Source organism: Bidens hawaiensis, unplaced genomic scaffold (genome assembly GCF_021521415.1).
Source record: "Bidens hawaiensis isolate Kalapana, Puna unplaced genomic scaffold, B.hawaiensis_p1.1 tig00042306_1, whole genome shotgun sequence".
Classification (NCBI taxonomy): domain Eukaryota; kingdom Viridiplantae; phylum Streptophyta; class Magnoliopsida; order Asterales; family Asteraceae; genus Bidens; species Bidens hawaiensis.
Window position 1 is genome coordinate 27,026 of NW_027505769.1, and position 72,089 is coordinate 99,114.

Genomic DNA, 72,089 nt, shown 5'->3' on the forward strand with positions numbered 1-72,089 from the left:
AGAGTGTTATATGAATGCATGATAGTTCATAGATAGTTAATATGTTGAGTTTGGATGCAAACAGTTTCTGGACAGAATGTGAATTTGATGTTTAAGTGACTGTAACGAAGTGTAAATGTGAAAATTGGTTGAGATTATTGATACTACAGTAAACTAGGTTGAGTCTAGTTTCTAAAGAATATAAACTTGTAATTTTTGGACAAGTAGAAGTTAACTTTTATGATTTTACAAAAACGTTGTGCAAAGCTGAGCTGTTAGACCTGCTGTTAAGTTGTTTTGTAAATGTTATATCTCATGAACTACGAGACCAATTGGGTTGGTTCCACTTCTGGAAGTTGACTTATTGAGTTAGGAACCTAACCCAAGTGGTCTTGCATTTATTGGATTTTTCTTTTAACGGGAATTGCAAATAACATTCTGTTGCGCATGAATTTGACTGTTATGAGTTTGCTGTAATGATCTGATGATTGTGAGAAAACTATGTGGAATAAAAATATAATAAAATATGTTCTGGAAACCTAAGACATATATGCCTCTGTGATGATTTTTGGTAAATTAATTGAGATGCTATGATCGGTGGAATAATACAATCTTTCAAGTAGAATTTCTGTCTCGGTGAAACTAGCTGCTGAGTTTTGTGAAAACGCATGAAACATGATACTTGCTATATAATTGTTATGTTTTGACCAAATTACCCTTGCGGGGAATAATTGCTAATTGATTGTCATAATTTGACCAAATTGCCCTTATGGGGAATAATGGCTAGTTAATTGTCATGATTTGACCAAAATGCCCTTACGGGGAGTAATAGCTAGTGATGTACTTTATGAATACATGACACGTATATGATTGCTTACACATGTAATGTATCACAAATACACTTGTTAAAGTCACACACGATTCACAAACGAAACACGAAACATGTTATGTGCATAGGTATTATGTGCCGGGTCTAGAGACTCGATAATATTCCGACACTTAGAAAAATCTCTTTGTTGTTTTAGAACGCTAGAGAGAGTTTTTCTGTGACGCGCATCTTGGTGATTTAATTTGGGAATTTCTTCGCAAACAGTCAGTTTCACTTTCCCCTTTTAAACTTTTTAAACGCTTTTCTCTTGGGGAAGATAACATACTCCGAACGCATTTAAGATTTTGTTAATATAGATTATATATCACTTGTAAAGACTAAGTGGCAAACGCGCAAACTAAAGTCCTTCATAACATCGAACCGGTTAATATTTGGATAATAGCGAGTCACTGTTGAGTAGTACTACTGGGTTTGACAAACCCCACCCAACGCTAAACTCGACTGGATGTCGAGCGGGTGTAATCTTGGCTAAACACATACCATGGTCTGGACGACCTGGTGGCAAGGCAAATTGATAAACAGTCAGCTTCGGTGTCGAACACTTAGTGATACTTGTTTTATAGGCTAGCTACCTATAGATATATAATTGACATAACACTATCTGGTAACGCAAAACGCTGTAACGCAAAACGCTGTAACGCAAAACGCTGTAACGCAAAACGCTGTAACGCAAAACGCTTAACGCAAAACGCTGAACGCAAACGCTAATCATTTATTTTTATATAAACTTGTGAACTCACCAACCTTGTGTTGACACTTTTAGTATGTTATTCTCAGGTAGCCGAGGCGGGCGCGCGGTTTAGGAACATGCATTGCTTGAAAACGCTTTTGTTATGCAAACTTATTTTTAACAGTTATCATTGGTTTTAAGTCGTCATGCGTGACGCAACTTTTGGTTAAAGGTTTTTACGCTTCCGCATTTAATTACTCGTAAACGTTTTCATGGTTTTGAAACTTTGTTTTATGGTTTGATTATAACTATTGATTCCGATCCTGTTAGTTCACACCCTATGACGGTAAAACTCCGTTAGTGGATTTTGAGGGTGTGACATTTAAAATTAGTTTTATCATTATATATATATATATATACTAGTTTTTATCCCCCCATATTACGGGGGTTGTTTTATATTATTTGTTCTAATATTTATTTATTTTTTGAATTTATATCTTTTTTATTATATGAAAGTTGATAATATACTTATGGTTTGATGATAAATTGTTTCACAAATAAATGAGATGTTATAACCCGGTTTAAAAGCTATATGATTTTGATGAGACCTAAGACCCGTTTATTTTTTTTACTATAAAATTGGTTTTTTAATTATAAATAATATTTATGAAAGTTAATAATATACTTATGGTTTGATGATACCCAAGACTCGTTTATTTTTTTACTATCAAATTGGTTTTTTTAATTTAAATAATATATATATATATATATATTTAAAATAAATAAGATATTATTTTTTATTATATCCTATTTTATAGGATTTTTACATAAATAATTTGGTGAGAATAATTTTTAATTTAATGAGATGTTATAACCCGTTTAAAGAATATCTGGGTTTGGTAAGACACATACCCATGAATTCGAGTCAAATGCATGAGAAGACTCCATTTAAAAATCAAGCAAATGGTGACTCCAAAAAAAGGGGGAGCGACCAAATCGCGACACGTATGATTTTTATGTCTTTGTTTATATATATTATAGATATATATATATATATATATATATATATATATATATGGGTGAGTTATTGTACAATAATAGCTTATCATACATTACGCGCGCGAGCTTCCAGAGCGTTAGATTACAAAACACGCGAAGACAATTTTGTAAATAACTCAAAACTAGTTCGTGATCAAATTCACCGATTACAAATTAAATCTGATCCAAATTCTGAACTCCTCGCTCTATCCCATTCAATTATTAAGCCCTAATCAGAGCTTAAATCATGAAATCTCAAAACTAAAAAATCAACATCAAAATAGAAAGTCGTTGAGTATCAAGAATCTTCAAATTGATCAAAAAAACTGATGATTTAATCAATTGAATTGATGTGTAGATGGCTTTCGAATCATCAATCGATTATGAAATTCTTGAATAATACACTAAAATAGTAAAATGAGCATTGATTAGGGTTCAAATATATTTAAGCATTATAAACAAAACTGAAATGTTCAGTTCAAAGCTTAAAACGTTCAGGTTAAAAGGCTAAGCAGTTCAGTACAAAAATCTAAGAAGTTTAGAACAAAAAAAAGTTTAGAATAAAAGTTCAGAAGTTGCAGAACAAAAGTCTAAGAATTTCATAACACAAAGAGTTTAGAAAAAAAAACTAAGAACTTCGTAACAAAAGTTTAAGAAGTTTATGCTTAGAACCTATAACGTTTAGGCTTAATCTTGATGCATTCAAGGTTAAACCCACCAAATATTTGATATGAAAATCTTAATCAGAGCTTGAATCATGAAACCTATAACGTTCACCAAATATTTGATATGAAAATCCTACAAAATAATGATATATTAAAAATTAATATCCGATTTTTTAAAAGAAGATATTTATAATTAAGAAATAATTTTATAGTAAAAAAATAAGCGGGTCAAATAGCTTTTAAACTGGGTTATAATATCTCATTTATTTGTGAACCTCTTTCAATAAATAAATTTAAAATCCAAAAATATATATAGATATTAGAATAGAATAATGTAAAACAACCTTGTAATACGAGAGGATAAAAGCAAGTATATATAATACTGAAATTGTTTTGTTTTGTGATTCGTCTTGTAAAGCAAAAAATACTGTTATTAATTTTACAAAAATTATAGCCCAAATTCACCAAATATCATCAAATTCAAAGCCCAATCTATTACAATTACAGCCCAAAAGAATGACACTAAATGAAAATTACAGTCCATAAAACCTTTACCTGATTCCAAAAATCATCAAATTCATAGGCCAATCTGTACTCACGAGAAGTTGATATGAAATCAATTAGATGTCATGTTTGTGATGAATATCGAGACCAAACTTTTTATGTAAACGTTGAAGTAAACTAGTTGAGGCTCTAGAGAAAAATATCCGGGTCCAACAACTTGCCACCCATCGAGATATTTCCATCCACTACTTGCAGGGCCCATCGACGTAGCCCATGCTATACTCTATTCAAGTTAGGCTATTTTATACCTCGTTTGCTTCTATCTAGTTTGTGTAGTACAAAGCAGCAATGGAAAGTGGGCACATGTAACTTATAACATAGTGGATCATCCATCCAAGATCTTCTATGTAGTTGCTTCTGTCTAGTCTTTTGTGCAATATATCTTTGAGGCAAGGAAAACAAAATTATCATCATTATAAAAGGAAAAAAGATGGTTATATTAATATTATTATGATCAAAGTTGAGCACTATGGAAGCTAGTAAGCTTTACTTATCGAGGAATAGGAGAATAAAAGGAAAACCGCATATCTAGGAAACACCAAACGATAAAAAAAAAAAACATGCCCATAAATCAAGGAATCACACAACACAACACAAGAACAAGATCGATGATTATTGATTCCATATATAAAAATTAGAATATTGACAGAAACAAACTCTGCCACCTTCTACTAAAGCACACCTTTATGTTATTTTACATCCTGTTTTCAATAAATATTATTCTAAAAAGTATGCTTTAATTTGTCAATAAAGTGACTCCTAAGGAATAAAATGTCAATAAAGAGAGAGTAAAAAGACCAAGAAACCCTAGTAAAATGTATGTCAGTATCTCTCTTTATCTTTCACAGATTTCAAAACTGTGTCATAAGCAATGCAACACCAATATCACTTCTCTTCTAAAACAGCATCTTTTATCCATGGTGATCCGTGTATTTATAGATAATAGACAACTTGGGTACATTTTTGTTTTTTTAGTGACCCTCCCCTAACCCCATCTTTTGTTTTTGTTGAATGACCAAACAGTCCTTAAGTCCTTTTAACTATATTATGTTTGGTGATACACTAACACCCTAAATTAGAGCATTCTAATCCCATCCTCTATAATTATGTGAGGTAAGTTTGCAAATTATAGGATGGAGAGAGAAATGTAGTGATTTTTTTGTAAATTTGGAGAAACATTGTTTGCCCCTGTTTATTTTATAATATTTGTTGGATTGATTGTGAGTAGAGGATAGAGAAAATTGTAATGATAAATATATAAAATTATTATCTAATTGAACATGAGAAAGAAATGTAGTGTTTTTTAGTGTAATTATAGAAATAAAGATAAAGAACGGGTTGAATGCTCTTAACCGGTGCATTGTAAAGGAATGTTATCAAGTCATGTTGGCTAATCGAGATTTACTTAAGACGAAAAGAAAAATATAAAAGTATAGATTGATACGAGTTAGAATATGTGGAGCACATAATTATTTATGATTGCTTATGTTTAATTCATAAAAAAACCTAAAGGTTCAATTGGGTACGTAGTGCCTTTATTGGGAGTTCGAGGCAGCATGCTAGAGAGGTCTAAGGGACAAAGAGCCTCCTAGTAAGTTCACACTGATTGAAACGTTACTAGATCGAAGTTGCATCGGGTTAACTTGATTAACGGAAAATTGCAAGATGATCATAGGGCCACGACCGTAGCACTGGGCAGAAAGCCGATGATTTTGAACACACCCTTACCTTTAACCCAACAACCAGATTCATTACAGGTCATCCTCTATCATCGAATCACTTCGACCATTTTCGAACACCTTATAGTATTCTTGTTGAAAAAATCTTACGTGGCCACTTTCATGGTCTCAAACACAATTTGTACCAAATTAAACTAACACTATCATCTAAGGTTATATGTGGTGGATGAACTATAGCCAACAAAAGTGTTGACAAATAGGCGGAGTGACATTCTCTAACGAAATCATTAAACATGTATAGTGATTGAACCAAGTTATACCGTCTTTAAAAAAAAATAAATATGAATAGCTAAGTGTGATTGGTTGAAAACAGTTGTACCCCACTCATTTGAACATTCTCTCCCTCTAACGTCCTCCATTGAAGTGGCGCTTCCCCATTGACGCCCAGGGCCGTCTCTGAAAATTTATATGCATCGGCCAAGCCGAAATAAAAAAGCCCGTAAACTCTAACGATCGAGTAACGAAATAATATAAGCAAAAAAAATTAGGCCTTATTTAAATGGTTTTTTGTTTGATTTAAACAATTAAAATTTTTAATTGACTTACTTGGTTATGATTTAGGTCGTGTAATTTTTTTTTATAAAAATAAACTTAAAAATGTCTCAAGTGAAACTAGAACCTACAACATTTTTGTTGAAAGTAAAACCCATTTGTCACTAGACTAAGCTAGTTATTGTAAAATTAGTGTAAAAACATTAAGGTCATGTTTGGGATTCCTTATGTACACTTCCTTTTGACTTATATAAGGAGTTTTTGATAAGATATTCTCTTCTAACTTATCAAAACTCATTTTTTCTTCTTTAAAAACTTAAGAAAGTCACATTACCTAAAAACTCTTTTAACTTACAAAAGTTAATAAGTTATAAGGAGGTAAAAATAAGGAATTCCAAACACCCCTTAAATATACATATTTCTTTTTCATAAAAATATAGATATATAAAAACTTGTGCCCCCGACAATTAATTGCCTCGGCCAATCGTCCACATTGCGCTATGCCTGAGTCGCCCCTGTTGACGCCCCTCTCCTCTTCGTAATGGTCTATATCGACGGATTTGATGACATGACAATTGGTTTAACTCCCATTACACATTGTCGATGAGCAAAAATTTTAAACATGCTCACCGACTATCTATTTAACATTCAAAAAGGATAGCTAAACTCTGAATATATTAAAAAGGTGGATGGAATATGTTTAGTCACGTATTCTCACGTAAGAATCATGAACCTTCTTCTAGAGAGTATTTGAGTGATGACAGCTGTCCCGCTGGCATTGTCTTCCGGATGTTTAGGCGGACAGACATCTCGACCTGCGGACGACTTTTGAGGATGCCAGGATGCTTCCGCGCGTGTTGTGAGGACGTTCCTCATCATTCGTGATATGCGGGTGGTCCATGTGCCCCGCGGGTGGTTTATAAGAGGATTCTCTGTGGCCCGCGGGTGGTACTTAAGGGTATTTGGGTCTTTTTAGTACCCTACCTCTACAAGTCCCCTCAGTCCAGTGTTTTATCGTGTGAAATCTTTATGCGGGTGAAATTCTAGACTTAATGCGTTTTGGGAATTTTTATTGTTCAGAAATTAGGTAGAAAATATCTTCTGATGGTATGGATAATCATAAAAAAGGACAAGTTGACCACTCGCAGGCGCGTGAACAGGTGATGGGACATTTTTTACGGCTGTCACTGTACCCGACTGTACAACTTTTTCTCTTTTTCGAATTTCCCTCGTGACGTGTAACAACTCGGATCTTTTCATTTTAAGCTATTAATGTCTATAACCCGACCCGTTTTCGTTTTCGGGTAATTTGATCAATAAAATATTCAAATATTTAGATTATATGATTTTTATATATTTATTAGATTTAACTTTGAAGTATATACACTTGTCCACCCTAAAATTTAGTTTAACCCCTCTTTGTTCCCATACTTAAAGTTCAAGGACCAATCTACAAATTTATTTAAACATTATATTATATCTTGGACCCTAACCCATTTACCCATATCCAAACCCGACTTGATCAACAAACCCGTTTACCAAATCGTCAATCTTGGACCACAATCTTCTCGTAAACATGGAAATTGATCAATGCCTATCGTTATACATGGTAAATCGACTCCACCGACGATGTAATTAAAGAAAATAACCAAAATTAATCTCGTGCACCATATTAACGTAATCGACCTTAATAAAATTATCGAGATACCATTTACTGGTGATCATAACTCAATTAAACCCATCTGCAGCCTTCTCTTAACCTCGCGATTCGTAACCCTATGGTTAATTACATTATTTCTGGGCGCCAATACCCCGTTAGGTCCGTGTTCAGCCGGCGATGTGGGTTCGTCGTTCTCCGTCAAAGCATCATCATATTTGGTAATTCTTACATCCATCGTACTCGTTTTAAGCCGTAATACTAAAGCCCTAACATTAATTCAAACAAAAGTTAGCGGATTTATGGATTTAAGATCTAGGGTTTTATTTAGGGTTAGGGATAAACTGGGTAATTATATATAATAAATCTTTCTTGTCTGAGTAACATCTGCCGCCCCAGCTCAGTTGGTTGTGAGTGTGTTTGTTGAGCCGGACGTCGCGAGTTCTACTCCCTACCGTTTCAGTTTTGTTATCTTTTTAGTTTTAAGTTTTGTTGTTTGTTTTAATGGTTTATATATATTATAATTAATATTAAATGAACTTTATTTTTATTAAACAGACATCTTTAAGTCGTTGATTCTTTTCAATCAATTTCGTCAAGTTTTCATGTGTGTGTGTATGTATATATATGTATTATTTTTAAACGAAAATACAACAATCATAATAAGCGTATTTAATATATTTATCAATCTTATTAGCGAGAGTTCGGTAAGTATTTAAATTAAATATTTAAATCAAACACTATTATATAATTTATCAACGTATGATTAATTGTTTAAGTATTTTTTTTATCATATATTGTTTATACTTTATAATCTTAAATCTTAATAATAATAATAATATATAAAGAGTGAATAATAATTTTGTTTTCGCAATAACAATAACCGTAGAGATCAATTGTTCAAATCTATAATATTATAATCCCAATTATAACTTAAATCACATCGAAATCTTAATTCATCAAATCATGTTATCTCATTATTAATCAATTCTTAATATTATATCATTTTAATTAGGAATCCTTGACGGTATATCCCGAATGATTTATCTTTCTCACATGATCCTCATTTGTACTCCGTTCATCTGATCAAGTGAGTAATCACTCCCCTATTTTACTTGTTTTCAAATGTTTTGGGGACACTTGCGTACCATTTATCAAATTTATTTATCTTATTATTTCTCAAACCAAACTGTGATCTTTGTGTTGTGTATCAATTGAATGACTGCTTTTACTTGTTGTTTGCTTACTTGCTTACTTGAATCGCATTCGGAGAGGTCCAACATAATCGCATTATAGTATGATCATACGACCGTCGTAGTGGCCGGAGCCCGATCGCATTGGCAGTGGTTTCACCGACACCTCATTTTTGGTAACCAATGCCCATTCGCATAACAACGGTTTAGCCCTTTCTTTATGGTTGATTGTTTATGTATGTGCTATGGTTTAATTGGTTATACTCACATATAACAGTTTTGCCTATTTTTATTCACTTATATCATTATATATATTATTACCATTTTTGTTTGTGTCAAAACTGGTGATATACTCACTCAACATGTGTTGTTGACAAACATATATTTTGTACGCATTTGCAGGTTATAGATTTGGATTGCTTATCGAACTGAAGCTCACATAGAGATGCCTTTAGGATAAAACATATACAAGGATAGTTGGTTTTGTATTTGTAATTTTCTTTATTTTTGTTGTATATGAATGTTGTTTGATAATAAATAAATTAATTAGATATTGTCGCTTTATAATGTTGCATGATAGTAACCTTGTGAGCTGTGAAAATCAGATCACGCCCCGACATTTCTGCCTTAGGTTGGGGTGTGACATGACGTGGCAGTCACTGGTTAGGTGATGTTTTTCTCTCTCCACTGTTCATATCCCATCGCATTAATTGCGATTGGTATAAATAGTGGGAGTTATCTTCTCTTTGAAGTTTTATCGTCTTTATTTTCTAGCCATCCTTTTCCTTTTCTCTCTAATAAAGTATCAAACTTTTTTATATGTCCTCCTTGAATCTTCCTAAGATGTCGAACGTTCAAACAGAGGTTGACGAGATAGAGATTTTATGGGATTATTCTGACTATGAGAAGTTGTTAGAGACTTATGGTATTCCACCAGAGTGGGAACCAGAGTTCCCTGGTTCGATAGCCAGTTTCCCACCTCCCGGGAAAATGGCTTTGTATTCTGATTACTTTGTTCATGGGAATTTCCGTTTACCTATAACGAAATTCCTTGAAAAAGTGTTAACCGTCTATGGGATTCATATATCCCAACTGCATCCACGTGCTATGATGCGAATTCGTCACTACGAATTCGTATGTATAGCACGTGATATTGTACCTCATGCTGACCGACTTCTAGTTTTCTATCGTCTTGTTAATCGTAATGGCTGGTACATATGTCAAGAAGTTTCCGATCGGCGTCTCGGGTACGAAGTTGAAAAGCTTTCTACGGACTGGCGGAGCAAATTCTTCTGGATTTCTGAAGATGTTATTCCTTTATCTATGATCCGCCGTCCGGTAAATTCTGCTCTCCCGGATGTTGTGACGGCTGCTCACGAACGTCGTGATTGGTATCGTATTCTCATGACGGAACCAACACCTATGCATGCATTGCCAGAGAAAGCCCTAGTGTGGGCAGGCATGAGCCGCTTGTGGCCGGCAGAATTTATGGAACCTATTTTTGTGGACCTGCATGAACGTAAGTTATCTGTTATCGTCTTTTTTCTTACTTGAGTATTCTTATAGATTAACTTTTATGTTTTCAGGTCGGAGTTCCATGCTGAATGCCCTTTTTGAGGACAAAGGGTGTGTGGGTAAAAGCATCCGTGAGGCGGGGGATCAACCCATCATTGCTAAGACTAAGTCTCGATTCCTTTTTCCAAAAAAGGTTCGAGCTGAGCCTATCACTTCGGATGCCACCTTCGAAACATGTGCTTATGTTTTAAACCCTCATCCTCTTAATGCTATTACTTCCGACGGAATGATCGCCATCTTATCCTCCGGTGATGACGGTGGCGATTCTGCTGATTTTTCTGCCTCTCAAGAAGAGAAGGATTATGATGAGGATGTTCTTAAACGTTCCTCTGTCTCGTCTTTATTGGCAGAATTGGAGAAAAAGAGAGCTTTTGTAGCTTCTCAGACGGGACAAGCGGGCGTCGAGACTGCGGATGTTGAGGCGGGACCTTCGAAAAAGAAACGAAAAATTCGTTGTCCTAAGAAGCCACAATACAGCCTTGCTGACCGTATTGACACTGTTGAAGGTATATATTAATCTTTTTTAAGTACTATACTTTCATAAGATGTGTAACTAAAGATAGCTTTTGTTTTTGTAGACCCACTGATCTTTAGTGAAGATATCTCTGAGAAGTTGCCTACACCAACTCCTCAAACTGAAAAGCAACCATCTCATTCTTCAGAGAAGAATGTGGAGGATAAGTCTCCAACTCCTCCTAGAAATATTAACACGGAGGATCAACCATCCTCACCTTTGGTAGAGGAGAGAGTGCCAACCCTTCCGATTGATACTGCCACTATAGAGGGGGCTAACGTCCAGTCTGAGACTGATGATCGTTTTAATTACCTTTTTGAGGCTGGGGGTGGTACTGGTGGTCAGCAGGACAATCCTGCTGTTAATGATGAAGGTTAGAGGACTGAGGAGTCTCCTCCTCAAAAAAATTTTTCAACCCCAACCCGTCTTAAACCTTCGGGTTCTCGTTACTATAGGGATACGGGCCTGGGTGACACACATGAATTATTTGTCCCTCCATGGGGAATACTAACGGGTCACGGTTCTCCCATCCCAGAACTTGTATGGATTGTTGAACACTGTACGCCACCCGCTGAGATGGCAGTTCAACGTGATCTTTCTCGCCATGACCTTCACACAAACGTAGCTTATCATCAAGCTAATGCTTTGGCCGGTAGCCAGGAGGTCTTAAGTGAATGGCGTACGCTTGGTGGGAAAGTGGCAGAGGCTCGGCGGGCCACTGAGGCTGCCAAAAAAGAGGCTGAGGGGCATCGTATTGCCGCCCAAACTGCTAGATGGAAACAAGCCGACGCGTAGAACGCCCTCAAGAGTGAGAAGGATCGTAACGTGGACGCTGCTCGACGATGGAAAGAAGCCTGTGAAAGGCAAAATTCCATTCGTGAGGCAGATCGGGCCAAGGCTCAGAAGGATAAAGATGATTTAGCCCGTGCCCAGGAAACCAACTCCTTGTTAGAGAATCAAGTTGCTCTTCAGGGTGCCCGAATTCATGAGCTTGAGGAGGAGCTAAAGTTGCAAAAAGAGCAGGCCAAACTTAAGGATCAGAGTGCTACTGAAATTCAAGGTGCCTATGACTCTCTTCTTCAAGCTCATGAGGAAGCTATCGCGGAATCGAAGGAGTTCCTAGCGCGGGCAGAACGTGCGGAGCAGGACCGCCAATGGTTCCTTACTCGGGGCGTTGATGCTGTAAGTTAATCTTTATCGTTTAGTATTTCACTCTTATTCTTTGATTGGGAACTTATGTTTTTGTCTCAACAGGTCGTCCGCCACATTAAAGGAAGTAAGGAGCTGAACGATAGCTTTGCCAATGTGATGGTTGCCTCTTCTTCGCTTGGGCGTGTGGCGGGCTTCCATGAAGGAGTGAATTATACTCAAAGCAACCGCACATTTCAAGACCATCCGCTATATGGTGTAAACGTCAAACAAGATCGTGCGGATAGGGTCAAGGAGCATGATACTCTAGTATTTCCCTTACAAGATGTGCTTCCGGAGTTTGCTTCCGTATATGACGGTGTACAACTTTTGAAGAGTTACCTTGGGGAGGAATCTGAGGATGATTCCTCAGACGATACTTCGCAGGAGGCTCCAGAAGATCCATCAGGCTCGAACCCTTAGGATATTCTTAGATTTTTATTACTTGTAATTTTCTTTTCTCATTTTGTAATTATTTTTTGAATAATGAGAAAAAATCTTATCTTTTGTGGATATCCGTTTGTTCAAAGAAAATATCTTTTAGAAGATATTTTTGAAATCTTCAATATTTTGAAATGCTTGAAAGTTTCGGATAACTATGTTGATGTGGCGGAGAGAGAAATTTCTTAAGGGCAATTGACAAGACGTGTATGACGTCGTGACAGTCTGTTTGCACTATCTCAAATTTCCCGCCTGACGTGTCAGCCATCTGGCGGTCCGCAGTTTCTTTCTCCTCTGGCACTTCATGGATCGCATTTATTGCGATGGGTATAAGTATAACCCTTGTGATTTCTATTTAAATCTTATCGCTTTCAGATTTCTCTCAAGCAGACAAAACTTTTCATCATTCTCTGAAATTTCTTCCCCTTTTCTGTGATTTCTTAATTTTCTTGAAACTGGAATGGCGAAAGAGAAGAAGAATACCCCTACCATCAGCGACGTTGTCGTATGCCTTAAAGAAGAGGACTATAATGACGTCGTTAACGTTTACGGATTCACAACGGAGTGGGAGCCAGAGCGTCATGCTAGTGGTTCTATTGCCACTAGTCCTCCTCTGAATAAAATGGCTATCTATGTGGACCATTTTACCACGGGGAACTTCCAGATTCCGATTACTAAATTCGTCGGATCGGTATTGACTTCTTATGGGATTCATCTCTCCCAGATCCATCCTTTTGGGATGTTGAGGATTCGACACTTCGAATTCTGCTGTCAATCTCGTAACCTTGAACCGACTGTTGGCATGTTTGCCCGTGTTTTATAAGATGACTTTTCGCGATGGGTGGTATAGTTTTGCAACCATAGAAAAGAGGACTATCGGAACGGAGTGGCTCCGCAGTCTTCATGGCTGGAAGCCCAAATTTTTCTGGATTCATGAGGACGTCATTCACTTCAAGATGACCAAACGCAAGGCGGACACCCCCATGCCTGTGGTTCTTGCCAGCGCCCACGAGGAACAGGCGTGGTACAAAACACTGATCTCCACGCCAACTCCTCTACGCCCCATTCATGAAGGGGCGATGGTGTGTGCGAAGATGAGTCGCCTGTGGCCGTTTCCAAGTCTAGAACCGTACTACGAGGAGACCAACAAGAGTAAGTTTGTTGTTATCTTTGTTTTGTCATTAAGTATTTTCTAACTTTGTTTTCTTGCTTTGTGTAGGTGAAGGTTCCGCCTTTAGCACTTTGTTGGATCGTGAGGGGGGAATGATGGTGCGACGCCCCATCGATAAGAGGGATGCGCCTTTCCTTGAGCGCACCCGTTATAATTTTATATTCCCCACAGCTTTCCGCCCGGAACTGAAAGTTTCCGAGGCGATGTATGCCAAAGGTGAGGCATATGTTAAAGATTGTATCCAGAAAGGTGAGGGCATTTTAAATCCCAAACCTATGACTGCTATTATTTCTAGCGGAGTGATTGTGCTCTTCTCGTCTAGCGAGGAGTCGTCACTTTGTGAAGAAGCTTGTTCAACTGATGTTAATAGAGCTGGGGACTCATCTGCAGGTCTTACTCGTCAACGTGCTGCGTCCCACCAAACGGCGGAGCAAGACGATGCTACCACTGTAGCAGAGGGTAAGAGACCTGTTGCTGAGGATGTCACGGCTGAGGGTGATCGTCCAGTTGTTGACGCGGGTGCTTCCAAAGTGGCGGGCAAGCGCAAGGTTAATCCAGTAAAGATTATTTCTAAGAAGAAAAAATCTAAAAAGACAAACCCTTCTGCCTTGGAAGCGCGCCTGGACCAGCTTGATGCTGAGGATCCTTCGTTAGGTATGCAAAGTTTACCTTACATTCTCTTTATTTATTTTTGAGTTGGAATATTTCTAATCCACTGTTAATGATCTTTAGTGAAACTGGATAACCTGTCTGAAGGTATTTCCGTTTTAAAGGATTCTCCTGTTCGTCCGCCACCACCGCGCCCTAATACTGCTAAAGATCCGGTTATTGTGGCGGGCGACTCCCCACTGAAGAATGATGAGGCCGACACCACTGTTCACGCTAAGGTGTCGCCTTCTCAAAATGTACACCACTTCAGGGATCAGGGAGGTGTGAGCACATTTCCATATGCTTCCCCAACTTCTCCTCCTCCTGGGGGGGAAGGCCCCGGCGAACATCAACCTAACTGGTCTTTACGTCGGGATTCAACATTCCGTGACGTGGACGCCTGTTTTGATTTCTTGGGGGAGTGTCTTCCGCCTAGTGAGAGGGAGAGGCGTCGCCTTAGTGTTCGCCAAGAGTTGCTAAACTCCCATTCTTATTATTTGGCGAACTCTCTTTCCACTACCCATGAAATAACCAGGGACTGGTTAGCAATGAATGAACAGTGGGATGAGCTGGCGGCCTCTGCTTCTGCTGCTAAGGAGGAAACCCTTAAAGTGATGAATGAATCACGAGAGGTCCGCCAGGCTCTCGAGGCGGAGAAGGTTGCTCGCTCCGCAGCCGAGGATGCTAAGGTTGTGCTCCAGGGGCATCTGGAAGAACAGGCCAAAGCAATGGCTGAACAGGCCAAGTTGATTGAGGCTCTGTAGGCTGAATCGGCGGCCAAAGACAAGCGTATTTCTGATCTTAATGCCAAAAATCGTGACCAAACTTTGGAGTGCGTTGGTCATAAGATGGAGCTTGTCCGGGCCAGGGCGGACCAGAAGTGGCTATTAGCTGAAGCTATTCCCAAGGTATGTATTGTTTACTTGCTATAAATAATCTAAGTGTTTTTAGAGTTATTTATGCATGATAACTTTGACAGGTCATTGCTGATGTCCGGGCTAGTGATGAGCTTGGAAAATTGTGTTGCTATCCTCCTTAAAGCTTCGAAGCAGGCTGGTCTCCAACTAGGCTTTCAAGAAGGCTACCAATTTGGCTCATCTTCCAGGCTTCCTAAGGAGTATGTCTTAGCTGGTCAGGATACTGTTGCCATCCTTAAACAGAAGTCAAAGGATTTCGATTCATTGAAATTCTCCTTGACAGATCAGATATCCGAACTTGCTGATAAGGAAGACAACATCCAGCATCTAAAGACTCTTCTAGAACTTGATGGAGAAGGGGAAGAAGAGGAAGAAGAAGGTGGGGGAAATGATGATGCGGAACACCACGATGCTGCGCCTTAGATAGATTTTTCTCTTTTCTTCTTAATTAAGTTCCTCCATGTCTTTGTAATCCCTTTTTGTATAAATAAAGAAGGCTTTTTATTGTATCCGGCACACTTTGTTTATATATATATATTTTTTAATATAAGTGTTTTCAGCGGATCTTCTTTGTGTACGAATAAAGGATTATGTAATAATACAAGTCTTCTAATGACTGAAATGAAAATTTTCATCACTAAGGCATAAGCCGAATTACAGAAAACGAAATTACAAAGGTTCTTAGCATCTAGTTAGGCACGTAGGCCAAAAGAAAAACCAACTAAATGTAACATTTCCTCAGTTGGGCCCCATTCCAGGTTCTAGGGATCTCTGTCCCATCCAACCTTTCGAGTTTGTAGGCACCTTTAGATAGAACTTTCTGAATTTTATAAGGTCCTTTCCAGGTAGGGGCCAACTTGCCCGAAGGCTCTTGCCCGGAGGCTTCACTGTTGCGGAAGACAAAGTCTCTCGCATCGAATTCACATCTTTGGATCCGAGAGTTATAATACTTTTACAACTGGCGTTTATAATTATGCTCTCGGATTGATGCCAATTCCTTCCTTTCCTCAAGAAGGTTAAGGTTCATCCGGAGTTCATGATCATTATCTTCGATCATGAGGACTCTGGCGGATGGGATTCCGATTTCGGCCGGAATCATGGCCTCTGTGCCATAGGTTAGACTAAAGGGAGTTTCGGAGTTGCTGGAATTTTTCTGAGTGCGGAAAGCCCATAGTACATGGGGTAATTCGTCCACCCAACCCGTCCTTTTAGTTCCTACTCTGGCCTTGATTCCTTCTTTGATGGTCCGATTAGTTCGTTCAACTTGACCATTTGCTTGCGGGTGGGCTACAGAAGTGAAGACTTGAGAAATGTGTAATTCTTTTAGCCATTCTTGTAACCCACCGTCCGCGAATTGTGTTCCGTTGTCACTAACGAGCTCTAGGGGGAGGCCGAACCGGCATATGATGAATTCCCACAGGAATTTCTTAACACTTGCTGCTATTATGGAAGCAACCGGTTTAGCCTCCACCCACTTTGTGAAGTAGTCAATGGCTACTATCAGAAATTTGACCCGTCCAGGGGCTTCAGGGAAAGTCCCATGATATCAATAGCCCATTTTTGGAACGGCCAAGCTAAAGTGACTGGAACTAACTCGTTCTTTGGTCGTAACTTGTTAGGGGCATGCCTCTGGCAGGAATCACACTTTCTGATTTCATTTACAGCGTCCAAGTGCATCCCCGGCCAATAGTATCCGGCATTCATTAACTTCTCCACGACCATTCGCGGGCCAGTGTGAAGACCACAAATGCCTTCATGAACCTCTCTGATTAGGTAGTTCGCGTCCTCAGCATCCACACACCGCAGTAGTGGTCCGAGGAATGAACGTCGATACAAGACACCGTCAAGTATTTGATAGTTCAAGGCTTTGTGCTTTATCTTCCGAGCCGCTGTTTTTCCTTCCGGAAGTGCTCCGGATGACCGGTATGCTGTAATCGGTGTCATCCAGGATTCTACTCCCGTTTGGATCACTAAGACCTGATGTTGCGGACAGACGGACGGTCAAATATTTCGATGCGGATGTCTTTGGCAAAGTGTTCGAAGTTTGTTGAGGCCAATTTGCTGAGGGCATCCGCTGATCTGTTCCCACTTCTCTTTATATGAATGACTTTGCAAGAAGAGAATTGGAGCATCAGATCTTTCGCCTGTGACACATATGAAGCCATGATATCATTTTTTGCTTCGTATGTGCCGTTGATCTGTCTCGCAATCAACATGGAATCCACTCGGGCTTCCAAATGCTTAACCCCAAGCTTTTTAGCTATCCTCAAGCCTGCCAAGAAAGCTTCATATTCTGCCTCGTTATTGGTACTTTTGAAGTCCAACTTTATGGCATATGTAAACTCATGGCATTCGGGATTGACTAGCCTGAGGCCTGCGCCACATCCCTCACTGCTTGAAGCTCCATCCGTAAATAAGGACCAAATCTGTCCTGATTCCGGGGGTGCTTGGGGTTATTGCTCAATCAAACATTCTTTTTCTTTGTGATGCGGGACTTTTGTCACGAAGTCCGCCAATACCTGCCCTTTAACTGCTAGCCTAGGTTTGTACTCTATTGCGTGTTCACCTAGCTCGATGGACCACTTGGCCAGTCATCCAGACAATTCAGGCTTGCTAAGAACGTTTTTGAGTTTGTATCCAGTCAAGACATTAATGGGGTGTCCCTGAAAGTATCCGCGGAGGCGTCGAGCAGTATAGACTAGTGCCAAAACAAGTTTTTATAGCATGGAATATCTTGTTTCTGGGTCCGATAGTGTTCTACTGACGTAGTAGATCGGTGTTTGAACATTCTTGCGATCGGTCAGAAGGACGGCCCCAATGGCAATGTCTGAAGCTGACAGGTATAAGGTTAAAGGTTCTCCCACGTGGGGTGCTGTTAACGTGGGAAGTTCCATCAGACATTTCTTAACCTCCAAAAAAGCTTTTTCGACCTCTGCGGTCCACTTAAATTGTGCTTTTTTGAGACAATTTCTTAAAGTTGAAATGAAAGGATGAGACTTAGCTGCATGATTCGCCAAAAAACGATTCAAAGCAACCAGTCGACCATTTAATGTCTGAACTTCTTTGATGGAAGATGGAGAAGGCATGCGGGCTCTAGCTTGAACTTTATCTGGATTAGCTTTGAAGCCCGCATCCGTGACAATTACTCCCAGAAACTTTCCTTCTTCCATTCCAAATGAACACTTGGCCAGATTCAACTTCATGTTGATGCTCCTCAGAGTTTCGAAAGTCTCTTCGATATCCCTCAACATCTGGTCTTCCTCAACACTTTTTATTACAAGGTCATCCATATACACTTCTAAATTTCGACCAATTTGATCTTTGAACGCTATGTCCATTAATCGTTGATATGTGGCTCCCGCATTCTTTAGTCCGAAAGGCATCATTTTGTAGCAAAAGGTGCCATGATCAGTGCGAAATGCTGTTTTGTCTTCATCGCCTGCTGCCATGCGGATCTGATGGTAGCCCTTGTAGGCATCCAGGAAGCATTTGAATTTGAATGGTGCCACCACATCAACCTTGAGATCTATTTCGGGTAAGGGATAACAATCTTTGGGGCATGCTTTATTTAGATCTTTGAAATCGATACACATCCGCCATGACCCATTGCTTTTGGAGACAATAACTGGATTAGCAACCCAGATCTGATAACGAATTGGGCGGATGATTCCAGCTTGTAAGAGGTCCTGGACTTGCTCATTCATTGCTTTTGTTTGTTCCGGACCAATCTTACATTGTTTTTGAACAATTGGCGTAAACAACGGGTTTACCCTTAACTTGTGTTCCGCAATATTCCTCGGGACACCGGTCATATCCTCGGGTTGCCATGCGAAAACATCAACATTCTTTAACAATAACTGTTTCAAGAAAGTCCGTACTATCTCGGAAATAGCAGGCCCTATTGTTACAGTTTGATCAGGAAATTGTTTGTTCAAAACCCATTTCTCAGGTTCAGTCCTCATAGTTTGTTTTGGAATCTAGCTAGGTTTTGAGTTTTCTGTTGCAAAGAAGTGTCGATTAACATAAATTATTGCTATGCCGGTGTGAGTTGGGACTCCTACTGCACCGTGTGCTGTGGACGGGTGAGCATTAAAGTCACCAATCGCTTCTCGTCCAAGAATAATGTCATGCTTTGATGTTGCTGGTAAAACCATAAATTCGACCTCTTCCGTCCTAGAATGAACTCCATCACTTAAAGTGACTGGAAATGAGATTACCCCTCGCGGATGCATTATTTCCCCTCCGAATCCCGATACTGGAGCGTGGATGGGTTTTAATCTTTCCTTATCTTCATCGTCAAGCTGTTCAAAACATTGTTTATACATAATGTCCGAAGTACTACCGGTGTCGAAGAAGACGTATTGGGAACGGTAATTGTAACATCCCGAAATTTCAAAGGTAATATTAATTATATTACTTATTAATAGATGGGAAGTTTACTCGGGTTATCAGGAAATAAATAAAAGAATAGGAGTTGGTATGGGTCGGGCTAGTGTCGGGTAATGGAAGTGGGTTATGGACTTGGGTTAATTGAGATAGGTTAAATGAGAGTGGGATTTCAGGGATATAAATACCCCCAAAATCCCAAAATATCTCATTTCTCACCAAACTCCCTAACACACACTCCTTACACCCTCAAAACACACACATTCTAACCGATCTAGATTCGAAGCCGAGACCCGAGATTTGTTGATAGATCTGAGTTGGTAAGGTAAGAACTAATCTAACAAAGCTATTATTACTGAAAATGGTTAGGATTGGATGGGTTAACCGGACCCGAAACCCAACTGCCCAAATCGGACCCCTAAAACGTCGATTTTAGGCAGATTTGATGGTTGGGGTTTGTAGGCGCCGATCATACGGTTCCGTGGGTACCAAAATCGAGTTATTTGGCTAAGAAACGAAGGAGTTATGGGCAAACAGATCTGCAGCGCGACAACTTCGCCTGCAAGATTAAGTTCGCCTGATGAACTTCGCCTTCAAGCGTAACTTCGCCTTCAAGCGTAACTTCGCCTAAGGATAACTTCGCCTGAAGCCAAGTTCGCCTAAGGTTTAACTTCGCCTGAAGCCAAGTTCGCCTAAGGTTTAACTTCGCCTGAAGCCAAGTTCGCCTAAGGTTTAACTTCGCCTGAAGCCAAGTTCGCCTAATGTTTAACTTCGCCTGAAGCCAAGTTCGCCTATGGTATAACTTCGCCTGAAGCCAAGTTCGCCTAAGGTTTAACTTCGCCTGAAGCGAAGTTCGTTTATAAAATAAATTAAAAACCTAATGGAAAATGTGTTAAGGCAGTTATCGAAAATAAAATTTTTCCAAGCTGACCTGGCAGCTTAACCCCAGCCAGGGGCTCTGCCCCTTGGACCCCGCTAGGGGCTGCCGCCCCTAGAACCCCGCTACCAGGGGCGCTGCCCCCGGACCCCCGTTCGTTGTGGGTCATATAAAGATAGAAACGCAACATAAGTAGTAGTAGCTAATTGATGCGTGTAAATATTATACAGTTAGCCGTGCACAGCTCAAGAGGGGAATAACTATTAACGGAGAGCGTAACAGTATTCAGGTGAGTTTCTAGCCCCATTTATGTGTTATGTTTTCGGGGCTGTGTGCATACTCGATGTGTTGTTAATACATTTATCCTAAGTGATAAGTGTATGCCATATGTGATATATGTGATGGATATGAATGGTTGCTTGTCGGTACGCGAACGATCTTCGGATATTGCGCGTACTGTCAGGTCAAAAATAAAGGTACGAATATTATACATCGAAGATGTATGAACATTACAAATGAATGCTTGTCGGGGCGTGAACGATCTTCGGATATTGCACGTACCGACAAGAGGTATGGTTGTTAAATGAATGATGTAAAGAACGCCTAGGGTGTTCTTATGCTATGATGTAATTATTGTATATGTGAAGTAGGTGTATACAGGTACACGAATGGTATGTGAGTTCTACGTTCGACATAGTAAGTTAGGATGGCAAATCCCTCTAGCTTTTGTCGGACATAGACTCGGCTGGTGATGGCGTAGTTAAGGACTGCGGGCCTTATACGTAAAGTAGATGATAGATGTAAACGTAGTTAAGGACTGCGGGCCTTATACGTAAAGTAGATGATGGATGTAAACGTAGATAGGGACGGTGGGCCTTATACGTGTTACAGATAATAGACGACAACGTAGTTAAGGACTGCGGACCTTATACGTATTATAGATAGGCATCAGCATAGGAAAGGACCGTGGACCTTATACGTGCTGTAGTTGTATTGTGGTAGCATAGGGGAGGACCGCGGACCTCGTATGTGCTATGGTTTAGGTTGCAACATAGGGAAGGACTGTGGACCTTGTACGTGTTGTGGATGTAGGATGGTATAGGGAAGGACTGCGGACCTTGCACGTACCATAAAGGGTGAACATAGGTAAGGACTGCGGACCTTTGTACGTGTTCACGACCTTGAGTACAGGTATAGACGGTGAACTATGAACGTACTCTCGGTAGACTGAGGTTAGTGATTGTAGATATGTATGTATGTATGGTAGCAAGTATGTAAGTAGAACAGAAGGGTAACTAGTGAAGTATGGATATGTATCTACGGATATGTATGTATGTGTATGTATTGTATGGCGTTCGATTAACTAGAACTCACTCAGCGTAGCTGACTTTTAGTATGCACGCAGGTGAGCTGATTACAGAGTTAGCATGAGGATGACACGCGGCATGGATTGAACGGCTGGCATCTGAAGAAAGAAGTAAAGATGTTTTAAATATAAAGTTTTGTGTTATGGTATCAAAGAAAAGGTTTAACGTTTTGTAACAAATGATTGATGTTTTATATTCCGCGAAAAGTTTTAATAAACTCTGATTTGAAGAACTGTGTTTATGAGTAAATCCGACGCTAAAGTAGGGCTACCGGGTTCGGGGCCTTACAGTAATGTCCGAATTGAGCGGTGATGATCAAGGGGTTTTTGTTATTCGGGACCCCTTTGATTCGAGGAAAAATCACTGGCTCATTCTTCCATTCCTCATCATCAGACTCCTTCCTCTTTTTTCTTGTATCATACCCGCCTTGTATCATATGAACGTTTAAATCTCTGACTTGCTTTTTACTCGGACCCTGGATATCCCGTACGGGAGCTTTACCATTGTCAGGTTTTCCACCTTTTACCAAGTGTCCAAGTTTTCCAGACTTTACAGCTGCTTCAATTTCATTTTTTAATGTTCTGCATTCATTCGTATTGTGACCAATGTCATCATGATACGAACAACGCTTTTCGGGTCAAGGAATGATCTTCTCGTCAGTGGCTGCAGTTTTTTAAAATTCACATTCTCCGTGGTGAGAATTTCGGCTGGAGTCTTTGAAAGAGGAGTCCAATTATTGGGGGCTCGTTTCGAGGGTCCCGTTTTGTTTTTATTGCCTATGAGGGATCGTGCATCAAATGGTTTTGGTGCTTCCGTACTTGGCTGAAGTCTTGACCAGATAGGGCCTTTCTCCTGTCTATTTGGTCTCGGGGTTTAAAACTCGACTTTAAATTTTTGCTTTGAGTTACCACTTCTTAACGTTTTCTCGGTGTTCGCATACACTTTTGCTGCAGTCATGAGATCGTCCCACTCTTTTGGTATTCCATCTCTGCCCGTAAGTGTGCGGACTAAATCATCACATCTGACGTTTTTGCGGAAGGCACCCCGAAGCATGTCTTTGCTTATTCCACCGATGTTCAGGCTCTCATCATTGAAACTGGTGATAAAATCTTCTATAGACTCGTTATCACGACGAACGACGTCTAAAATTTCTAATTGGTCTCGAGTATGTTTCTTCTGTTGACTGAACTGTTGAGAGAATTTCTTCACCAAATAGTCCCAGCTAGAAATTTCACCGTCAGGTAACTTTTCGAACCATTCTCTTGCTGCCCCTGTTAGTGTCAACGCGAACATGTGATACCAATAGGGAAGCGTCCAACCACTAACACCGCCTACCGCCACAAAGTTCTGGAGATGATCACTTGGATCCGTCATACCATTGTACTTACCAACCGATGTAGGTATCTTAGCATTAACAGGAAAGGGTGTTGTAGCAATACTTGCTATGAACTTTGACTTTTCCGCGAAAGCCGCGGGGCGGTATGGTTTAGTGAAGTCTCGTTCAGCATTGTTGTGGTATTCGGTGTGACGGACTACGTCATGCGGACGACTACTCCTTGCTCTGGAGCTCATCCCACTATCTCCGGTATACGTACTGTATTCACCCGGTTGATAAGTTGAATCATAGCTATCAAATTCCTCCAAGTAGGATGGCATCCGCATGTCTATGCGAGGACGAGGGCGTAACCTTGGTATTTCACCAAACTCTGGCTCCTCCTGCTGACTGTAACGGATCTGACTTCCTCTCACTTTTGGTGGAGGAGAAAGAGATCTCCGGGGAGATTCCTCATAATCCAAAATACGAATGTGAAACCTTTCGTTACGTTTTCTGCGTTCATACTCAGCCACCAAACTTTGTTGTTGTGCGTGGAGCCACTCTTCAGGAGTTAACGTTCCTCTAGGTCTAGAGTTACGTTGTTGAGATCTCGCCCTATCGGAGTCGCCCGAATTGTTTTCCGGATCAAATATTGACCGGTTTCGGCGGGTCTCTTTTGCAATTTGTCTGAGATTACCCAAATTGGAACCTTCCGGTGCTGAGGCACGTCCCATGTCTGCGGGAGTGAGGCCGGTCGGTGCTGTAACATTTTCTAGAGTAAACTCCCCAGGTGTTACATTGGTGATTCGTGACTCCGGAGCTGTGACACGTTCAAGAGTACGGCCACTTGGAGTCGTAATCCGTGCAAAAACACTAAGACCCGGAGGTGCTTCTGTGTTAGTTACACGTGAATCTGGTGCAGGGGTTCCCATCGGCCCTTCAGGAAGGTTACTCATATCAAACGAACCAAAAAATCAACTGAAATTATTGTTGTTCTAACACCAAAAACGGATGGCGCCAATGAAGAAACATGGATCCAATCCCCGGGTATGGGTCCTGGATCCAATGAGTCTACATGGTAAGGTATGATAATTACAACTAAGATATGAGTATAACTTCCCAAAGTTCAATGACCGGAACCTGCAAAACAAATACCGTGAGTCTCGTTACAGGAAGGACAAGAGGGGGGGTCTTCCTGTAACCACCCTCCGGCGTGAGAATCAGTATCGTTCGTGAGGGAGAAAGTACTGAAGTAAATAGACTAAGTGTAGTCAGAATATAGATGAGTGAATGAATACCTCATACCGTTTAACAAGGTATTTATAGCCGAAGGATGTAGGAAGGTGATTGGGCCAGCTGTCCTCTTCTAGAAGATCTCTGATAACTGCCTGGACGCGTGTCCTCTTGTGATAGGTTGAGCTATACGTCCCATGTGCATGGGTGTAACAACCTGGACACGTGTCGCCTAATGATAGGATGGATTGCACTCTGGCCATGTGCACGGTTATAACAAACTGGCCATGTGTCCTTTATTTATTGGCTGTTTAGTCACGTATTCCCCAAGTAAGAATCATGAACCTTCTTCTAGAGAGTATTTGAGTGATGACAGCTGTCCAGCTGGCATTGTCTTCCGGATGTTTAGGCGGACAGACATCTCGTCCTGCGGACGACTTTTGAGGATGCCAGGATGTTTTCGCGCGTGTTGTGAGGACGTTCCTCCACATTCGTGATATGCGGGTGGTCCATGTGCCCCGCGGATGGTTTATAAGAGGATTCTATGTGGCTCGCGGATAGTACTTAAGGGTATTTGAGTCTTTTTAGTACCCTACCTCTACAAATATGCAATGTAAAGGGATCTACTGTAAATATACGACTTGTACTCGCAATCTCACAAGTTTGGAAGAGACGTATCATTCAACTCACATGCATTATCCACGTGGCACATCGAAAGAAAAAAATAACAGAGGAAGCTTAGCTTACAAAAGTAGGTATGTCAAACTATAGGGTTAGGATTTTCTTATTAAGATGGAAATCATTATTGTTGACGACCAAGATTTCCTTGTTTTCTTCTCTCTATAGTAATTTAACTTATTTTCATGAAAAGGAAAATAAAAGAGCATAAAGTAATTATGTCCAAATTTATCGAATGTTATTATAGTGTCTTACCTCACAAAAAAACTACACATAGCAAGTGATCAAGTTTGTTAAAATACTACAAAACTTTTAACGATTATCTATTAAAGTTGTTTATTGTTTGGTTTCAAACTTATTAAACAATCAAGCAAGCTGAAAAGAATTGGGGTTTTCAAGACACCGCGATTGATAAATATACGTAATTATTGCAAGAAATTAAGAAAGTAACTCAACAACTCATTATAATAACTTTTTAATTGATCATGCATCCAAAGCCTCTACTCAGGCCATATTTTGAAGACCTAATCCTAACTTTGTGATGATCAAGATATTAACATACGTTTCTGATTACAATTAGATTACTAAACCAACTTAACCGATTTGTGAACTTAGGTTATTCTATATTAACTGACTTGTGAATACGTTCCGGAATTACCATTAGCTTTTTGTTACCAAAATCCGAATTTAAATTGAATAAATAGAAATTATTTAGGTTATCTAAGTTTCGTCATTAATTAGCCTAGTACATTAAAATTTTTAATCCAATCCTATTTAGTGTAATGCAAAAAAATTATAATTAAAATTTACTATTAGGTATAAAACAAAAACCAAACTGAATTTGAATTCAATTTTCAGTTCGGTTTTAAACTACCTAAATTCAATTTTGTTCGGTTTTTTGTTTAGCCCAAAAAGAAAAACCAGAAATCGAATAAATCCGAAACCGAACCGATAAATATTCATGGTAAAGTTGGTTACCGATAGTAATTCATTAGTCATACTCTGTACTTAGAATCCAAGTGAATGTAATTTGATTTCGAATTTAACAGATTACTACCGAATATTAACTGTAAATCTGATAATTTGGATATCCCACATCATGGTATCTAGCAAATTGCTAAATTAATTTGCATGATGTGAATTGTTATAAATTGTGCATGATGAATGAGTGTGTGTTTAAAACATGTGAAAGGGATCCAAAGATAGAGAAGATGAAGATATTGCAAATGTGTGTTTTTTTTTATCTATTTTAACTTTTGGGGTCAGTAGAAGAAGCATCAAGGAAAAGGAGTCCTGTGGATCAATTGGAACGTTTCGAACCCAACATTTTTAGACTATTAATTTGCTCCCATGCTTCACTTTTTATTGAATAGTTCAAATCGTTTCTATATATTTTCATCTACTTGTCTTCTTTACACACATGGCATCATATTCTCAGAAATATAGTAATTAATATATATTTTTAAATAATTTATTGTTTATTATTGTTAGCAATGTATAGTTTGTTTTAATTAAGTAATTTAATCATAAAAGATATGATGGTGATGACGATGAGGACCCCCTTTTACTTTTCTTACATTCTGGATCATGCTCCGTGCTACTTTTCTAAGTCAAATGATTTTAATCTTGAACCTAGATTCGATGATTATTTCAAGATTTAAAGTTCACAACTTTTTAAAATAGAACTACGCTCTAAAGTAGTATCATTTAGTCGTAAAAAGTGTAATTTGACTTGCTTATTAATTAGGTTGCAGTGTACATTGAAACGATAAGTGAATATTAGCCTGACTCATGCGGAAAAAAATAACACGCACAAATAAAGAAATGGTAAGAAAAAATATATGTTTAACTAACACAATACAGTAATAAATTTGCACCGAAACACGAATCTACGAGAAGTTTATAAACTTCTCTTTTCTGCACAGAAGACATCACTGAAAGGCGCCACTTATTTCATTTTTATGCCATTAATGAGACTACAGTGAAACTTAAAGTGAAACTTTAAGACATTAAAACAAAATCCCAGAAAGAAATGCTAAAAAGAATAACATAGATCGATAATCGTGCCACTATAATTATTGTCCTCGTTGTCCCACTCGATAGTATGATCATTATCACATAAAATGCTGAAACAAATAAAAGTTAAAAAAAAAAAAAAAACATATATTCGAAATCATGGCTTTCTTAGATGAGTAAACCCGAAACATTATATGCTGTCTCAAAATGACTCACTCGAATACTTGGGTAGTTTTAAACGTGATTAAAAAAATTGTAGAAATCATGGTGTTTGAATATTGTACTAATTCATGTTCTCAGCTGTGTAGACTCCAAACAGATCAATCACACAAATAAGAAAGAGTGCCAATTAAATGATATTGTTTAGTAAGATAACTAACTAAAAAAATATTGTTTTTTTCACTAAACTCAATGAAGTACACAGATCAAAAGAGTCAACATGGAGAAGGAGGCATAAGATTTAAACCTAAATCCTCATTTTCAAGAACCAACCTTGCTTTATGAGCCTCCACCATTCTATTATCATTATTATTACTATTATTATTATTATTATTATTATTATTATTATTATTATTATTATTATTATTATTATTATAATTCCCGTACTGATCTGGATGCAATCTTTTCTTCGACAACAAAGGAACTCCAAAAAGCTTTGTTTTACTAACATTAATGTTGTCATCCACAACGTTGTTCATAGTCGAACCATGTTGTTTTTGGACTAGCGACTGCCCATTGTTTGAGGATAACAGAAGTGAAGATGGGTATGAATTACTAGGTGTCACCGGCTTCACATGATTTTGCACGAAGTAAATAATATCATTGTAAAGCTTCCTCATGTGTGCAAGCTCCGACATTAACATATTATTACTCCGCCTTAGTCTTTCGTTATCCTCCGATAATGCCGTAACTGAGTTGCCACCTCTACCGTTGTTATGAAACATTCCAAACATGCCATTGGTGGTGGTGGGTGAGGAGAGAGGAGGTGAGTTGTCGGAGTATAAGTGGTCGTCGGAGTCCGGTGGAGAGATACTTCGTGTAGGTGGATATGTATAGAAACCGCCACCGGTGAAGTGATGTGGATGCTGGTGGTGGTGGTGGTTAAGTGAGACTTGTGGTTGAGATGTTTTCCGGCGGTGGATCTCACATAATAAATGCTTCTCTCCTTTCTTGAAGTACTCATTTGCAAACTCCCATCTGTCCGGTACTATTTTCCTAAAACCCTAATCATACATACAAAACAACAATATTAGCTAATAATTAAGTTACACATGATGTGAATAAAGACTAGACTTGATTAGTCTTGTGTGAAAATGATTTGAAAATTGATATATTTTTCATGTTTCATGTATATTTAGATAAATTAGTATAAGTGATAATTAACTAATTATAATTTATTTCATCATGAATATAGAAGTAATATGCAAAACAAGTTGCGTTGCTAGCTCCTTCTAATTGAAACACTTACATGTGTTTAAGATGTCATCAAAATAGAAACTTCATGAACCATTAAAAGATCACTAATTAAGAGGTATTTTTAAGTGAATTAAACACATTCGACTTCTAAAGATTCAAAGATAGCCTCTAAATAAGATCATTAAAAGACTATCAAACAACATCTTACAAATACTGGTATCATTTTCAGGTTTTCATATGATAATATTGTGACAACAATAATATTAAAAAAAATTTACTTACGTAGGTGTTGAGTTGGCGGACAAACGAGGAGAAGTTGTTGTGTTTGAAGTAGTTCGGAAGCAGATCACGAGCAAACTCGGGTGGTCGCCAAACGACGAACGTTGTATCATCTTCGCCCCACGACACGATGTGATCGGTGGTCGGATCATCGACAAGTTGATAAGCTTTGGTTAAAAACGGTGCAGGGACTGCTGTGTGTGAATCTAATGATAACAATATCCCACCATCACATGAGTTATCCAACATCATTGCCATTAAAGTGATCACTAAATATGTCAAATCGTTTGTTAGATTCTAGAGAGAGAGAAGGGTGAAGTTTCAAATAATTGATTCTAGAGAGAGAGAGAGATATGAAGGCACAATAAGGGCTGGGGCAGCTGCCTCGATTATGTAGAGAGGAAGAAGAGAATATGTGTCTGAGTGTCTGATCTAGGACTGTGAAATAAGAGCCTTTCAAGATAAACCCGTGACACACACAGTTACACACTCTCTCTCTCTCCCTCACACACTTTCCATCACACACAGTTATGTACAGACACTATCTTCTGAATGCATTTATATAGAGTAATAGTAGTGTGAGTCTTGAATTAATTCCGCACGCACTAGAGATTTATATATGGGGAATAATCTGTTTAGATATGTTTTGAACACGATATGGTTTTGGTTAAAAACCCTTAATATCATCTATATATACCATACCTTTTAAAGTGGGACGAAATATGTTTATATATAATTGAAATATAATAACTTAGAACATCTTCAACGGGACGTCAAATGATGCACTTGGAATGCAGAATAAAGACCATTAGGAACTGACGTGGCGACGATGTAAAAGGGAACTAGCTAGGAAGCCGAGCTGCTCTAACCAAGTTGATATCTACTCGTTAAAAGTTTGAATCAAGTCAAGTTTAAACGAACTTGAGTCCGAGTTCGAGTCTAAAATTAAGCTTGTTTAATAACCATGCTTGAGCTTAAGTAGTGCTTAACAAATCAAGCCTAGCCTACACGTAAGCTCACGAGCCCAAACAAGATTATTGCTTAATTAAACAAGATTTATTTAATGTGTCAAATATATATTTACCTATTATATATGATAAATATGAATCGGATAACGTACTGAATTATATATATTATGTTAAACAAAAGTACGTACTAACACCATAAAATAAAAGGCTATAAACAATTAAATATATATATTTAATAAATACTAAAGAGCTAAGATTGGTCTTTTGAAATAAAGCTTGAAATGAGTTGAGCTTAAGCTCGAGCTCGTATATAAAACAACTGAGATTGGGCTTTTGAAATAAAGCTTGAAATGAGTTGAGCTTAAGCTCGAGCTTGTATATAAAACTTTTTAAGTTCGGGCTAGGCACAACTCATTTAGTCATTTACCTCTCTATATTGATCTAGAAGGTTATGTCTTCAATCTATCTATAGAAGATATGGTGCTCGTAGTCACTATGCAATTCGGATGCTCTAAATGCTTAAAGGACAAATATGTACTATTTTTTCACTACTAGAACTGAAGAGGAAGGTCTCAGCAGAGCCTAGTTGGACCCGCAAGACTCACCTTGAAGAGGGACGTCTGCGCAAAGACCAACTGTTTCCGCAGGACCCACCATGCTCAGAGAGATGAAGACCTTACGCGCAGTACGCAAGCTGTTCCCGCAGGAAAAGCCTCCCAATGGTGAAGTACCCCGCCTGTTCCCGCAGCTGCGGATACAAGCCATCAGGGAAGGCTACCCGCACTAATAGCAAGGCTACACGCACAAGGCACTAACTCTCAATAATTCAGTAATGTCACCTGAAGAAGGAATGAGCAAGGCGGGAATACTCCCGCCCAAATGAGCCAGTCCGTACGCTTCTGGAGGATCTTTTGTACTATACCTGCCAAGGTATGGACAAAATAGACAAGATCTGACCAAAGCAGCCCATGAACCAATCACATGGTGACAGCTCACCGACAACAGTACGAGGAGGAGCACGCTCTAGTACTGTTTGTCACTATTAGCCGCTGCCTACTCACCAACCCTTGTCGCGGCACGCACACAGCCTGCAGTTGGTGGAAAAGGAACAGTACACAGCCGGCCTTGTCACTATCAGCCGCTGCCTACCCACCAACCACTGGCATGGCACGTGCGTAGCCCATAGTTGGTAGAAAAGGAATATTATACAGCTGGCTGTACCTGCTTGGAAACCTACCTTCGGCTATAAATACTCCAACATCTTGGAACGGTATCATTATCTTATCATATACTATCTTATACCATCACATATCTTATCTGCTCTAGCTATTTCTCTTAATATACATTTATATTCAGAGCAATCTAGTCTGATTCTCACGCCGGAGGGTGGTCACAAGGAGGTACCCCCCCTTCTCAGTGACGAGCTCACGTTGTCTGTTTTGCAGGTCATCAGAAGAATAACCATCTTTGCCGGACCTAACCCTCGTGGGAAACATCTACTTGACCCTAAGATTATCCGTAATCTACCGGGGTCGCTTAGTGTTTCTTCAAGAACCAAATTTAAACCTAAATTATAGTGAAATTCACTATATTGAGATGCAATGCCATACTCAATTTCACACTACTTATATTGAAATTGCAATTATACAAATTAACACCAAAATCTTGAAAATTTGATAAGTTTGGCAATTGGACTAGTTTTTTGTGGTAGATGGGATGGACAATATTGAAGGTGTCAACCCTATTTAATACGCTGGTACTTTATTACAGTTTACTTATTATTGTCTCTTCTGGGCAATTTTGTTTATTTCCATTTTTGCATGTATATTTATGACTCGTTTCTTGTACATATATATTAGTCCAGTTGACTAGTCAATCTCCAGATTATACCTTCTATAACTATGCAAAAGGGGGTCCTCTTATTTTGCAACGAATGGAAGGCAATGTACAGTAATTGTACCAAACATAATAAGGGACAAAAACATTTATGATTCAGGTTATAAATGCTGAAAAGAAAGGTAGATATTGATAAATTTAATTGAATGAATTGAATATATTTTCTTTTGACATATATAAATGCTGAAAAAAAGAACTTAAGAAACCTTTAAAGTTCTGCTAATTATCACTAGTAGAAATAAAAAAAAATATTACCAATGGAAATCCAAAAGGAAAAAAAATAAATCATTAATTTAAATAATTAAGTCAATAATCGATTATTAATGAGAAAATTTTTTTTCTATGAACAATTAGCGACGAGTTATACCTACATTTTTTGAGAAAACTATCATTTTCTTCATCTTTGAAGGAAAGATGGAAATTTTGTCATTAACCCGGTGTTTTTTTAAGATAATATTTTGAATCGAATTCTTGCTTATACTTTTTTGTCCTTCTTAGTGTGGGTTCAACACTTCAACCACCAACGACAGAACATCCATCGTTAAATGTTTCTGAAACTAGCATAACAAACTCGATGGTAAGTGTCGTATAGTTTAATTCAAGACTAATTAAAAGTAAACTCCCTCAGTTTCAAATACGAAATATCATTGTTAGGGCATGGTTGGTGAAATGAATTGGCATATCGTTGTTAGCATCTTGGTTAAAGTGATCGTCTCGTAAATTAAGTTCCCCGTAAGTGTTGCACGCTGTTTTCATGGGCACACTAAATTAGTAGTAGTAGTAGATGTATGCATAGACCGTATGTATCCATCGAAATTCATGGACTCACTTATAAACTTAGTTTATTATTTTGTTTGTTACCCGTATCAAGTTATCAGGCTTTGCGAACACACATTTAATTAGATTAGGGAATGTGTAATACGCGAAAATATAAGGTGGTTATCCGGTTTTGCGGACACACCTTTATATCCAGAGGGTCCCTGATTCAAATATTCTCAAGGTAAACATCTTGTGTGGACATCAATCCGTCAACAAATAGTAATGAAATACAAATTGATTGAAAACTGAGTCACCGAATTAAGAACATGTAATCTCACGTGACCTTATATTGTCACTAGCTAGTCCGATTATAAAATATAAATTATATGTGAAAAATCCAAGTGAGAAACGTCAAGCTTGTGCTCACGTCAAACGTCAAAGAAGTGATCTCTTTGTTTCTATTTTATAGGTTTCCCCGTTTGTTGTTTTGTGAAGCTCAGCATCCCTGTGAAAATGGAATCATTTCTGCCGTGCATGCATGTGCGTTTTTTTTATGAATTAAAATAATGGGTATAATATATATAAGATTGAGGATGTATACATCATACATTGATGGTTGTGATCATGGGATTTTGAAGGTCCTTGGTATTTGTGTTTGTGTCACATTTGTAAATCTCTTTCTTCTTCCTTTCTACACTTCCTATGACGTTATTCTCTAATTTTAATACAAGAACTTGCATTTGTTGTCATTTTCTTACTGACTTCGACGTGTCTGTTCCTCAACAGTCAATATATAAATGTATGCAGAGAGAAGATGGTGTACTTATGTGTGGTTGGGGTGGGGTGTTTGAAAATAGAAAAATACATTTGGGAATCAATATATACAAGTAATATAGAGAGAAGATGGTGTCCTTATGTGTGGTGGGGTGGGGTGGGGTGTTTGAAAATAGGAAAATATATTTGGGAAAAATGATCAAAATGATCCACTTTAACAAGCAAATTCTTTAACTAGTCTTTCAAATTAAAAGTACCCAAAATCACACATTTTAAACTATAGGATCCACCGTATTAGAGATAACATTCAATAAATCTATATGTTATCCTTTCGTTTTTAACAAACCACATCCAGAAACGTATGCACTTAAATGGTCGGGTCCAACCGTTTAGTTATGGTGCTTGACATTTTAAACAATCGGTCCAACGGTTTAATAAATGATCGGCCAATGGATCGATGTATTTTGTCGGGCCTTCCTATCTACTTCGTCCAAATCTACTTCTGCGGCCTTCATATCTATTTTATTTTTAGTGAAAATTTGAAGGGTTAAGTGTAACAACTCATATATTTGGTATATCGTAAATTAAAAAAATATACAAAAAGGCAGCAACCCAAATATGTACCTTTTTTTTTATTTTACGATCTGTATATATGTTATGACGCCAAAATTCTGTATATAATAGCCACTCACAAGTAACTCTCTCAACAAATGAGCGACCATCTCATGGTTGAAGACTTGAAGACGACGCCCATTTACATTGTTTTGGTCACGTTAACTGACCAGTAACCAACTCGCTTTAAACTTTAAAACCGATTAACCGAAACCATCACAACGGATCGGTTATGGTTATGATTATTCGTTAACCAACATATCGGTTATGGTTATGGGGTTGACTCAAAACCACCTCAAACCGACCCATGCACACCCCTACACTCACATATATATAATTAAAGAGTAATAAATAATAATAAAAGAAATTTATAAAAAAAGGATATACAGGAAGGTACGGTGAATGGGATGTAGTTTTTCTTAGGGAAAATGACACACATTACTCATCAAGTTTCAAAATGTTTCAATTAGGTCATTCATATACCTTTTTTCCCAAATCGGCTCACTTAACCTTTAAAACGAGCCTCGTCAAATTTTTTGTATGTCAAAAAACAATGGTGAGAATATATGGAGGTCGGAATTTGCAATATATGTGGTTACATTTAAAAATTAAAAAAAAACATTAATTATATTAAAAAAATAAAATTCGACAGACACCACTCCACATCAATATTAAAAAAGATAAAAAGATTTTCTAATTGAAACCAAAACAAAACATGCTAAAAACAAGTTAAAATATTTAATTTAATAAAATATGAAAGTTAAATTTAGTTGAACACCTTTTAAACTTGAATGAATTTATTGAAACACTTTTGAAACTATGCTATTATTATATAAAATTACTTTTTTTTAAATGATAGATAAATTTTAAAAAGTATGATTTTTTGTTAAATTATATGCTGAGAGATAATTGAAGGATGTAAATGCTCTTAGATATTTTAAACATTTAATAATGATAATGATAGGCATGTAATTAATCTAACTTAAAGTTATTGTGGTTGTTAAAATGCTATAAAAATTAGTAAATAGAAGAAAAAAAATGTACATTTGAATACTACAGATTATTTAACAAACTAATATGTACCCTTATACACATATGTGGGTGTGTTCGATACTCGATGGGGTGTACGTTAGATGCAGGGGCGTAGCTTTACTTGGGCCAGGGGTGGCCCCGGCCCCCTCCGTTTTTTCGCTCGGTAATGTATAGTTATCCTTTTTCGGCCGAAATTTTTTATACATATTGTAAATTTACCCGTTTTCGACCTAAATTTTGAGCCCGGCCCCCTCGGTTTTTTGCTCGGTAGTGTAAATTTATTTACTTTTTGCTTGGAAATTTTATAGATAGTGCAAATTTATCCATTTCCGATCGAAATTTTGAGCCCGGCTTCCTTTTTTCCGATCGGCAGTGTAAATATATTCTTTTTCAGCCGAAAATTTAGTACATGATATAAATTTACCCGCTTCCGACCTAAATTTTGAACCCACCCCCCTCTAGTCTAGGAATTTTTATACATATTGAGTCCGGCTCCCTCGACATGCATGTCCAAGCTTCGCAACTGGTTAGATGGACATAAGAGATGGTTTTATAGTCGAGTATTATACTAAAATTAGGTGTAGTCTCGTTACCATCTCAAATGAAGTTGATCGATTGGGGGTGGGGGGTGGGGGAACCGGGTCTAGCATGCATGTGACATGTGTGTTTGTGTTTAAGCTTCCCAGAGTCCATGTAGACAAACAAAATGCAGAAGAGTCTGAGAAGCGACTGACTTGGAGAGTTGGAGTCTAGTATAAGTTCTTACACAATAATTATATTAAAAACAAAAATAGCTGTTATTCTTTTTTAAGTTTATATTTTCTATTCTGTTTCTCATTTTCATTATGTGACATGCATATCTCTAGGATTAATAATATTTCACGTGCCTCGTTGTTCATTTGTTTGTTCTTTTACCACCTTCCTAGGTGCACTCTCTTTCTATAATTTTAACCTTTAACCATCTTGAGAGGACATATCTCTGTCTCAATCTATCCTATATAATAAAGGAATCCATTTTTTTGTCATGTGTCAATCAGATACTCCTTCATTTCTATATTTTCCCGTCTAAAATATTAGGATAATATTGTTGTAATATCATCATTATCACTTTTTATTTATCTTTTTTTTTTAATTTTTTACAGGGAAGTTATTTATGTAATTTTTTATTTTTTGCTTAATTCTTTTTTCTTTTTAAATTATTCAGACTCGTATAATACACGGGTTCTTAACCTATCTATCCTATATAACAAAGGAATCCATTTTTTGTCATGTGTCAATCTAATATTTCTTCATTTCTACTTTTTCCCGCCAAAAACATTAGAATAATATTGTTGCAATAACAGACCAAACATTAGAATCCATTTTAACTTTTTTTATTTATCTTTTTTATCGTTTTACAAGGAAATATACTTAGATATATGTAAATTTTAACTTTAAGGTATTTATGTAATAATTAATCTTTTGATTTATTATTTTTTTTCCTTTTAAATTATTCAGACCCGTGAAATACACGAGTTTTTAACCTAGTATATAATAAAAGAAAACAGGTTCTGACACGTGTCATCCTCACATTTATTTGGGACACGTGTCAGCCCCACATCCATTTTGATATTGTGTTCAACAACTGTGCTTCCACGTCGCCTCCAAAGTTGAACCGGGTTTTTTTCCAACCTCAAAACCATAACTCTAACATCTATTTTCTCCTTCTCTCTCCTTCATTCATTCATCCGCCGTTTCTTTCTTTCTCTCTTCTCCACACCAGATCCACAAACCTCTCTTCTCCACTCCGGATCTTCTCATATTCACTATAATTTCAGATCTTCAGATCCACAAACTTCTCTTCTCCACACCGGATCTTCAGATATTCACTACATTTCGGATCTTCAGATCTTCACTATATTTCAGATCTTGTGACAAATCAAGTACTTCAGTTGTTGTTGTGTTCATTAATTACCGTTTTTTGCTATCCGCCGCCGTGAAGCCTCACTGTTCAAGGTGACTTTTAATGTGTTTATATATTCCTTATTTTCTCTAAATATTTTATTCTTATGTTCTAATCCTCAAAATAAATTTTATCTCTTTATACCTTCTCAAATATTTAGGCAAAATTTAAGGTCAATTCATCTTAAGCCTCTGTAAATCGTCTTCGTTGAAGGTGAGCGTAATTAATTTATTTATGTTAGGTTTTATTAATTTTGCCTCATACTGTGTACTTAAGTCATGTTAATTAACTCTTAATTTATTTTTCATTAATAGATAATTCTATGCTGTCTATTCAGATTCATATGGTCAACAGTGAAAATGAAGATGAACATAAAGAGGTACTGTTATCCTGTTCTTATATTATATTTAATTTATTTTTTTAATTTTCCATTTTCTATATTTATCATTTCTGACTTCTATTTTACTTTTCAAATTTTTGTATTATGTTTTCCAAGTACACATCGACTTTGCTGGAATCAATATTATGTTTTGCAAGGTATGTATAGTTGATTTTATAATTAATTTAATTTTTTATATTCTGAAAAATAAAGAATTAAATTTATTTAATTAATCATTTTGGCTTACATTATTTGTACCATATTTTTTAGGCGTATTCTCAACATTGAAGATTAAAGATGCCGATGAACAGGTACTGTTTTGCTGTTTAAATCTCTATATATAATTTAGTAATTTAAAATTTTATTTTACATATTTATTAATTCAAATTAATTTCCAAATTTGTTTTAAATATTTTGCAAGTACACATCAATTTAGCTGGATTGTGGATTGTTGGACTTCAATATCATGTTGTTTAATTCAATTTCTTCAAACATTAAGTTATCTTCTTGGACTTCAATATCATGTTGTTTAATTCAATTTTTTATATATCCAATATTTTCAAATTATAGAAACTTTTAATAGTGTTTAAAAGCTTATTATTTTTTGGTCTTATCCTTTTTTATGATGTATTTTCTTGAAATGCTAAATATTTAGATCAACGTTTATTGTTTAAAAAGGTTATTATTTAAGAACAAAGAATTATATTATCATTTTTATATATGCAATATTTTTAATCATAATTTCTAATTTCCTAAAACTTATAATATTGTTTAAAAAGGTTATTATTTTTGCTTTTATCCTTTTTATGATTAATTTTCTTTAAATTCTAAATATTTAGATCAACATTTATTGTTTAAAAAGGTAATTTCTAATTTCCTAAAACTTATAATATTGTTTAAAAAGGTTATTATTTTTGCTTTTATCCTTTTTATGATTAATTTTCTTTAAATGCTAAATATTTAGATCAACATTTATTGTTTAAAAAGGTTATTATTTTCAATCAAGAATCAGATTAATATATTTCTCATATGATTCATGGTGTGAAGGTATAATCCAATTTAAATTTATCTTGAAAAGTATTTATTTTTTAGTTTAATTATTAACAAACTACTTAAATATTACATATTTAATACAAAATACATAAAATTTTAAGTTAATTAAATTTATAAGTTTCATGTGTTAGTACTTTTCCAAAAAATTGTATTTGTTGTTAAAGCTAAATATTTAGAGCAAGATTTATTTATTTAAAAATGTAATTACTTTTTTGTTTGAACATGTTATGATGTATTTTTAAAAATAAAAACTATATTTTAAAAATAAAGTTTTAAAATTATTGTTTGATCCTGTTAGGATTTACGTATCATATATTTTAAAAATACAAACTGTATTTTAAACAAAAAATGTTTTTGAAAGTCTTCACTCTTTTCAAAAAACCGTCAATATTATTTACAAATCTCAATACAATCTTTTTTGTTCCCTTTTTTAAAAATACAACATTTTAAATTTGAAAGACAAATATGTAAACTATTTCTTTCTAAACAGTTCACTATTTTCAAAAAAAAAAATGTTCCTATTATTTGAAAATACTAATACAAAATGTTTATTTCCCTTTTAATTAATGATTTTCTTTGAACATAACAAAAATGTAGAAAGGTTTAAAACGTTATATGAAAAAATTCAAAACTTAGAATACTGTATAAAAAGGTTATCATTTTATGAAAAACTTTTTAAATTTTTTCATATATTCATTCTTTCCCCTAAATTTTAGTTTTCTAATTTATTTTTTATACTCTAAAGTATGTTCTTATTTTGCCATATACAATTTTCATTTCATTGTTATTAATTTATATTTATAGAGATATCGCATATTCATATAATTATACCTTTCATTTTGAGGATTACTAAATTTTTAAATGTTAAGGTGTTCAGTTTTGTAAAAAAATTGTCATCATTTTTTTAGAAAGCTTAATACATTATGTTTCCTTTTTATATACGGTTTTCTTTCGACTTTAAAAAAGGTACAAAGGCAAACTGCAACTTTACCTATTGTTGTTCATCAACTTTTTATTTCAATCTATAACCAATCCATATTTGTCAACCTTAAGGACAAGTACAAGTTTTCAAAATTATGAGCATGTGTTGGAGTACTTACATAGATTACAATTGAAAGAAAACATAGAAATATTTTAGCATATATTAAAACAAACTATGATGTTGAATAAGACTTACATATTTTCGAATTCCACTTTAGATTGAGACTAATTAAATATGAGTATACATTTTCCACTTTCCTTTAAAAGTATATATTTGTTGTTATTAATTGATCTTCAAAGATTTACATATCACATATTTTAAAAATACAAACTTTTAAATTTGAAAGAAAAATATGTAAACTGTTACTTTCAAAAGATTTCCCTATTTCCAAAAAAACTATTTATTTTCTTTGGAAATCCTAATAAAAAAAATTTCTTTCCCTTTTAATTTATGGTTTCTTTCAACTTAACAAAAATGTAGAAATGTTTAAAACGTTATATGAAAATATTCGAATTTTGTTCTACATTTTGAGTTGTTCAGATTCTAAAAGTATAAGTTTGTTGTTATTATAACCTTTAAGGAAAGATTTACGTATGTTATATTTTAAAAATACAAACTATATTTTAATCTTTTTTTAAGTGTTCACTCTTTTCAAAAAACCGTCAATATTATTTACATATCTCAATACAATCTTTTTGTGTTCACTTTTAAAGTGTTCACTCTATTCAAAAAACCGTCAATCTTATTTACATATCTCAATACAATCTTTTTTGTGTTCACTTTTAAAGTGTTCACTCTTTCCAAAAACCGTCAGTATTATTTACATATCTTAATACACTCTTTTTTGTTCACTTTTTGATGTATTGTTTTCTCTCAAATTTTAAAAAGGTATATAGACTTTTTATCAACTTTTCATTTCAAAGTAAAATATATTAAAAAATACAACTTTTAAAAAGGTACTTTTGATCAACTTTTCATTTCAATGTAAAATATATTAGAAAATACAACTTTTCATTTGTCAACTATAAGAACAAGTTAACCATTTCTAGATTGTGAGAAAGTGTTATACTACATGTAGAGATTATTGATTAATGAAAACAAAAATATATTTTTGGGTATATGAAAATAAACCATGATATTGAACAACATTTACACTAATTAAATTGTCATAAACAATGTGTATTTTTTGTTTAAATGTATATATATTAGGTGTTATTAAATTACATCAAAGATTTACAATATTTAAATTATAAAACATACTAATTTAAGATTTAGATTTTTATGTAAACGTTGACTTTTAAACTGTTGACTCTTTCCAAAAATTGTTACTATTATTTGGATATGTTCATGCATTTAATTTTTTCCCTTTTCTATGTATTGTTAAATTTCAACTTTAAAATAACTTAGAAAGGTAATCTTCACCTTACTTAAATATGTTGATCAACCTTTCATTGTAATCTATAAACTCTATTACAAGATATGTTTTCAAAAATGTTTCCCAATTTAGTTACCAATTTATGTAACCAAGAAAGAATATTTTGCTAAGGTTTTTCATATAGCCTAAAATACATTATTGGTCAAAGTATATTGAAACTTTCAAAATTGTGAGCACGTATTGGACTACTTATATGGATTATAGGTGAAACAAAAGACAACAACTTTCAAACTTTATGAAACTAAACTATCATATTGAATAAGATTGACACAGTTTCAAATTCTAATTTAGATTGAGACAAATTAAATATGAGTATGCATTTAACATTTTCCAAATTAAATATAGAGATTTTCCATCTATAATATCAAATTAACATTTTAAAATTTTTAACAAAATACTAAATATATATTTCAACTACATATACAGATTAAATAGGAATGTAAACAAAAAAAAGTTTTAGGCTCTAAGAAGTAAATATTTGTTGTTATTAATTTACAATGAAAGATTTACAAATAATTGAAATTTATAAGATACAAACCATAATAGAGATTTTGATTAAATCTTTACTTTTATAATTTTTAACTATTTCCAAGAAATTGTAATTATTCTCCGGATATTTGAATGCATTATGTATTTTTTTTTTCTTTTTTATGTATTGTTTTATTTCAACTTTACAAAAATTTTGAAACTTAATTTTTACCTTACTTAAATATGTTGATAAACTTTTATAATATAATGAAGATCAAATTAACATTTTCAAAATTGTTACAAATTACTAAATATATATTTCAACTACTTATATAGATATTAAAGAGCAATGAAATCAAAAATATATTTTATGCTATATGAAATAAAACAGAAATTTGATCAACATAATTTATATTTTTAAGTTTACTTTTACTTTTAAAGTGTTTAGTCTTTTCAAAATAATGTTAAGATTCATTGGATAATTGGTTGCATTCTGTTTTTATCCGGTTTTATCCCTTCTCTGGATAGCTTTTTCAAAAAAGTTTCCTAATTAACCTTCCAATTTCTCTAACCAAGAAATAATATTTTTCTTCAACTTTTCATATTGCCTAAAATAGATTGTTTTTTTCGTCTATAAGTATTCTCCCACATGCCCACAATTGTGCACGCTCACATTCACTTTGTCTTACTTTCTTGTGAAGTCATGGAGCACGGGTGTAATCTAACACTTTATGTTGTAATACATTATTTATTTAAAGCAGGTTATAAGTATTGAATTTTTTTGACACGTGCATCATTTCACTACAAAAAAATTGGCCTAAGACAACCTTTATTTCGTAAAAAAAGTTGCATTAGGTGAAGTTGCATTAGATTTAGTGCAACCTTTTTGTTAGATAACGCAACTGTTTCTTTCAAATGCAACACTTTTAAAGGGTTGCATTTGAAAGAAACAGTTGCATTATCTAATAAAAATGTTGCATTAGATCTAATGCAACTTCACCTAATGCAGCTTTTTTTGTGAAATAAAGGTTGCCTAAGGCCAATTTTTTTGTAGTGTATATTGTTACAGAAACATCACATATTTGAAGGATTTGGATTTGGCACGTCGTGATTACACTCTGAAAGTTCATGTAATCCGTTTATGGAAGCAGCCTTTGTATAATAATCCAGATCAGTTTTACTCAATTGAAATGATTGTTGTGGATGAACATGTATATCTTCATCCATTAAATTTATACATTTTGTTTTTAATTATTTTGTATTTTTCATATCTCTTTGACTTGTACATTTTACTTACAGGGAACCACAATGCAAGCTAATGTTCTTAGAAGATGGTTTCCCAAATTTGAAAGTCTTCTTAATGAATCAGGTTATTTTTACTATCATCTTATTTTTATAGTCAACAATATTACTTTTACTTATAGATTGATATCATATTTGATTTCTTATTTGTTACTATATTACATTTGAATTTGTATTATAAATTTTTACTAAATATTGATAACATTTACTATAGTTGTATTGATTGTTTATACAAATTTTTATAATGGTTGTTTACACTCTATTTTTGTCTTCATTGTATTTGTATTATTTTTAAATATATGTTATAAAATTAGTATGTAAAATTAATTATTTTTAGGAATATTTGTCAAATTGTACTTGAATTATAATTATTTGTATTTTGTAGATTTTAATTTTTAGTGAATAGAGTATAACCTATTTTAATATTTTCTACTTTTTTAAGTTATTATTAAAATCTCTAAATAATTGTTAGATATGATTAATGAATCAGCTTATTTGTAATATTAACTTATATTTTTACTAAAGATTACTTTTACTTTGCACAATTGATATCACATGTTGATTTCTTATTTGTTTTTAGTTTATGTTAGAAGTTTTATAAAAATCACAAAGTAATGGTTTAATTAAATCTAATTTACACTTATATAATTTTACTTTTGTAGATTGCTATTTCATTGTGAGGCCTATAATTGGTTTGAATGACTCAAAGTACAAATATGTGAACAACCAAAACAAGCTGGGGATTTTTGCTAACAGTGATGTGTTCCCATGTTTTGATTTCTCTGGTCCAGTATATGAGTTCTGTTTCACAGATTTTAAGGATATCATTGAAAAAATTGTTCTTGATAATCAAGCTTTAGGTAAAGAGATTTTATATTGTACATGTATTATTTTTCTATTTCCTTTTACTTTTTATGTGTTAATTTACAATTTGTTTTTTTAAATGTTATTGGTTTTGTTGCTGATGTTAAAGATGTGAAGAAATTCAAGACATCAAAGGGTAAAGACACAAAGAAAGTCAATGTCATTCTTCAAGATCTTGAGTATGTATTTACTCTTAATATTTTATAATTTTAAATTTAGTTTGGAAAGTATTTTTGTTGAAATATTATTTTTAATTCTGTTTTGCAAGGATGAATTCAATTTACCTTTCTTTGTGGGATTCTTATGCTGATTCTGTTTTAGAGCACTGGCAAAACAGACATGAAAATGGTGTTATCGTTGTTGTACTCCAGTTTGACACATTGAAGTACTTTGGACGTTTCGGTTATGTGAACAACTGTTTTAATGTTTCAAAGCTTTTTGTGAATTCTGACATTGTTGAAATTACTTCATTTCGAAACAGGTTTTATACATTCATTATTAAAGATTCATATTACAATCTAATTTGTTTTTGCAGATTCTTTATTTTACTCACTAAATTTATCAATATTTTTCAGCCTTCTTCAAAACTCTGCTGGTTCATCATGTTCCACCCAATAATCTAGGTTATCTGGAATGTTTTTATCCCTCTATGATGAATATGTTGTAAGGAGCGAATTTGTTAACATAGCTGAGATAACTCTAAATGAGTAAACTTTATCTGCCTTTTTTTAATATTTAATATTTATGTTATGTTATAATAGAGTTAATATAAATACAGGTGAAGTCTGTGGTTATTGTTGGTACTGTTCGGATGATACAAGAAGAATTGTCATGGTATTATTTTGCTTGTAAAACTTGTCACATGAAGGTTACAAAAAAGTGTGATGGTGATGAACATACTGTTGGTGTTTTGGTTGATCAAGAAGATGTTTTTGAATGTAAAACAGAGACTTGCAATAATACTGTTATTGAAGTTGTTGAAAGGTTATATTATATTTAAATTTTGTCAACATATTTTTCTTATAATCATAGTATGTTACATGATTTATTTATTTATGCAGGCTGAAACTCCCATTGGTGGTTCAGGATTCCACAGGAAGTGTGTCTTTGACAGTTTTTGACAGAGAAGCTTCGAAAATTCTCAACACTTCTACTAAAGCTTTAGTTGAAAAACATGTTGCTGTAAGATATCATTGTTACTTTGTAATTTTTCTGCTTTATTTTTTTCATTTTAATAACTATTTGATGTTAATATTGTTGTGAAATGTTACAACAGGGTGGTGATAAAGCGTTGTATCCTGATGAGTTTGATGGTCTTGTGGGGAAAAAGTTTGCATTTCGGATTGATATTACCGACTTTAATCAGAAAAACAACTTCTGGGTTTTTGGTGTTTCAAAAATCATTGATGATGGTGAGATATTAACTTTGAGCTTAAAAAGAAGTCAAACAATTCTGAGGTAATAAATTTGCATTTAAATTTATTCAACATACATTTTTAATTTCACCAAAAAACTGTGATGGTAAATATTTTAAATTATAGGTTGATGACTCTGCATGTTTGACCAACTGTTTGGATGATAGTCAGTCTTAAGATACACTGAACCCCAATGTATGACCTTTATACAATTCTAATTATTTCAACTATTTACAGTATTACATATTTATTTCAACCTGATATAAATATAATTTTTTATATTTGAAGTTCATATTGTGTTTGTAAATACATATTAGGTTGATAATCTTGGTGGTATTGACTCAAGTCAAGCTCTCAAACCAATGGTTATTAACATCAATTTAACTTTAATTTTTCCATTTATTTATAGAAAATGCAACATTTACTTACAAGCTTATTTTATAAATTTATAGGCTGTTGTTGAAGTTATGGATGATAATGTCATTACTCCAGCTGGAAAACAAAGTAATGACAAACAAATTGAGAAGCCTGATGTTTGTGAGACTGCAACATTTAAGAGGAAATCCAAAAAACCAACTTCCAAGAGAAATTTGATGAACACTTACGATGTTGTTGAACTTGGGGATATGTCTACCACTAAACCTGTTTCTGATGGCAAGCCTGCCCTGCTAATCCCCAAGCTCGAAAAATGAAGTGTTTATTTTTATGTTTCTAATGTTACTCTATGTAATTTTGAAGACTTTTTAATTATCTATGTTGTTTTAGAACTATTTTCAGATCTTGGAATCATTCCAAGGTTTATGGTTTTATTGTTGTATTTCCTGTTGTGTACTTTTTGGTTTAAGACTATTTGAAAATGTATCACTATGTTATGTTTTTTAATTAACTTTATGTTTGTTTTGTGTTTATATTTTAAAGTATTACATATTTTTATGTTACCAAAAACTTTATTTTGTTTTAAATTTTCAACTTATATATTCATTTAAAAAGTTTTAAGTTTTTTGTCACTCAATATAAATTTCTTAATGAAAACTAAAATGTAATGTTTTCAAATGTTATATAAAGTTTTTTGTTATAGAATACCAATTTTATGTTTTGTTCATTTAATTATTTAAATACCATGTTATAAATTACCTTTTCTTTTTAATACAACTACTAATTTTAGATTCAAAAATTACATTTTGTACAGATCACAATCAAAAAACTGTTGAAGCAAAGTTTATGAGACAGAAAAGAAAACTTGAAATGACTGTTAAAAAAACCCAACAATTAAGCCCGCGATGCAATATCGAAGGTTATTTTCGTAACATAGTTATTTAGTAATAATAAAATTAGATATGTTTATTAACAACAGTTATAATTTTTTTTTCATACAGATTCACAGATAATAAGCCCACAATCTACCACCTCAAATGGTATAATTTTTTTTTAATTTATATCTTCTTATGTAATTACAATTTGTAATTACAATTTATATTATTCACATATAGTTTTAAAGAAAGAAGACAAAATAGAAAACAAAAGATGTACTCACCAAATTTAAGCAAAAATTTTCAAGGTAATATAATTAAATCTATTGTCCTTTATAATACATCCATCATAACAAAACACATTCATGAATTTGCAGGATCTTTGGAAGACATCAATTTCAATTTCAACCTTCAAATAAAACAACCAAATAAGCACCATGGAAAGGAAAATTATGTTTCTTATCAATCAATTACAAATGTTCATAACGTTATTGCTTCTTCAGATTATAATATTACACAACCACTTTCTAATATTACCAACGGTAAGTAACTATACTTGTCTTTTATACTTTTCCTTTAGATGATGATACATATTTTAATTTATATGTGACTACTTACTTATAATTGTTTTGTATATATATTATAGTGTCTTATATAGAAATGATGATAACACCGATCCACAAATCTCTCGGCTGATCAGAAAACAATATCTTAATTCAAAAAAAGCAACAGCTCAATCTTCTAACGCAAGGAATATTAAAGCATCTTCATCCAAATCAAAAAAACAAAATATATCTAATACATCTACATCAGATGTAATAGAACAATATCAAGATGATGATGATGATGTAGAATTAATGAATCAAATATTCTCTGGTAAATCTAAAGGTAAAAAATATTCTTTATTTTATTATATTTTTTTAACATATCAAATTTTACTATCTTATAATGAAGTATTAATAAATGTAGTAAATAATTTGTATCGGATTATTTAGATCATGGAAATCAAAGTCATGTATGTGAAAAATGTAATGCAAAATTGTGGAAGGATGAAGCGTTACGAAGTAGACAAAGAAAGAATAAATCAAGCTTTAGTTTATGTTGCGGATACAACAAAGTTCATCTTCCAAATTTTAAAGAACCTCTATCCATTTATAAACGTCTTTTTAGTGGTTTGGATTCAAAAAGCAAACATTTTTTAAAAAACATTCGTCGATACAATTCAATGTTTGCTTTTACATCAATGGGTGGAAAAGTTGATTCCTCCCTAAACCGAGGTAAAGGTCCTTTTATTTTTAGATTGAGCGGTGAAAATTACCATTCCATTGGAAGTCTTCTACCAACAGACGGTTCAAGCGCTAAATTTTCTCAGTTATATATATATATATGATACTGAAAATGAGGTAGCAAACAGACAAGAATGTTTAGGGTATGTTTTCTACTTAGTTAACAGAATTATATTTTATATGATTTATAGTTTTCACAATAGCTAACTAGTTTTTGCATTACATATATTTTTTTTCAGTAAATCCAACAAGGCGTCGACAGAAGCATCTGAAACTTTAGATGTAGAGATTATTCAGGAGTTGAAAAACATGTTAGATGCACACAATGAGTTGGTGAAATCTTACCGAATGGCCCGTGACTATTTTCAAAGCAATCCTCATGTTGATTTAAAGTTACGCCTTATTGCAAAAAGAAATAAAGATGGAAGAACATATAACTTGCCAACTGCTTCTGAGGTTGCTGCTTTAGTTGTTGGAGACATTGACATGTCACTTGAACCTAGAGATATTATTGTCAAGACCAAAGAGGGTTTCTGCAACGTATTAGTGAATTACATCCCTCTTATGTGCCACTTCAGTATCCGATTATTTTTATTTATGGTGATGATTGTTACAGAATTGACATTCCTCATCGTGATGTTTCTTGTTCAAACACCACTAAAACACGCTTATGCACAATGAGAGAGTTTTTCTGTTACATGATTCAAGACAGATTGAATCATTATTCATTGATTCTACTTTCTAGGCGCCTTTTTCAACAATTTTTAGTTGATGCGTATACAATGATCGAAAGTGAAAGACTCTTTTTCATACGTAATCAGCAAAAGAAATTAAGATGTGAGACTTATGAGAATCTCCGTTCTTTTCAAAATCAAGGCAACAACGATCTGTCTACAGTTTGTTAGCGTGTTATACTACCTTCTTCCTTTACTGGCAATGCCCGTTACATGTTGCAAAATTATTTAGATGCCATGTCTCTTTGTAAGTGGTATGGTTATCCAAATTTTTTCATTACAATTACATGTAACCCTAAATGGCCAGAAGTTAAAAGATTTTTAGAAGACACAATGCTTAATGCCGAAGACATACCTGATATTTATGTTGATTATTCAAAATCAAATTGGATTCTATCATTAAAGACATCAAGGAGAATTCAATACTTGGAAAGGTCCAAGCAAGTACTTTTTTCTCGTTATTTCTACCAATCATCAACAAACATATATGTATGCTACCAAACCGTATTAAGGAAAATAATTATACATATCAAATATATTATCATATATCACATAATATATATAATTAGCATACCATCCTACATAATAATATATTACATACCAAGCCTTATACACATAAGGCAAACAGTTTAAAAAAAAATTGTCTTGAGTTCACCATAACCATACCATTACATATCAAAAACATGAAAAACAAAGTTTTCACCACCACCACCTGAATTCACCAGCACCCATCACCTGCATCAACCACCAGCCACCACCTATATTCAAAGTATAGCCAAAACTAAAAACATTATAACTTAAATGCTTAAATGTTGTTATAATTTTCTCAAATAATCTAAAACTACTATAATAATATGTATTTTCAAGGCTTATTATTAAACCGTAACTAACTTATTGAAATGCTTTATATATTTGAACCTAAATCTATACTAATAAAACTCTAATATTAAGCAAACAAAAACATCTATTAAAATTTCTTATTTATGGGGTGTTTGGAATTCCTTATTTTCATAACTTATAACTGATAAAATTTTTGCTAAAGTTAATAAGGTGTTTGGCAAACCATAACGCCTTTTGGATTTTAAGTTATGGTTAAAGCAAAATATATGAGGTTTCAAAACTTAGGAATCTCTAACTTATTAACTTCATTGATTTGAATTACCTATTACACCCTTTAACCCTCAAAAACCATTACACTCCTTTTAAAAAAGAGTGTCTATTTTGGTCATTTTGATTTTTCTAAACAAATAACCTAATCCAACCTTATAACACTATAATTCCTAACAAAAACCATTACATAGCCTTATAATTCCTGTCAACAAAAAGTCCCTTTTCACTTAGATAAGCTATCCTAAACACACCCTTACATATATACATACATACATATCCATACATATCCATACTTAACCAATTACCCTACTACCATAGTTACATACATACCTACAATCACTAATCCTCGTCTACCGAGAGTACGATCATAGTCCGCTGTCTATACCTATACTCAAGGTTGTGAACACGTAAAAAGGTCCGCAGTCCTTACCTATGTTCGCCAGTTATGGTACGTGCAAGGCCCGCAGTCCTTCCCTATACCATCCTATATTGACAATATGTACAAGGTCCTCAGTCCTTCCCTATGTTGCAACCTAAACCATAGCACGTACGAAGTCCGCAGTCCTCCCCTATGCTACCACAACACAAATATAGCACGTATAAGGTCCGCAGTCCTTTCCTGTGCTGACGCCTATCTACATTACGTATAAGGTCCGCAGTCCTTATCTACGTTGGCTTCTATCTCCTATAACACGTATAAGGCCCACCGTCCCTATCTACGTTTACATCTATCATCTACATCACGTATAAGGCCCGCAGTCCTTAACTACACCATCACCTACCAAGTCTACGTCCAACAGAAGTTAGAGGGATTCACCATCCTAACTTACTATGTCGAACGTAGGACTCACATACCATTAGTGTACCTGTATACACATACTTCACATATACAATAATTACATTATAGCATAAGAACACTCTAGGCGTTCTTTACATCATTCATTTAACAACCATACCCCTTGTCGATACGTGCAATATCCGAAGATCGTTCACGCCCCGACAAGTGTTCATTTGTAATGTTCATACATCTTCCATATATAATATTCGTACCTTTATTTATAACCTGACAGTACGCGCAATAACCGAAGATCGTTCGTGTACCGACAAGCAATCATTCATATCTATCACATATATCACATATGGCATACACTTATCACTTAGGATAAATGTATTAACAACACATCGAGTATGCACACAGCCCCGAAAACATCACAAGGAATGGGGCTAGAAACTCACCTGAACTCGGTTACTTCTTCTGCTAACGGTTTCTCCTTCTTGAGCTGTGCGCGTCTAACTGTTTAATACTTACAGTATTAAGTACCGCTCTAGTCATCTCATTGCTACTTAATTAGTCTTACACGTCTAAGCTGTTTTACTTCATTAAATCATTACCTGGTTAGTTAATCGTTACTCATTAACCTTTAAAGGTATCTTTCATAAATTGCCAAACTCCAAGGGCTGTTATGTAATTATATAATTCTTTTCTAAGTCCAGGGACCATTCTGTCTTTATATTAAACTCCTAGTTCGTTACTTTTCCCTTAACGAATTGGGTAAAGAATCATCCTCTGATTCGCTAAGCTCCCATAACGAACTAGCTAACGAATCACCCTCTGATTCGCTAAGCTCCCATAACGAACTAGCTAACGAATCACCCTCTGATTCGCTAAGCTCCCATAACGAACTAGCTACGAATCACCCTCTGATTCGCTAAGCTCCCATAACGAACTAGCTAATGAATCACCCTCTGATTCGCTAAGCTCCCATAACGAACTAGCTAAAGAATCACCCATAACGAATCACCCATAGTTCTTATCCAGACTTTGACTCAAGGGTCAAAGTCAAAATCGTCAAGAACAGCAAATAGTCAACAGATCTTAGATCTGCAATTAAACCTTCGTTTCTTAACCAAATATCACGATTTTGGTATCAACAGAATCGTCTGACCAGCACCTACAAACCCCAACCATCAAATCGGCCTAACTTCGATGTTTAAGGGGTGCGATTTAGGCATATAGGTTACGGGTTCTTTTAGGTTAACAATTAACCTATCAAATGCTAATCAGTTCCAGTAATATTTGTTATTTTGGGTTCGTTTATAACAAACTAACACAGATCTATGATTTCCAAAATCAAACCGAACCTATACGAACGATTTCTAACTATAAACGTACCTTGAACGAGTCAAACTACGAACACGGTTAAGCCTTGATGTTGTTTTGGTCCGTCACGACGTTCCAGCACCAACAAGCTCGGGTTTTCGCCTTCGGATCTTGGTTCGGGTTATAAGATGGTGTTGTGTGTGTTTTCTAAGGTATAGGCTAGTGTGTAGATTAGGATAAAAATGGAAAGGATTAGGGTTTAAGAGGTATTTATACTCCCTTAAGCCCATGGACCTAAGGCCCATCTTTCCCTTTTGGTCCATAATTAAGTCCATCTAAAAGCCTACTTATCCTATCATATTTTATTATTATTACTATCCGAACGAAAAATTGGGATGTTACACCATGATACTAGATCTGCCATTTGTTTTTTCAGAAAACTTTAAGAAGAAAGTTCAAAATATGTGGTGTTCATCTTTCATTTGACATATATTAATACTTTGTAAACAAAATCTTCTAAATCTAAACATTTAATTCGTAACCAGACTTTTGGTTTTCCAGCTTCCATCATAATTACTTTTGACGGCTCTAGGTTATTATTCCCACTGACCTTTCATTTCTGATTTGACCTATTTCATATTAACTTAACTATATATTATGCCATATATAGTAATCCATCATATCTTCCCACATTTTATATTAATTACAAAGTTTCTATAAACATTAAATGTCTTTTTTGTATTAGACTTTAATTTAATACACTTATTTTTGCTATTCATTTTTATGTCACAATCTGATATGTTTGTTTATCTTTTTATATAGTTGTATATACAGTGGAGTTTCAAAAACGTGGGTTGCCTCATGCTCATCTGTGTTTATTTAAGCATGCTGATCACAAACTTCCAACAGTTGAACATATTGATCCATTTATTTCAGCTGAAATACCAGACAAAAAGTTAGATCCAGAATTGTATTATCTTGTAAGGGAGTTCATGATTCATGGTCCGTGTGGCATTGCAAATAAGAACTGTCCATGCATGATTGACGGAAAATGTTCAAAAAATTTCCCAAAAAAATTCCATGAATTCACATCAATTGACGGTGATGGTTATCCCGTATACAGAAGACGAAATAATGGTTTTTTTGTTGAGAAGTCAAGTGTGATGTTGGATAATACAAGCGTTGTGCCGTATAACAAAACACTCTTAAAAGATATCAAGCACACATCAACGTTGAGTGGTGCAATCAAGCCGGTTCCATCAAATATTTGTTTAAATATATAAATAAAGGCCATGATAGAGCATCGGTTTGTTTTGTACCAACCAATCAAGAAAATCACAATCAAGAAAACATTGATGAAATCAAAGACTACTATAGTTGTAGATATATATCTGCATGTGAAGCATTATGGAGGATTTTTTCATATGATATACATTATAGGACTCCCTCAGTGTTTAGGCTTCCTTTTCATCTACCTGGTCAACAGCAGGTTATTTATGAGTCGTTTGATGATCTTGATGACATATTAGATAAACCTTCTGTTGCTTCCTCAATGTTTTCAGAGTGGTTCAAATGCAATCAAAATTATCCAGAAGCATGTACTTTAACTTATGTTGAATTTCCTACAAAGTTTGTTTGGAAAGCCGACAAACGTTATTGGAAACCAAGGAAAAAAGGATTTTCCATTGGCAGAATTCATGCAGTCTCTCTTTCTCTTGGTGAAGCTTATTATTTAAGAATTTTGTTGAACAAGGTAAAAGGTCCAACAACATTTGCTCAAATTCGAACAGTCAACTCTGTTGAATATCCAAAATTTAGAGATGCGTGTTATGCATGTGGCCTTTTGGATGATGATAATGAATACGTTGAAGCAATTGTTGAATATCCAAGTTTATTTTGCACATTGCTTATGTCGGAGAGCATGTCTAGACCTGAATTTGTTTGGGAAAGTACGTGGAGTTATTTGTCAGATGATATTTTATACAAACAACGTATTGTTTTAAAGCATCTAGGTATTAAAATTTATATCATGATTTAATTTCCTGTTTTATTATCTCTATTTAAAAATCTATATTTAATTTATTTTTTGTGTAACACATACTTTTAAAATGTACAGATTTAGAACTTAATGAAGAACAACTCAAAAACCTTACATTGTTTGAGATAGAAAAGTTTCTATTAAGAAATAATTCTACTCTAAAAAAGTTTTCTACCATGCCTTTTCCTAATAAAGATTCCATCTCTTCTGCAAATAATCTTTTACTTAGTGAAGAACTAGCTTATGACAATGTGATGTTAGCTCAATAGTTTGAACAACTGTTTTCTTCATTTACTGATGAGCAGCATTCTGTATATGAAGAAATCATTGAAGCGGTTGATAAGAATAAAGGTGGGGTATTTTTTGTTTATGGTTATGGTGGGACTGGAAAAACTTATCTTTGGAAGACCTTATGTACATCTATAAGATCTCAAGGAAAAATTGTTTTAAGTGTTGCTTCAAGTGGAATCGCTTCACTTTTGTTATACGGAGGTAGGACTGCACACTCCCGGTTTCACATCCCAATTAATTTGGTTGAGGATTCATTTTGTTACATAAAGCCAGATAGCGATCTTGCATATTTATTAAGAGAAACCTCACTAATTATATGGGATGAAGCACTGATGGTACACAAGCATGGGTTTGAAGCTTTGGATAGATCATTAAAAGATATTTTAACATCCGCATCAGGAGCTTCTTCAAATTTACCATTTGGTGGAAATGTGATTGTTTTTGGAGGAGACTTTAGACAAATATTACCGGTTGTCCCAGGTGGAAGTAGACAACAAATTGTCAATTCATGTTTAACTTCTTCTTCCATTTGGAGAAATTGCAAAGTCCTTAAGTTGACAAAAAAACTGAGGTTAAGTACTGTTGGTGCATTTTGTGACCGTCGCTATGCAATTCTGACCAGCGGAGACGCCAGAGGCGAAGTTAGAACAACTTCGTCGTAGGCGAAGTTATAACAACTTCGCCTACTGGCCCAAGCCCAAGCCCGCGAAGTTGTTTTGTCTATATATATATGTGTCTTGTTTAGGTTTCAGTATCCAGAAAGTTAGAATTTTGTGTGTTCAGTTCAATTGTTTAGAGAGAAACAGAGAGGGAGAGTCGTGTAGGATAACCCGAGGTAGAGCTCACCTCGGGTCGGCCGTGTCTTTGTTTTTGTTCGGTTTGTAACGTGGTTTGGTGATTATATAAAAGATCTGCAGATTTGTTTATCCCATTCGTGTGTTTGTTCGTGTGTTTGTTTGAGTGTAATCGTGTTCTTCGTCTTCTACACCATTAAACGAGTCTAGGAGGATTCCGCACTCCTAGACCTCGTGTGGATCTCGTATCGATCAGCGACGCCCCGGGGGGGGCTTACAAGTGGTATCAAAGCCATAGGCTCTTATGCTATGGTTCGAGATCTGCGTTTTGGTGTTTCTGGCACGTTTCTGATGCGTTTTTGGCAGAACAGCCGCAGTAGGCGAAGTAATTAGGGTTCAGGCGAAGTTGTCGCTTAAATTTTAGGGTTTAGGCGAAGTTAGCAGCCATGCGAAGTTATAGCCAGGCGAAGTTAATGAGGGGCGAAGTTGACTTTTAGAAGAAGTTGACTTTTGGGCGAAGTTGACTTTAGGCGAAGTTAAAAAAAAATTGTTTGGAGTCTTCGTCTGTATGGCCAGGTGTACACGATTATTGTGAGACCGAAAGTGTTGTTCCGACAACGAGTGAAACTTGTTATCTCTTGGTCTTACGTGTGAACAAATACGGGTCAACTCTGGATATGGAGTTGAGGTTGTGAATGGGATATTGATTGAAACTGGATGTTGACACATATTTGGGTGTTTTTGGGCAAAGAAATTGTTGTTGTTCGAGGTTGACCAACTGAAGAAAGTCAAATTGAACTGAAGGTTTTCGTCATCACTGGATTGCGGTCAGAGCATATTATTTATGTTATTTTCAAGGCGTTCGAGAATTGGATCCTGTTACAATTTTGGAACAAGTTGGATTTAATCGGGAATTAAAGTGTTAATGTTCTTGATCATTATCCCTAGTGATCGAAGATGCTTCGGATTAATTAATGGTCATGTGTGTTAGATTCTGTCAAGGTGGTTTTGTGATGAAATTGATCACTTGATGTTGAGTAGTTGAAGATTGAACCTTATCTTACTATACAATTCCGACGTGTTGGTGAAGTTGTGGAGGGAGCACAACTTCACGTGTTGGTGAAGTTAGAAGAACTTCACGTGTTGGTGAAGTTAGAAGGACTTCACGTGATTGGTTGAGATGATCAATTAGGCACGGGGATGCATGCATGTCAAAGACCTCAATCATTATAGTCGGAGAAGCTTACACTGAAGGGGAGATCTGATATGGAAGACGCCGGGTGATTGGTAGATTTGTGAAGCTACAAGACAGTTTCAGACACAGCTGGTTGAAGACAGGATGGATGTTGCATGTATGTGTGAAGTTCAAGTTTGAAGATCACAGTGCAATCGAGTCCTACAAGAAGAAGCAAACAGAAGATCATCAGTTAAGAGGGAGTCTGTTGGTGCATGTTTTGTAACAGATGATCTTTTGTGTTTGTTAGAATTGAGAGCAACGATCAAAGGGGAGTCTGTTGGTGCATTTTGTGACCGTCGCTATGCAATTCTGACCAGCGGAGACGCCATAGGCGAAGTTAGAACAACTTCGCCAGAGGCGAAGTTATAACAACTTCGCCTACTGGCCCAAGCCCAAGCCCGCGAAGTTGTTTTGTCTATATACATATGTGTCTTGTTTAGGTTTCAGTATCCAGAAAGTTAGAATTTTGTGTGTTCAGTTCAATTGTTTAGAGAGAAACAGAGAGGGAGAGTCGTGTTGGACGACCCGAGGTAGAGCTCACCTCGGGTCGGCCGTGTCTTTGTTTTTGTTCGGTTTGTAACGTGGTTTGGTGATTATATAAAAGATCTGCAGATTTGTTTATCCCATTCGTGTGTTTGTTTGTGTGTTTGTTTGAGTGTAATCGTGTTCTTCGTCTTCTACACCATTAAACGAGTCTACGAGGATTCCACACTCCTAGACCTCGTGTGGATCTCGTATCGATCAGCGACGCCCCGGGGGGGCTTACAAGTACCTCAATCCATTCAAGTGAAATTGAGCAAACTAAAATGTTTGCACAATGGCTTTTGGATATAGGCGAAGGTAATGTTGGTGGTACCAATGATGGTGAAGCACAAATAGAAATACCAGAAGATCTTCGTATCAGACATTCATGTGATCCAGTTTCAGAATTAATAGACTTTGTCTATAACAAAATTTCAAAAAACAAAATTATTTTCATGAAAGAGCAATACTTGTTCCAAAAAATGATATTGTTCAAGAAATTAATGATCGTTTGCCGTCAATATTTCCTCGAGAAGAAAGGGAATATCTAAGTTCTGATAGTGTATGTCCTACCGACATGATTAATGAGAATTTAGATGAAATTTTATGCTCTCCAGACATTCTTAATGGAATTAAAGCATCAGGTTTGCCAAATCACAAGTTGGTGTTAAAGGTAGGAGTTCCTGTTATGCTACTTAGAAATATTGATCAGAAAAGTGGATTGTGTAACGGTACTCGGTTAAAGGTGGTCTCATTGGGAAAAACGTATTATACAAGTGGAGATTATATCAGGTAGTAATATTGGAGATATGCATTATATTCCAAGAATTACTTTAATACCTACCGACAAAAAACTTCACATTAAGCTACAAAGAAGACAATATCCGCTTGCTTTATGTTTCGCAATGACCATAAACAAAAGTCAAGGGCAATCACTATCAAGAGTCGGATTATATTTGAAAACCCCGTTTTCACACATGGTCAATTGTATGTTGCATTATCAAGAGTTACAAGACGAGACGGACTTAAAGTTCTAATTCTAGATAGTGATGGTAATACTTCAAATGAAACATCAAATGTTGTATATAAAGAAGTATTTAGAAGTTTGTAAGTACTTTTCAAAATTTTATCAATATTCATGTTTTAAAACAATTATGGTCAATTATTTTGCACCTCATTATGTTGACATATATTCCACGATCATAATCGTTGAATTCAATCAATATAATTAAAAGCCTTTACTTTAAGCAATGTAATTAAAAGTAGTCCATCATTATAGTACTAAGTTACAAACATTTTAAATTAGCAAAAAGTCTTACATAAAGGCATACATATTAAAAGGTCAAAGTCATGATTACCAAACATAAAACATAAAAAACAAATTGTCTTAATTGTTCACAAAATTAATTATGATTATTTTCCCCTCCCTTTTGTTAAAAGCAAATAAACATTTGTCACCAACATTCAAGTCAAAAGTGGTTAACATACCTTTGAAGTCGTGGACACGGTATCTCGGTTTGTTGTGTGGAGTTTCCACCCGAAGATCACTTTTAAATTCCACACCTTCGTTGTTTCTGATGATCACATTCCTTGCTTTATTCAACTTTGATTTGCTAGCAAAACGATTTGGTAAACGCTGGGAAAAAAAATGAAAACATTATATTTTATGGATGCTATATTTGGAGTATAAAATTAAAACTATCACTAATTGTTAGAGAATTACCAAACGATCAACAATTGTTTTCTCGAATTGTAGATCATCATCATCAACCACATTAGCCGCATCATCATTTTCTTCATCACCATTTGTGCCATCATCAACTTCAACATGAACCTCATTAATCCCACCAACAATTTCTTCATCACCATTGTTACAGGTATCAATATCAACAAAATGCTGCTCATCAACATCAACATTATTTTCAGACTCTTGATTCATTCCCACAGAAGTTACTTCAAAATCAGCATTATTCTCATCAAGATTATCATCAGATTCATCTTCAATAGATTCAAAATCAACATCTATAATTTCTCGAACCCTTTCCGGACATTTAAATGGTGTCAACCTATATTCCATACCATCTCCCTTGAAAGCTGTCAACTTGAAAACATCTCTACCATCATAATCAAATACCATATGCTGTCCCTTTTTCAGTTTTAAAGCTTCAACTACTTTCAGCCAACCCCTCCTAAAATAAAACTTTTCTCCAATGTGAATGATTTTGACAGTACAATCATTCATGTCATCAGCACGTATCGTAAAATATCTGATAGAGATATTTTCGAGGTCTTCAAATCGTTGAACAAACAAAGTTGGCACCACCTTTATATTCAAAAACATTAAAAACTATTTTAAAATTTTCTATACTCTAACTATTACTTTAAAGTCACAATTAGAATACATACTGTATAATCTATGTCAAGATGGAACAGGTTTTTGTAGAATGAATTGTCGTCAGCAGTAACACGAGTTTCATTGAAATGCTGAATTGTGAAACATGAATTTCCATCATCCTTAAAGACCAAAAAATCGTCATAAGCTCACTTCAAATCCGAAGCAACGTTTTCCCATCCTTTAGTCATCCTATAAGCATTCTTCACATATTTTATTGAAACTGTCCATCTGGATCCACTTTTTGTTCTAATAGTAGTAGAACCAAGTGGATAATTGTATTTTAAAAATAACTCATCGTAGTTTAACGGTAACTTCTGAAATAAACACAAATTCAAAACCGTTTTACATTAATATAGTTATTATTTACTGATACTATTTAAAAAATACAAGGCTTACCATAAAAGTTGCATTAGGGTTTTTTACAATCCTAATAAACCTTGGACCCATCTGACCTGTGAATGATTATAACAGTCAATTTTTGTATTACAGCTTATGTTATCATTCAAACATATCAATAAATAAACACTAACACAATGTCAAAAATAATACAAACATTTTTTCATTTTGATTATATTTGTTTTCAAAAGCCCTAATTTTATTTATCAAAATACACATACATAATTTTTCATTAAATTTTGTTATGCAATCTACATAAACATAAAGATAACTTATATTAAAACATTAAACTTAAAATATTATTTTAATCATCACCGTCTTTACTAAAAACTTTCACAGTTTCAGTTATTTTAACCTTAATCGACACAATACTTAGTATGTGAAAAGTAACTCACCAAATATAGAAGATCTTAACAACACGATAATTGATTCTTTGAGTTCAGTCGTATATACTTTCGATGTGGAAGGTGGAAGATTGAAGATGGAAGAGTGACGATAGAAGATGAAAAGGAGTTACTGTAAAGACGTTAGGTTAAACAGTGTTTTATTTGGATTCAAAGTTATATACATAATTATATTGTTAATTTTTATTATTTTATTTTTTATAATACAGTGTAATACAAAAACTAATATGACGTTTTTTTTAAAAAAAATTCTGAACTTTTTAATTTTTCATAAACATTAATTCAAATTTTCTTTTACAATCTTATAGAAAATTAATTATTTATAAAATTGATATGAAATTTACAAATTACTCACATAAATAACATTAATGAAGTTTTTATGTATAGTTGATCCCCTTCATATTTAAAGTTTAATATTTATAAAGAAGTTAAGTGTACTAATTATCATGTAATTTTGTAAATGATACTCTATTAAACTTTGTAGTGAACTATTTCAAAGGCAAAAATGGATGATTCGATAGTCGATACAAACATCAAACCCTCTATAATAATGTCTTTAGAAGTTAGTAAATGAAAACTAGAATCTATATATCTTAACACAATATATTTTAATTGAATTTTATGGTTATATTTGAAGTTGATTTTTATAAATTTCACACATTTTATTATATATTGTTATTAATATGCTTACGAAAAGACATTTTCTCAACCCGTGTAGAACACGGGCACGTAACCTAGTTATATATATATGTGTGTGTTCTATGACTTAAAACTTAATAACTTAGCTTCAAAACATGGATACTTTAAAAGGGTTTTGTATCCCCTAGCTCTAATAGTCTAATTCTTTATTAATATTTATGAGTTCATGATGGTGTACGTATAGCTAGTTATGAGAGTGTAACGTCCTAAATATTCTAATATTAAATAAAGAGAGTTGCGTTAAATTGTCGTGTGTTAAATAGTTAATTAGTATTGAATAAAGAAAAGTCATGGACTTGGATTAATTAATGTGGATTAAAGGGGTAATGGGCCTTAGGTTCATGGGCTTTAAGGGGTATAAATACCTCCGTAAACTATCATAAAACCCTAATCCTCATTTCATCTTTCCATATTTGCCTACACACTCAAAAACACACACATACACTACACCTTATACGGTGGCCGAGAGAGAGAGAGCGAGATCCAAGGCCAAGCAACGTGATTTTTGATACATCGTCACTACACGAGATATATACAAGATCAATAACTCGTAAGCAAGCTAACCTAGATCAAAAGAGCACGTAAAGGTATGTCGTTTACCTTAAAGGTTACGTTTTTATTAACGTTTAACCTTGAAACTTAGAACGAGAATAGAACTTGAAACCGTAGATCTTGTATTGAACGTTTTCGAACTTAAATATCCAAACTTTATGTGTTTTCGGGCTAAATATTATCCAAAACGACCATAGGAATGATCGCTGGTTGGTTAGATGAACCCAAGGATCTCACGTGGAACGATGATGATTATGGGGGGATTAGGGACGAACAGTGGCTGCAACTGGACAACTTCGCCGCAGCCAAGTTCGCTGCCGATTAACTTCGCCCCAGTATGCTCCCCAGCATATTCGCCTGCATGTTCGCCAAGCATGTTCGCTAAGTAAGTTCGCCAAACTGTAACTTCGCCTGGTGATAAGTTCGTCTAATGATAACTTCGCCTAAAGATAAGTTCGCTAATGTTTAACTTCGCCAAGTTAAGTCCGCCTAAGGCTAAGTTTGCTACTGGTTAAGTTTGCTTACACGTATGTTCGCTTACATTATGACCACTCGCGAATTCAGGAGAGTTAAAATGATAAATTAAAATCCTAATGGAAAATGTGTTAAGACAGTTAATGAAAATAAAATTTTTCCAAGCTGACCTGGCAGCTTAACCCCAGCCAGGGGCTCTGCCCCTTGGACCCTGCTAGGGGTTGCCGCCCCTAGAACCCCGCTGCCAGGGGCGCTGCCCCCGGACCCCCGTTCATTGTGGGTAATAATTGAACTAGGAAGATGATATGGGTAGAGATAGTTGATTGATACGTGTAATTCTTATACAGTTAGTCGCGCACAGCTCAAGAAAGGGATTACGATTAACGGTGAACGTAACCGTATTCAGGTGAGTTTCTAGCCCCATTTTCTTGTTATGTTTTCGGGGCTGTGTGCATACTCGATGTGATAGTTAATACACTTACCTTAAATGGTAAGTGTATGCCACGTATGATTTATGTGATAGATATTGTGTTATGATTGTGAATGAAAGCTTGTCAACACGTGAACGATCTTCGGATATTGCATGTGTCGACAAGGGAGGTATGTACATGAAAGGTGAATGTGTATGATATAAATATATGTACGATATATGAGTATGTAATAATGAATAAAGAAAGTATATGTATGAGTATGTAAAGATAGTATGAACGAAGATGAAGAAAGAGAGATCAGACCCTAATAATATCTGAGATAGAGAAGTAAAAAGGGATCAGACCCTAATAATATCTGAGATAGACAAGAAAGGGATTAGACCCTAATAATATATGAGATAGACAAAGGAAAGATGGATCAGACCCTAATAATATCTGAGATAGAAAAGGAAGGGATCATACCCTAATAATATCTTAGATAGAATGGAAAGTAAATATAAAGTATAAAAGTAATAAAGTATGTACGTATGTATGAAATAAAAGTAAAGTAGTAAAGTAATTATTATGTATCTTCGGATGCATGATTGAAGGTAACTGAATGTATTGTATGATTAACTAGAACTCACTCAGCGTAGCTGACTTTTAGTATGCACGCAGGTGAGTATGATGCGACAGCTGACGTAAGCGGGACACATGGCGGAAGAATAAAAGCCTGGCATCTGAAGATCTGCTATGTTTTATGATTATGTTTTGATTTTGAAAATACAAGAAGAATGCTTTTAGACATGTTTATGATTTGATATGTAATGTTTATGAAAGTTTTATATTCCGCGTAAAGTTTTTAATTAACTCTGATATTTAGAACTGCGTTTATGAGTAAATCCAACACCAAAGTAGGGCTACCGGAGACGGGGCCTTACAGAGAGCATTTTTAATGAGTTCTTTATACCCATCTTCATTTCTAAAATTTAGAAAAAACATCTAAATAATCACTCAAACTCATTCCCTATCTCCAAACTCCATCTCTAAAGTTTAGTGAAATGATATAGGAAGCTTTCAAATTTAGAGCGTTGCAACAATATTCTTTTTCCAACTACCCTTCTATAATTATATATTAGAAATCAATTTATATTGAAAATGATAATAAGACAAAATAGTTAGGAGTTAAGATTATAAATGAAAGAAAGAGAAAAAAGAATATAAAGATGGTAATGGAGAATGTGTTGGAGAAGGTTATTAAATGATATATAAATTAAAGAAATTATGTTTAATTCTTAGTTAAATTTTAAAGATGGAGCAGAACTCATTGGAAATGCTCTTAGGGGATTAAATCTCGTTATTGATCATTCAATTCATGTGAGTTTATTGAAATTCCACTTAACGAATTTGAATTGAGACCCTGCATTTTGATGCTTTAGTTTAGTTTACTATATGATACTTACGAGGTGTTTGGGATTCCTTATTTTTGTCTCCTTGTGACTTATAACTAATTAAAAAGTTGTATGGGTTTGCTTAATATGTGAGAAGAAAAATTCTATTAATCACAAAGTTATAACTTATGACTTTTCCATAAGTCATAAGAAGATAAAAATAAGAAATTACAAACACCCCCTTAGAGCATCTACAACAACAAACCTCTACAAACGTCACATCTATGCCACATCAGATTTCAAACTTTTCTCAAAAACCTCAATTTATTCTACAACAACAAACATCCACAAACCCATAACATAATATTAAAATAATATTATATATATACATGTTATATATATGTGTGTGGTTGAGAGAGTGGCCCCCTACTTTTTGCCACCTATGATGTTTGGATGAAGTTTGTAGTCACAAACTTTGTGAAGCAAACTTGTAGTCCACAACAAGAAAAGTTGGTATATCTCTTGTTTGAAGTCATCCACATCATCCAAACTTTAGGTTCCACACCTCATTGTGGATGCTCGTATTTTATGTGCTTCTAGATAATTTTGGGGTAGTTGCAAGAATTTGTTGCATGTGTTAAACATTCACAGGGGCAAATCAATGTGTACGAGACCGGGTTCACGAGAACCCACTAAATTTCTAGTTTTATATAGGATGTCTAATTAAAACATGAGAGTGAACCACATAGATTTTGTGAGTGAACATATATCACAATATGAAACCTTGGTCTAGTGGTAAACATCCTTGCTTTTAAATTTGAGAACCTTGGTTCGGTTCCTATTTCCAACGTATATGCTTTTATTAGTGTCTTTACTTATCCAGCCTCACCCTTCTCCACACACAAACATACAGAATATCACTTACAACCATAGTGCAGGTATAAAATATATGTAATATACATATTACAATTATTATTATTATTAAAAAAGTTATGTTAAACGTTACTAACTGTGACAATTCATCTTAATCAATAATATGTAGTTAGAACCATATATTTCTAATCCGTTAAAACTCGTTAAACTTAACCCATTAGAACAAGATAGTTATTCCGTTTTTTATCAAACAAGTTATTAGGTTCCAGTCCTAACACGTTAGCTAACCATGAGAACCAATAGTAGGCTTCTTAATAAAACATAAACATGGCAGATGATTCAATTTGTAATGTTTTGAATTTTTCTCGCGATGTTATAATTAATAATGTACATGTATATATGTTTTTACCCCGCTACGAAGCACAAGTTATATTTTACTAGTAATGTTTAAATGTAATTTGTAGGCGTTATAAATACTAACAGATATTATGTATTTTTTTTTGTTTAAATTTTGTAAGCATTATATTTTACTAGCAATGTTTAAATTTGACTTGTTTTTTGTTATTATATATCATTTTTATTACGAGATAAACCTAAACCAACCCAAACCGTCGAAACGACCTGAACCGTTGAAAAAGAGCCGAACCATCGAAATAACCCGAACCGTCAAACCGACCCAAACAGTCAAACTGACTCGAAAAGTGAACCCACTGGAAAAAATTCCTAGATCCGCTACTTAACATTCATATGCATTTGTTCAACTACCAACCTTTCATTATACATAGCCATAAATTATGAAGAAATATTATCGTATAGAGTTATTTAACTAATCATGTCATTTTTTCTAAACACGAATAAGTATATTATTAACTTTTTACAATAAAAAAATTAAAATTTTAAAAAATATATAATTATTAGAAATGAATAATGTAAAGCACCCCCATAATATATGAAATAAAAACTAATATATATATATATATATATATATATATATATATATATATGACCTATGTACTAAACACGAACATGACATGATAACTAATCGTGTCATTTTTTCTAAACACAAACACAAGCTTGTTTATTAACAGATTAACACTTAACACACAAAACCTGTTAAGGGTCTGGTTAAAGACATAGTGAATAATGCATGTATAATGAAACAAACAAGTTTTAAAACGACTATAAAAGTCTTAACTAACACGTGATGCGTAACAAATTTGAAAAAAAAAATCACATATCCATAATATATCTGAAACAAAAAACCATAGAAACAAATCATAACATGCATCCAAAAAAAATATAGTATCGGGTTCTAACGTGCAAGAGTGAAACACCGTATATGAGTATGCCTTTAGGAGTGTGTATTTATTTATTTTTTTAAATTAAAAGTATACACATGTTAATTGGTCTTTAACTTGTTATGACATGAATTTAAACAAGTCGACTTGTTTAAGACACGAAATTTATTAAGTTCAAATTCAAACTTATTAAAACTTGTGTTGTGTCGTGTTAACATATTCGTCCATGTCATAAAATGATAGCCCTAGATTTTAGTTAGTGGTTTAGGGCTGATCATGAGTCAAACCAAAGAAGGCTCACAAACCACCTATGCCGGTTATTAAAACGTTTTCGTAGATCTTTCTAACATATCACATTTGAATACATGAAGTAAAAGACATGGGATCCTCGAGATGAGCATGAGCCTCATATTATAACAAATATTCTATATTATTTTATTAAATGGAATCTAATTATGAGTGATAATGTTAAATAATTAGTTAATACTTTGATATTCTCTGGGTTTTAAGTTGTTTCACCTTGAAACCTTCATTAAGCACGGTACTCGATATCTGTTGTATGCAGTGAATATATATTTATTTAACTTTGTTATTTTTATATGTTTTGAACAAAAGCATCGGCGGTGGTCATGTGACGGGATGAGGTGGTGTTCATTTCATATTCACACCATTTCGCTACATATATATTAGAATCTTCGGTACTGTCAAATATTTTTTTGTATGTTTCCAAACCGAAAGGAAATAAGAATGAATAATTTAATTATGTTATTATGAATAATCCTAAAAGACTAGAGAAGTTGTCTCCTGAAGTTATTTATCTAGGAGGTTAAATAAAGTAATATAATAAATTAATCTATAATATATATAAACGAAGACATAAAAATCCTATGTGTCGCGATGTGGTTGCTTCCCCTTTTTTTGAAGTCACCAGATTTGCTTGATTTTTAAATAAATGCTTATCATGCATTTGACCCGAATTCATGGATATGAGTCTTACCAAACCCGGATATTCCTTAAACGGGTTATAACATCTCATTAAATTAAAAATTATTCTCACCAAATTATTGATGTAAAAATCCTATAAAATAGGATATAATAAAAATTAATATCTTATTATTTTAAAATATATATATATATATATAAATATATATATATATTATTTAAATTAAAAAACCAATTTGATAGTAAAATAAATAAACGGGTCTTGGGTCTCATCAAACCATAAGTATATTATTAACTTTCAGAAATATTATTTATAATTAAAAAAACAATTTTATAGTAAAAAAAATAAACGGGTCTTGGGTCTCATCAAAACCATATAGCTTTTAAACTGGGTTATAACATCTCATTTATTTGTAAAACAATTTATTATCAAACCATAAGTATATATTATTATGTTTCATACAATAAAAAATTATAAATTCAAAAAATGAATAAATATTAGAACAAACAATATAAAACAACCCCGTAATACGGGGATAAAAACTAGTAATAACATGTAAGTTTAAAGTTGTTGATAGTATTTATATCTTACAATTTGTTAAATTCATTATATAAAAACTTTGATTATGATTTGATTATAAAGATCTTATTATTGGAATCGGCACTTATGGATATTACCCATGAATCGTTCAATCATGTATTGTTATCTCATTTTTACCCTTAATTACCCACAAACCATAAAACTACTTGCATCACATACCCACAGGTACCCTAGAACTTTATTGATTCGTTTAATTCTTCAATGGTCAACAATGAATCACATTTGTGCGACAAAACATTTCCCATAATATGAAGCTATGCGCCTTACCCATATGAGGTGGGTGGTATTGTTATATAGTTTGAAAGGCATACACTCTACCCATATGAATGCACAATCATCGCTTAGAGTTATATTTAATGCATTATGTCACTCCCTAACCCCTAGGTTTAAGGGTACATAAATAAGGTCATATTATTCTACAGAGGATAATCAAAATGAAAATGATGAGAATGATTTATAACCACACAAGAAAACCTCTCAAAAATTTTTTAACAAAATTAATAAAAAAAATCATAACTCAAAATTAAAAAAAAAACGAAAAAAGTAAAAACACAAAAATGTTTCCACTATCTTTCTCGTTCTCTAAAAAAACAATGGTGAGTGAATCGTTGTGTCTTTTTGTTTATCATTGTGTTTTGGGTTTGTTTTCGTCATTGATTGTGTCATTTTTTTCTTTATATTGTATTATATTACTCAACATTGTGTTATATTTTGTTCAGTATTGTGTTATATTTTGAATATATTGTGTCTTTTTTTAGTTATAATCGTCTCTTTTGTTCATTTTCGTCATTGTGTATTTGATCTCGGCATTGTGTCTTTTCGCTATTTTCTTTTAATTTTTTTTTAACAGGAATGATGGTGAAAATATTTTAGTTTTTTAATTTTTTTCGTTTTTTATTTATATTTTGAGTAATGATTTATTATTATTATTATTTTTAATTTATTTTTAAGGAAGTTTTTTTGTGTAGTCACAAATCCTTCTCACACTTTTCATTTTTGTTTCTCTTTATACTTTACCCTAAAAATATAGGTTAATTTGTATTAATTATCCAGATCTATATAATTTAAACATTGGCCAAGTGGTAGGAAGGCTTGGGTTCCCCGGTGGAGACTCAAATTTAATTCTCATTTGTGTCACTTTGGGTGGATATTGGAAGTGAAAGATTTGAGCTAAGCCTTGCGAGGTTGTTAGTTCCTATCTCGAGCCCATCCGGGTTTTCGTCCCACCGTGTGTTACGATAGAGAGTTATACTTTTGTGACAACACAATGACTGTCAAATGGCAACCGACAATATGGTTTCCCGGGGAAACGCTCAAGCGAAACTCTGAAGCCAGTGTGAGCCGGTTAAGACAATATAATCTGGCCAGAGTGGGGGCAACGGGGCTATCCAAATTAGATAGCACGGTTGCTTAATTACAAAAAAAAAAGTCATCGTTTAAAAAAATTAGGGTCTGGTATTATAATTATACGTTCAAAACTCATGGTTTCGTATATCGTTTCAAAACCTTTCTATGAAAAGGCATTATTTTCCATTTTGAACATTAGAGGGGCCGTATTAAGGTTTATTATGCTTGAGGGGTTGTTTGCTAGTCTTTTAATGATCATTAAGAGACTATATCTTAATGGTTTATAGCCTTTTAATGGTTAAAAACCTCTTAACCATTAAGAGGATATGGACTATTAAGATGTAGCCTTTTAATGGTCATTAAGAGACTACTAAACGGCCCCTAAGATAATCCGTATAATATTTGCTTAAACAAACTTGGTTGTAAAGCAATCATTTGAAGAATCGTCAGGATATAGTCATAAAGTTCTTAGGTTTTGAGCTTTCAAATCCTTTTTTTTTTTCTGAGCAATCCAATATCATATGTATATCATATAGAATATATCCGCATGCATTTAACAGGGTTTTAATAACCAAAATATACTAAAAACTTTGTTTTTAAAAAATCAACATTATATTGGTAAGTTGTAAGATGGTAGGAGATCATGTGTTTAAACCTTATAGAGTGATCGAGAAAGTTTCCTCGTTCTAAAAAAATGAAGACATAGCCTCAAATCTAGGCCGTCATAATGGGTATCTGTTTAGACACAGTAAGACCTGTTTAGCAAAAAAGTGCGCTATGCAATTTTATTATTTTTTAAAATAATTAAAATTAAGAAACTAGAGTACATAATTTCTCTTTCTTGATACATAAATATTCATAACTGACATGCTCAAACCACCAAAGTCAATTAACGAGTCATTTTCATATTTGATATTTGTGTTAATCGCGTCCTCTCTAACATGTTAAACATGTTAAGACACGAAATGACAACCCTACTAAAATCTAATAACCTAGCTTAGGAACTTGGATAAGATCAATTTAACTAGCTTCATACACTTGGTCCTTTTTAGGAGAGTGAAACTTTAAATGTGAATAGATTGAATATGGATAGATCGTGCATTTGTTTTCTTATGTATTTGCTAAGTGATGCATGGAATACTTGAAAGTTTGTTCCCATATGTTCAGTTTCTATATAGTATAGTTGTAAATATTTTTATATCGTGTTATTTCAGCGTCACTTGTTACATATTCATAACTGTTGGTAACAATTTAAAGCATAAAATAGTTCCAATATGTAAGTTATAGTTTGTTGTTACTAACCCAAGTAGGGTGTTCAGCATTCGGGGTTTCAAACCGATTAGTTATTTAGAGCATCAAACCAATCTGACACTATTTAAAACCAAACCGAGTTTCAAATTTGGCATTCGACTCGATTTTTTTCCCCAACAACATAACCGATGAACTCCCTTACACTTGGCAAACTAGTTTTGCTTAATTTATAACGAGCTGCTAAAGAATTTGTGTATCAAATATCATAAGGGGACCCGGTGCACCGCGTGAAGAAGAGCCATCACACGTGATGGCACCACTCAACACCGCCGCCGGTGGTGTATCAAGCGCATGATGGCTCTGTTGAGTGATGGCCATCACTTGCGTGATGGTGTGTTTTCCGAGGAAGATGACCGTTGAGAGGAGGGGGTGGGGGGTTTAAATAAAGAAAAACCAATATAAAACCAAAACCAAAACATAAACCAAATCCAACTCAAAACCAAATCCAACTCAAAAACACTTTCAAACTTCCCTTTCATTCACAACAAAAAAATATGGCATTTCCGAAACACTCGCTTCCCTTAGACACCGATAGCTCTTCGTTTTCGGACGATGACATTCTCGAATGGTTCCCGTTGCTATATAACGAACTTGAAGGCCCGAGCCGTCCAAAGAAAAAAGTGGTGGAGCGTGATCGTATACATGCCACGACGTGCTAATGAACGACTATTTTGTGGAGGAGCCGAAATACAATGACGAGACGTTTAGGGAACGCTTTCGTTTGCCGAAATCTTTATTTTTAAAGATTGTAGCCGACGTCGAAGCAAACGAAGAATGGTTTCAAGAATCTTACGACGCGAGGGGCAAACGAAGTTTTACGACGCTTCAAAAATGCACATCCGCTATTCGTCAACTAGCGACAGGTAACCCACCCGACTAATTCGATGAATACTTACAAATGTCTGAGAGAACTTCACGTGAATGTCTGCAATTCTTTTGTAATGCAATTATAAAATTGTATGCCAAAGAGTTTCTACGAAAACAAACAAGACACGACATTACACGTCTTTACGCCGCGCACGAGGCTAGATGGCATTTTCAAGGGATGCTCGGTAGCATCGATTGTACACATATCGAATGGAGGAATTGTCCACGGGAGTTGCGAGGGGCGTATGTTAGGGGTGATATCAAACGACCGACCATCTCACTAGAAGCGGTTGCGTCAAATGATTTATGGATTTGACATTCTTATTTTGGTGTTCCTGGCTCAAACAACGACATCACTGTTCTGTACACATCACCGTTGTTTCAGAGCGTAACAGATGGCACCACACCTTTCTGTCCGTATTTTGTCAACGGGAGATATTACAGACGTGGCTACTATCTTGTCGATGGTATCTACCCGCAATGGTCTGTTTTTGTGAAATTCTTTCTGTTTCCTGTCGAGACCAATGAAAAGGCGTTCAAGAAGTTGCAAGCATCAGCAAGAAAAGATGTCGAGAGAGCTTTCGGTGTTTTAAATGGTAGATGGTGCATACTTAGTCGACCGGTTCGTGTAATGAAAAAACTCACGATCTCTAGCTACGTGTTTGCATGCATCATATTACACAATATGTTAATAAAAGAAGATGGAAATGCAATTTCTCCAGATTGGGTACCGGATCCTCCGACTCAAGTTCCCGTTCCAGATGATGTCCAATTAGACTTGCGGGATGAAGATATTCATCATCGGTTGAGATGGGATCTTGTTGAGCTTATAGGTTCTTTAGGTTTGGAATTTTCGGATTCAGACGAGGAGTAGACATTTATTGTAACTTTTATTTTTTTATTTCTAATTTTTAAGTTGAATTATGTTCTAGTAAACTATTGTTTTTATTTTTTAAGTTCTAGTAAAATATTGTTTTATTTTTTTAAGTTGCATAAAAAAAATATATATATTCCATCACACACCACCACCCCACACCACCACCCCTAGTAAAAAACCATCACATGTGATAGATTTGAGGTTGGTGATATGACACCATTTGATTGGGTGGGGTATGTGATGAGAAAGTTCATCACATCCACCACCCCTCCCCCTAATGTTACATTATATTATAGTTAACTTGTGAAATAAAATCAATTTAGTGATAGTCTGATAGAACCGAGTGGTGGAATAATGTAAAAGACAATTGACAAAAGTTCTTGCCTCTCTTCAGTCTTGCTCTCTTTTGTCCGATTCACTGGCATCTTCTTCCCCTTGACCTTTTCCACTAACATACTGATTGTGCCAGTCGCACCCCGTCATTTTTGTTTTCTTTTTTATTGTTACAAAAAAAAAAAAAAAAAAAAAAAACTAAAAACATAAGCTTGACCATAAAATACATTCAGGCATTTTTAAGACCGTCTCCAATGGGCCTATGTAGATTATCCACACATAGCAATGGGTCGGGTTTACATATTCCCTAACCTATACCTAGTTATAAAAGTCCGCCCCAAAACTGTCGAGTTTTACTCGAGTAATTACCCATCGGATTTTGGGTTTTTCCATTGGGTTTCTAAACGGGTTTTGTCAAAATACACGTTAGGTATACCCGGCCCAAAACATGTCGGGTTGCTAGCGGGTTTTGACAAAATATAACTAATCGATTACAAATAATGAATCTCATAAAAATAAAATTTCTCAAATAATTGTTATAAACAAGTTTCAACAAACAATATATTTAAAGTATTTAGATTATACTATATTAAAGTATAAAAAAAAGTTGTGCTGGACACATCAAGTATATAATCGGATAAATGGGTCAATGTCATTGGGTAATCTGGTCGGTAATCGAGTATATTACAAATTCCAAACTCATGTAAAATTTCAAAATTAATCTCAAACTCGTCTCAACCCCTAATTTTGAGGTATGTTTTTTATATT

At 34.6% G+C, this 72,089-nt stretch overlaps 1 protein-coding gene and 1 pseudogene across 1 annotated transcript; one reads left to right on the forward strand and one right to left on the reverse strand.

Moving 5' to 3' along the window:
• Positions 1-27,496: 27,496 nt before the first annotated feature.
• Positions 27,497-29,466, reverse strand: LOC143615213 (heat stress transcription factor B-4-like). The gene is made up of 2 exons (XM_077088393.1): positions 28,911-29,466; positions 27,497-28,435 (listed from the first exon to the last, which is right to left on the reverse strand). The coding sequence occupies exons 1-2, from the start codon at positions 29,163-29,165 to the stop codon at positions 27,647-27,649; spliced, it is 1,044 nt and encodes a 347-aa protein (XP_076944508.1). The 5' UTR covers positions 29,166-29,466; the 3' UTR covers positions 27,497-27,646.
• Positions 29,467-41,910: 12,444 nt separating this feature from the next.
• LOC143615214 (uncharacterized) lies at positions 41,911-56,947 on the forward strand (annotated as a pseudogene).
• Positions 56,948-72,089: the final 15,142 nt, after the last annotated feature.

What these genes read in the sequence shown, in the direction of transcription:
- LOC143615213 (XM_077088393.1), bottom strand. Translation starts at nt 29,165, where the DNA reads ATGGCAATGATGTTGGATAACTCATGTGATGGTGGGATATTGTTATCA. An exon ending in TCCGCCAACTCAACACCTAC is followed by an intron (nt 28,436 to 28,910) that starts GTAAGTAAATTT and finishes ATGTATGATTAG; the next exon opens with GGTTTTAGGAAAATAGTACC.